The 72,089-nt window shown below is 33.4% G+C and overlaps 4 protein-coding genes across 4 annotated transcripts; 2 read left to right on the forward strand and 2 right to left on the reverse strand.

Moving 5' to 3' along the window:
• Window positions 1-3,947: 3,947 nt before the first annotated feature.
• On the reverse strand, window positions 3,948-5,120 carry LOC145805511 (uncharacterized). The gene has a single exon (XM_082900664.1). It carries the CDS (start codon window positions 5,118-5,120, stop codon window positions 3,948-3,950), a length of 1,173 nt encoding a protein of 390 aa, XP_082756790.1.
• Window positions 5,121-31,109: 25,989 nt separating this feature from the next.
• LOC114296304 (protein REDUCED CHLOROPLAST COVERAGE 3) lies at window positions 31,110-35,992 on the reverse strand. Its single transcript, XM_082901070.1, has 7 exons — window positions 35,907-35,992; window positions 33,665-33,766; window positions 33,056-33,373; window positions 32,842-32,934; window positions 32,600-32,701; window positions 32,400-32,504; window positions 31,110-31,416 (listed from the first exon to the last, which is right to left on the reverse strand). The coding sequence occupies exons 2-6, from the start codon at window positions 33,704-33,706 to the stop codon at window positions 32,400-32,402; spliced, it is 660 nt and encodes a 219-aa protein (XP_082757196.1). The 5' UTR covers window positions 33,707-33,766; window positions 35,907-35,992; the 3' UTR covers window positions 31,110-31,416.
• Window positions 35,993-47,157: 11,165 nt separating this feature from the next.
• LOC114296301 (uncharacterized) lies at window positions 47,158-47,478 on the forward strand. The gene has a single exon (XM_028240595.2). It carries the CDS (start codon window positions 47,158-47,160, stop codon window positions 47,476-47,478), a length of 321 nt encoding a protein of 106 aa, XP_028096396.2.
• Window positions 47,479-65,878: 18,400 nt separating this feature from the next.
• LOC145805512 (uncharacterized) lies at window positions 65,879-66,988 on the forward strand. The gene has a single exon (XM_082900665.1). The coding sequence runs from the start codon at window positions 65,879-65,881 to the stop codon at window positions 66,986-66,988; it is 1,110 nt and encodes a 369-aa protein (XP_082756791.1).
• Window positions 66,989-72,089: the final 5,101 nt, after the last annotated feature.

Raw genomic sequence — 72,089 nt, forward strand, 5'->3', positions numbered from 1 at the left:
ACTAGGTTTTCCTACAGCCCACACTTCTCACTTGGCCCAAAAAGATTAAGATAGTTGGGTAGGTAGGCCAAGCCCAAGCCCAAGCCCAAGATCCACGGACCTCGGACCCGGCCCAGTTCGAGCGGCGTGCGTGGCAATTTTTGTATAACCAACTTAGACTATAGTCTTAGCTCAAGTCCATCCTTGAAACATTCATAATTCATTTCCTTCGAAAAATTTGAATGCTCCAAAAGGCTTACACCCTTATGCAAAAAATGAGTTTTAAATATCCATCAATGTTGTCCTCTACAATCAATGTGGGGTACAAGGTTTTACACGTTTCTCAGCACCTTTTTCATAAGGCTAACTTAATGAGTCAATTTCTCATTCAAACCTTAATGGTTTTTCATCATTCTTTTTGTGATGTAAATATTACATTACAAATAATCTAAACTCACTTTAATCCACCTCAATTGAGGTTTGACACCCACTTTAATATTACATTAAAGACACCAAAAAATCATTATTTTTCTAACACTTCTGCCACCCATTGCTACCACCTCACCATCAGCTCAATCGCCTCAAACAACCACAATTCCAACTAGGGCATTACCAACGTTAAAAATAAAAATAAAAATAAAAATAAAAAACTAGACATTACTATGCCCCTACCAAAGATCACTAAGTTAGAGACTGCACATATTTGCAAAAAGAAAAACGAGTAAAACTTAGCACCTCCCACCATAACACCACCATGCGCACAACTTTAGTACCTTGTCTCACCATGGCTACTTGTGAAATTCACTCCATCATCTCAAAATTGACTTTTGGTTGGACAATCAAACACTAAAAACCCAAATAAAAAAAATTATAAAAAAAATCCAAAATCAATAGACAAAAAATCTAAATTAAAAAAAAAACGCAAATCAACATTGAAAAATCCCAAATCAAATCTCATCTCCAAATTGCTGTGCTATCAAACTTGAATCAAAATATCACAAAATCAAATGTCAAATCCAAATTAAATCTCAAATTAAAATCCGCAAATAAGAGTGAGAAAGAAGAAAGAGAGGGTGACTGATGGTGTCATCGTAATCAGTCAGTTGATCTAACAAAGGGTTAATAAATGTGGGAAATCATAAGGTAATTTGAAAGCTTAGGGAGGGCAGAGTAATTTCTCAAATATTGAGAGAAATATATCATTTAAGTAAACTTTAAAGAGTGTCAATATAATTTATTCGAAATTCAACTGCTTAGTGGAATAAACTGAATTATTACTAACTGATGCCAACTTCGACCAAATAAGCAGTCAAGCACAATGAAGATGTCACTTTTTAAGATTTTATTTTGAGAATAAAATCATTGGGGATTAACTCATTGCTTAAAACTTGTATTTCTCGTTTCCCGTTAGAGGTCATATAACTATATTCTGTTTGCGATTATAAATAACAATATGAAAAGGATCCGAATTTTCTTCAGTTTAAATCTATTGTTCATAATTGCTTTTGACACAAAAAAATTAAATCTATTTAATAATCGATTTAATTTATCACATTTGTCTAAAAATAAATAAATAAACAAACGACAAGTGTATTTTAAAAATAATCTATTTATTTTTTCGGTAACAAGCAATTATGAATATTAGATCGACCTAATTTTTTTTTTTTTTTGGTTAGATGAAATACACGAAGGGTTTTATAAAAATGAATAGTTCGAGTTATCAAAAACTCATGGTAGACCCTATGGTTCGAACATCACCCTCAAATACGGCTACAAATGAGCAGAGCCGAGTTTTAGTATGTTTGGACTTGTTTATTAAGATTTTAACGAGTTCAAACTCAATAAAAATTTAACGAATTGAGCTCGAGTCCAAGTTGGCTTAGGCTTAACTTGAGCTTGAGCCTTAACAAAGTCGAAAAATTATAAATTCATATTTGCATATAAGACGAAAGTTATAATTAAAGCTTTGATACAGTTATATATACAATATATATAAACATATTAAAAGAAAAGGCAATATTTCACTAAAATATTAATATCTACTACCACTATTATATAAATGTATTATTTAAAATTAGCTATTATTTACATTTACATTTTTTAACTATATAAATAACATATTTATCTTATTTTTATACATATTTTTATATTATTTAATATATAAATAATAATTGTTAAACAAGCCAGCTAACGAGCCGAGTTTTAATATATTTAGACTTATTTATTAAAACTTTATCAAGCTCGAGCTTGCACTACAACAAAAAACACATTTGGCGACCCAAAAATTGGTCGCCAAAAGTACAAATTTCGTCGCCAAAAGAATCGATGACAAATATACAATTTGTCGCCAAAGGCCTGTCACTAAAAGTATTGGCAACGAAATCAGAAATTGTCACCGTATGTAGACATTTAGCGACAAGCAAAATTGGTCGTCAAAAATCATATATTTTGTCGCTATAAAATTACAATTTGTTGCTAAAAGGTTAAAATTTGGATAGGCTATGTAACTTTAGCGACAAATATATGCGTCGCCAAAAGTACTATTTAACGACAAAATTAATTTGTTCGCTAAAAATCACATTTTTAGCGACGAGTAAGTTTTTGTTGCTAAAAGTTCTTGGAATAACCACTGACTTTTAGCGACAAAAACAATATGTTGTCACCAAATATATTAACAGTGACCAAAATATCACCTGTCACTAAAAATTCAGTACACAAATTTTGATTTTAATAATTTTCCTGTTCAAAATAATCCAAAACACCTATTTTTCTGTGCACAATATATACACAAATGTAATGTAAATAATAATACACATGTGCAAAACATTCATACTAATTCAAAATTAATAGCTATGAAAAATCCCAATAAACATAATTACAATTCTCTGACAATCTAAAACATGCATACCAAAGTACTTACAAACTACTAACATCAAACCCATAAATACATTACCAAATCCTATGTTAGAATATTTTCAAAATCACAACCAAATATTTTGATGTTAAATATCTAACCAACAAGTTATTTACTAAAATCCTATGTCAAAATATTTACAAAAGCACAACATCAAATATTTTGATGCTAAACATTTAGTCCATAAATCATTTACCAAAATCCTATGTCAAAATATTTCCAAAAACACAAAATCAAATCTTTTGATGCAGCCCAAACTATTTTCCACCATTGCCAATCTGTCACATGAAAAAGGAAAAAACAATATTAGATTGACAAAAAAAAAAAAAAAATCTCGATATGAACTTCACAATTTTGATTTTAATTTTGTAACAGGAAGTCCAATCGGGTGCTGTTTGCTTATACAAGTTTGCTCATACAAGTCTATTTAGACTTGAACAAGCTACCCATGCCAAGTTTCGGTGATTTCAGTGGTCATTTTACAATTTCAGCCCCGAACGGGCCTTTTAAGTTTTGTGTTTTACATTTTTTCTTGTAATTTTCTAATCGAAAATCCAATCGAGGTCCCGTTTCTTCTTACAAGTCTATTTAGGTTTGAACAAGCTGTCCGTGCCAAGTTTTGGTGGTTTCGGTTGTCATTTCGCAATTTCGGCTCCTGAACAAACCTTTTAAGTCTTGTGTATTACAATTTTCCTTCTAATTTTCTAACCGGAGATCTAATAGAGGTCCCGTTTGTTCCTACAAGTCTACTTAGGCTTGAAAAGGCTGTCCGTGCCAAGTTTTGGTGGTTTTGGTGGTCATTTTGAAATTTCGGCCCCCGAACGGGCCTTTTAAGTCTTGTGTTTTACATTTTTCCTCGTAATTTTTTAACTGAAAATCCAATCGAGGTCCCGTTTGTTCCTACAAGTTTATTTAGGCTTGAACAAGCTGTCCGTGCCAAGTTTCGGTGGTTTCGGTGGTCATTTTGCAATTTCAGCCCCCAAACGGGCCTTTTAAGTCTTGTGTTTTACAATTTTCCTTCTAATTTTCTAACCGGAGATCCAATGACAGCATACTAAATGATAAGCAATGACAGCATACTAAATGATTGTTTCATACATTTCCAAGGAGACAAGTTGTAAGGCATAACAATCATAGGCCACATACTGTACAAGTTGCTCATATTTCCAAAAGGATTGAAACCATCAGTGGCCAACCCTAACCTCACATTTCGACTTTCTTGGGAAAACAAAGGATGTTGCCTATCAAAATTCTTCCATGCCTCACCATCAGCCGGGTGTCTCAATATCCCATCATCTACTCGTTTCTCTTTATGCCATCTCATATCTATTGCTATTTTTCTCAACATATATAATCTCTGCAACCTTGATGTCAACAGGAAGTATCTTAAGGTCTTGTGAGGAATTTTTTTACCTTTTTCATAATTCGACTTGTATCTAGACTCTTGACAATTCGGACAATTCTCTAAATTTGCATTCTCTTTCCAGAAAAGTGCACAATCATACATGTATGCATGAATTGACACATATCCTAAGCCTAAGGCACGCAAGAATTTTTTGGCTTCATAAAGGGTCCATGGAATCACTTGATCACTTACCGGTAGAAGGTCCTTTAATATCCCCAACAACATGTTGAAAGACTTATTGCTCCACTTGTTCAACACCATCACATGAAGCATTTTAACAACAAATGATAAAAGAGAAAACTTACGAATCCCAGGGTACAACTCTCTTTGAGCATCATTCAACAATTTATTAAAGTTGGGCACGCCCTCTTTTTCAACATTGTTAGCCACATCATCGTCATTGTCATTGTCACCGTCCTCCTCATCCTCTTCATTTTCATCATCATTTATGGTAGTCCCCATGTAAACATCTTCTAACAAATTTAGGATTTCATCTTGATCTTCGCCTGTCTCTGCTTCCATTCTATCCTCAACACTTCCAAAGTCATTGTGGTTGTCATCATTCAATGCATGAGATTGATTCATGGGAACAGATTCCCCGTGATGCACCCAAGTCTTATAAGAAGGGGACATCCCTTTCACAACTAAATGATACTCCACAATTTTATAAGTATGTCGTTCACAATTCAAACAGTCCATACAAGGGCAACGAATCTTATTATTTGGCCCTACATTCATCATTGCAAATTGAACAAAAGCCTTCACCTCATCTCGATACTGGGAATCCATCCTATTCTTAAGTAACATCCAACTCTTGTCCATATTTGGTCACCTACAAAGCCATGGTTATGTGAAATTCCTTTGAATTAGAGATTTTACAAGATTATGGTTCCATATCTTTTGGTGACCCACAAGATTATGGTTTCACATCCCTTTCATGACCAAATGATGCATCACAATAGTAAGTGATAAACAAGAATTACTATTCAAGTAAAATATGCAATTTAGAGTAAAGGGTGAAAAAAAAATCATCTAGTGAGTGATGAAATTGATATATAGATTACAATTGCTATATAAATTGTGGTCTTGAAATTGTTACATATTAGTTTACTTATTCTTGGAAAAGCATATTCATTTATTTTAGCTATTTGACGTATTTCTTTGTTGAGTTAGACATAAAATTGAGATTTTGAAACCAAATATAGCAGTCATCCCTAATCATCGCATTTGGTCTTCTAGTGTTTACATGTCAAATAGTTCCTTGAGTTATCTAAGTGTTTGTCATATCATGAATGCTCAAAACATTAGGTAAACATTGAGAAATAATAATAATATATATATATATATATATTTTTTTCTCTCAGAAAAGCCAAACCTTGAACCAATATGGTGAAATTAAAGAACAAAACAGCTCACAAATAGGGCTTACAAGGGTAGAATCATGAAATTCAGATTATGTTCCTGTGTGTACTTCTCTATGATGAGTATGTATATGTATTTTAATTATTTGTTTAATTAAAGGTTGAAGTTTTTATAATTATTGTAATACATTTTTTTAATTTAACATTTAATTTAAAGATGCTGCATGTACACATGATCACATTGTATAGTATAAGAAACTATAAGTCAAACAAGTAAGGCTGACCAAGCTACTAAGCTCATTAAAGCAGCAAGCTTTCTTGCTAACAGGCCAAAATTTGGTATTAACACAATTGAAGTAGCGTAATTTACCCAAGATAGAGAAATAATATTTAAATAGTATAGAGAAATTATAAAAAATTTGTTGGAGAATGTATTTAAAAAGATGTAAAACCAAAATAGACAAAAGTAATTTTTAAGTTCAAATGGTAATAAAATTTTAACTAGTTTCATATTGATGCTCTTAGGCCTGTTTGGGACTTATATTTTGGCTAAATAGTCAATAGAAAAAAATAGTTAATAAAACAAAATGTCATGTCCTATATATTAATCAACAACTTTTTCTTTTACAATTATCTATTCACCTACAAATAAATAAATAAAAATAAATAAATAAATCCACAAATTATCCAAAACATAATTCTTTTTCATTTCATAAAAAAATTAAAAAATCAACTAAAATAGTCAAGTTGCTGAATGACGTATCTAGTCCCATTTTTTTGACAACTAGACTTATTAAATTTAATAAGGTTATATAGTTTCAAGATCATAGGTGAAGAAACTAAAATGACTAACTTGATAAATAAATTAAAAATGCCCTAAAATATAGTCAAAGCTTACTTGATGTAGTAATTGCCCCCAACGAATGATTGCAACTTTTTTATCTCTTTGCATTAGCCAATAACCTATAACATTTGATTTGTAAATCAAAGTTTAAATTAAAATCGCACTATACATGAAATCAATGGAGAGTGGACATGAAATGAATGTTATATGATGAAATTATTAAAAGGGTCACCGATACACAAAATATCTATAATTTTATTAGGAGCTTTAGAATAAGAGGGTTGGTCGGATTAATTTGTCCAATTCGTATCAAATTTAACCCCAAAGACTAAAACTTGCACATTTGAGTTATTTTAAATGCCCAACTCATTTTAACCCATCATAACTCATACATTAGCACCTCTAATCTGTCAAACTTGCTAATTTCAAATTACACACTTCATCTTACCAATGCCTTTACACAGAAAATGAACTGATAAACTAATAATGAGGAATGAGCTTGACGTGACTGGCTTCTCGCGCCCCGGTAAGATATTGTCCGCTCTGGTGAGGTGGCGAAATGACGCTCGTCGGCCTCACGGCTTTAAAAGGCCTCTTACAAGGTGGAGGGGGCCAATACGCTTATAAGTTGGTTGCAAGTGTCCCTCCCAGGCGATGTGGGATTGCCCCAACATAACCCCCCAGCGGACTGGGCCGCGAACAGCGGGAGAGTTTGCCGGACGACCTCATGGACCACCAAACTGACGTGACTGGCTTCTCGCGCCCCGGTAAGATATTGTCCGCTCTGGTGAGGTGGCAAAACGACGCCCGTCGGCCTCACGGCTTTAAAAGGCCTCTTACAAGGTTAAGGGGGCCAGTACGCTTAAAAGTTGATTGTAAGTGTCCCTCCCAGGTGATGTGGGATTGCCCCAACAGAGCTGATAAAAAAAGGCATGCCCCTGACTACCAAGTTAATTCCTTCATCATAAAAGATAAAACAATGAAAAAACACATGGAACAAGAGCAAATCATGTCCATCAATCACACAATAATCATAGAAAATAGAAATTTCTACAAAGTTTTAACAGACTTTGGCATTAAAAAATCCTTCAGAAACTAAAAATTATGGAAAGTTTTAAATCAAGATGTACACAGTTTTTTTTTTTTTTTTTTTTTTTAACAAAGATGCACACAGTTTGACTATCAAGATTTTGCCACATAATATGCAGGACGTTTTCTTTTGCTTCCCCTCCAAGAAGAGGCTTAAATACAAATGGAAAGTCTTTTTCAATTCTTTTGTTTTCTATGTCATACTACTTTTTTTATTCCAACAGATATATCCATGAAGATTGCAAGCAGTCAAGGTCAAACTTTGAATAGACTCACAAGGCGTATCACATAGTATGCAAATCCTACAATGAGCTTGGGAGAGGCCTTGATGCTATCACCATATCAGGAAGTCCAAAGGCAACTCTTCCCCAGCTTGGGCTCGAATGAGGATTGGATCCACTATGCCCAGTCAGCTATGGAGCCCAAGCCGATACTCTTTCCACTAACAAATTTTTGGCTGTCAATGCAAAACAGAAAACTGGGTAGCTGATAAAAATGTCAATTGTAGTCTAATGAAACAACAACTAAAGGCACCAAATATATATTCAGTTCAAAAAAATAAAAACAGACTAGAATACAATACAATACAACAAAGGAAACTCATTCTAAGCTTTTACACAGACTACAAAAAAATAACAGCAATTTCAGATTCAGACTACGCTCATTCTAACAGAAAAAAATAACAACAATTTCAGATTCAGACTACACAGCAAAAAAATAAGCTTTTACATAGACTACACTCATTCTAACAACAATTTCAGGTTAAATGGTGGGAAAAGGAAACTCAACTCTGACTAGAATAGAATAGAATACATAACTTATCTCTCAATTTTATCCTCCTACGCATTCAGATTCAGAGCCTGAAACTATTATACCCTCCTAAACCAGATGATCCATACCCAAAATTATAATATCAGTTCCAAAATCAGTCCGAAATTCAGAATATACCAGTCCCAAAAATCAGTTCCAAAATCAGTCCAAAAATTAGAATATATTAGTCCCGAAAATCACAATATTAGTCCGAAAATCACAATATCAGTTCGAAAAATCAGAATATCAGTCCGAAAAATTAGATTGATGGCAAAGAAGAAAAAGAGGAAGATGAGAGAGTGTGAGAGAGTGTGAGAGAGTGAGGAAAAAATCAGTCCCAATATCAATGTTATGTTGTGTTCTGCAATGCCGAACAAGAGAATGAAATTGATGATAAAGAAGAAAGAGAGAAAGATGAGACAGTGTGAGAGAGTGAGAGTGAGAGTGAGAGTGAGAAGGAGAGGGAGAGACAGAGGGAAAGAGAGACGAAGAAGAGGGAGAGAAGACATACCTCTTTGTCTTCTATTGTGCCGCTTCAGGTTGTGGAATGAGAAGACGAAGAAGACTCATTTTAGGTCAATCTTGTTTATTCACCTAAAGGTCATTAAAAAAAAAAAAGACAGATTCAAAACAACGTCGTTTTGACAAGATATTTATTGGCGACGAAAATCATTATGTTGCCATAAATATCATTCATCTTTCAGCGACTATTTTAATTCTGCCGCCAAAAAGTCTCGATTGGCGACAAACAGTTTCGTCGCCATATATTAATTTCGTCGCCAAAACTTTTTTAGCGCTCCCGCACAAAAAATTAAATTGGCTCCAACCATTTTTGGTGACCAATTGAGATATTTGTTGCTAATAGTGTATTTTTTGGCGACCAACACATATATTGTTGCCAAAAACATACAATTGGCAACTAAATTCAATTTGGTTGCTAAAAAAGGTCGCCAAAAATGCTTTTTGTTGTAGTGTTGAGCTCAAAAGCAAAAAACAAATAAATAAATAAATAATCGAATTCAAACAAGTCCTTACCGAGTCGAGTTTGAATTTATTCACGAATGACTATATTCATTTGCAATTCTACTCTCAGAAAAACCGAGTCCATATGAAAATATTATTAATATTGATGATATATTGGCCTATTAAACAAAGAAAACGAAATAAAACCACAAAGAATGAAAAAAAAACACACACACACAATTTGGTCAATTACTCTGCAGTTTTTTCCTTTGAACAAATTGCGACACATACAGAAAACAAATGGACAATTAAACCTTAAAATATTAGTAGACGCACTAAGTTAAAAAGCATAAGGCCAAAACTATTTGGAGCTTAGTAGAGAAATAAAAGAAATGATCATATAAGTGATTGAGTAAAAAAAAAAAATCTTTTCGTTTGGCGAAATAAAAGTGATTTTTTTTTTCTTATATCTTATTTGGCTAAACAATATAAATAAATAAAAAAGAAAAAAGAAATTATGTCATGTTATATTACTAAAATAACTTTTTATAGGTGTTAGCTTCTATATTTGTAGGAACTGTTTTGATATTATAAAAAATAGTGATTAGTTGGTCACTATTCTTTCCCAATCTCTCCACTTTTAGAAAAAATCAAAATGAGATCTTTATAGTGACTTTAATGTAAAATTAAAGTGGGTTTCAATCACCGATTAAAGTGAGATCAAGTGGGTTTAGATTCTTTGTAATAAGATTTTTACATCACAAAAAGAATAACAAAAAAATAATTAAGAATTAAATGAGAAATTGTCTCATAAAGTTAGCCTAATGAATAAGGTATTGAGAATAGTGTGTTACCACCTATCCCACATTGATTGTAAAGGAAAACATTGATGAATATTTAAATTCCAAGTTTTTCATAAAGGAATAAGCCCTTTAGGGCATCCAAATTTTTAGAGAGAATGGAGTTATGGATGTTTCAATGATGAGCTTGGGCCAAGACCATTGGTGGTTGCAGATATATACACATATATGTATATTGTGTGTAACCTCTACACTTAAGATGGTGATTTATACCATCATTTTTGCATAAATGAATTTTGCGTTCGCGGCCCGTTCTAACTTTCAAATACTAATTAAAACCATTAGCGGTATGGCCAAGTGTGTATTGGCGTAATATTTCGGCTAGCCCTAAGTTTAAGCCAAGCTGGTCGTTTAGCTCAGTAACTCCATTTATGATGCGGAAGGTGTTGGTGGAGACTTGAGTTAGACACAGCCCGGTGCATCTTAAACATTCGCACATCAACAGTTGTACCGAGAAGCGAAGCCCCCTTTCGATGATAGACAACACGATGAAGGGGCAAGAGTCCAATCTGTCCCAAGGAGTTTACCCCTCCTTGCCAAGCGCTAAGTGCATGTCCGTTGGAACGCCGTACTCTTCTCGAAACTCGACTAGGGCACTTGGCGTGTTTACCAAGAAGCGGTACCGCCCCATGTAGGTCGTTCGAGTCTACTCGGCAGAGCGTGTTTGTCAAAATTATGCAGCTACTGCTCAATCTTTGAGAGTTCTTGTGTTGGTGTGCCTGGTCTCCTAAGATTCTGCATGGTTGAAAATCAAAATCGAAAGTAAACTTTGATGAGCTGGATCGCAGTTTGGTTGCGCATATGAAGCGAATCTTTGCTCGGTCTCATGAGCAAAGCCAATCTTAGCTCGGTCGCGCGAGTGAGCTAGAAGTTAGCTCAGTCACGTGATTTTTTTTATGCAATTTGATAGCTCCGTCCTCTACGCTAATTCCAAAAATAAGATTTTTGCCCAGTAGAGCTATGAATTTGGATCGAATGATGAATTTTTGCCTGGTTGGTCCCAGAACCATCCATGTTCTACCGAGAGGATGAACAACACGACGAATAACAAGGAACTTGGGACCATTCAATACAGAGGGCAGTCCAAACCCTAGCCTAATCAAGTCTTTGATGATGTTTAGATACTATTATTATGCTCTAAGTTTGTGTGTATGAAGAATTGGGACGCAAGAACATGAAGAACGCCATGAATAACAAAAGTAAATACACTAATGGATGTGAGGATTTACGGGGATAGAGCTCTGATCAACACTCCAATCGATAGGCAATGCTCCGACAACGATGATGGAGCACAGTCCAAAATGAAAACACTTTTATTTGAGCAAGAAACGAGAGAAACCAATGGAGAAAGTTCTAGTTCTCTAGATCGCCATCACATGAGGTGATGAAAAGTGTAAATGAAATGTTAGATAGGATGGCTATATGTATAGAATAAGAAATGGCACTAAGATTTGAATTTGGAGGGGCTATGCACGACAGCTCGGTCACCCGTACGAGCCCAACAAAAAAATGCCACGTGTCTTCGACAAGATGGAGTGTCAGACATTGGGAAGGGAATTGACGCAGACGAAAGGTTCATGGACCACGCAAGGTATATGACCGAGCATGGAGTTTAGCTTGGCTACGAGATGTAACTCCAATCATGCTAGCGTAGATGGAATTAAGGGGCAATTAAGAGGGGGATTTACGCCAAGTGAATGGGCCAAGCAAGTTTGTGATTGAACCGAGCTCAGGCTACTTCCTATTGCGGCCTAGAATCATAGGGCCCAATTTGGATGTTCTAATGCGGTTCCAACCGAGCGCCCAACTAGGCCAAACTAGGGCCATGCCTTCAATCGAGCTCGTGGATTAGACATGATCCGTCCAGAGTAAGACATGGTCGACCGAGCTAGAGAACGGTTGATGGCGTTGGTCGCGCCAAATTGTTCACCAAGGTCGAACAAGGCCAGCAGGGACGAATGGATACGGCTAAATTAGGTTGAAGGTAATCGGCTACATGCATCAAATCTTGGCCGGTCAAGAGCAATGCGATCCCAAAAGGTAGTCTATAGCACCGTGCTAAGAGTAGCTCAGTAGGAATTGCTACGTGGCCTAATCGAGGTGTGAAACGGAGATTCTACCATCCATACGTGTCAATATCGTTAGGTTGTTTTACCAATGTTGTTTGGCAGTATTGTCGCAGACACACGTGTAAGACTAAGAGAGTATAGTACATCCACATGTTTAGGAAGGGACGAGCAGAGTGGTGTGAGCAGAGTGGTGCACGCAAAACCTATATAGACTATGCGGCGCCTCCATACAACAGGTCTAGAATTCTTGCTATCAGAGCTACCTATCTTTTTCTCCTTTCTCTCTTTCTTCTTCTCCTAGTATGCTAATTTGATCGTCGGAAGGGTTTTCCGATTACATGTTATTCAAAGCAACGCAGAGCTTGGACCCAAGGAGTACGGAGAGCGACGAATATTTCCTCCTCGTACAGATGGGCTTGGGGCAAGACTATTGGTGGTTGTAGATATATACACATATGTATATTGTGTGTAACCTCTATACTTAAGATGGTGATTTACACCATCTGTTTTGCATAAATGAATTCTGCATTTATTACTACAAGGCTTCTCATCTCTCTCATTTTTTGTATAAAAAGAGACCATCTTTTTAGTTAGGGTATATAATTTTTTGCTCTCAAGTTATAGTTAGTTTGCTCATATTGGAGGTGTTTGTTTCAACTTTTCAGAGCCAACTTATGGCTTTTAGCTTTGAAAAAGTTATTTTAGACTGTTTGGTTAAACTTATTTCAAACAGTTTCTGATTCTAACAGCTTATTTTAACTTAAAAAAGCTGATTCTGAGAAGCTGCTCACCCCTTGCTTCTGATTATCAGCTTCTGCGGTGGACATATTAATTTATAATTATACTCTTAAGTTTTTTTATTTTTTATTTTTTTAAAAATAGAAAAAGACTCAAATGGACTATAGATTATTATTATTATTTTTTATGAGAAATGTAGACAAACAAAAATAAAAATTAATTGAAAAAGTTATTTCACAGCTTATTTAACAAACACTACTCAGCAACTTAAATCTATAATCCAACAGTTACACCAAACAGATTAACAACTTCTGATTAAAGTCATAATCTATAATCTGTTAAGCTATAATCTATAAGCTGTTTTAACAGCTACCCCAAACGGGGCCATTATATTCTTACTGTGTGAGAGAGTGTTGCCATTATCAATTCGTCGAAATTATACAAAAGGTGCTTCTGACTTAGCTGGTTCTAATCGTCATATCTTACGAGACAGATGTCGACATACCTCTAGCACCCATGGTGAGGTAGTGAATTTGTTTTAAAGAAATTGTGATATTACACAAGTTTCGGTTTGCTTCATATTACTTTTTATTTTAGTATAGATCTATTATATATTTCTGTTCATCAAATTGTAATCTTCAATATAAGTAGTTCTATCATTTTTTATTCTATAATCTGAATTTATCATATATGAATCTGTTTATTATTTTAATTGGATTATATGGTTGTAGATTCAAAATTGTTGTGATGTGAGCTATACCCAAAATAAATATGAACAATAAAGTTCTTTTTTCTAATTTTCTGTGTATGTTATATGATTTTTTTTTGGGGGGGAGGGGGGGGTGCAATCTAAAATTATAATATCAAATAAAAATTAAACTAACTACAACAAAATATTAATTAAATATTGTGAAATTGCTAATTAAACTTACATATAATTTAACTAGGGCCTTAGGCCTGGTGGTTGTGTAGTACCAATTTGGTACATTTGGGATTGTATGTGGCAATTAGTGGTTGTTAGGGTTGGATTTGAGTTTGGTGATTGACTGTTAATCTTTGTGATGATGTTTATTTCTTTCCCATTAGGGGGTGTATGTACTAATTAGTGGTTGCTAGGCTTAGGCTTAGACTTGGTGATTGATTGTTAGGTTTGGTGATTATTGACTTTCTAACTATTGTTGATTAGTAATCTATTTAATCTAATATTTTTTATATTTATAATTTTTTTTATCGATTAAAAAAAAAAAAAAAAAACGTACCTATAATTTGTAAGGACTTTAGTTTGAACTTTGAAGGATGAACTTAGATTAATTGGATTAGACCTTTATTTGTAGGTCTATTAATAACTGCTGGATGCGAATATATTATCAAGGCCCATAGAGCCAAAGAATCAATTTGATGGGTTTATGTCATAATCCATTAGAGTAAGGTTTTTTATCCATGTTCAGAATCCACCCCCGCCATTAGATCCATGTTTCCCGGTAAGAAATGTTCTTTTCCAAATTATAATTGCTGGAACAACAACAATAATAATAGAAAGCTCTAATTTTAGAACTGTAAAAACAGTTTTAATGATGTGATAAGAGAGAAGAAAAAAAAAAAAAAAATGAGTGAGAGTACTAATTAGTACTACCACTAATGATGTGGCAGTAGGCCCCACCATGAATGATTTGATATTTTGACCTTGGTGTTGTATTTTTTTTTCTTTTTTTATTAAGTGTCATGTCATTAGTAGTCTTTTTAGAGCTTCAAAATTAGTGGTCTCTATTATTGTTGAAAAAAAAAACATAGGCACACACATCGCATCACATGTAGGCCCTACCCTTTGTCACATCATTAGAGCTCTCTTTAGAGCTTCAAAATTAGAGCTCTCAATCTTTATTATGCTGGACAATGCTTGGGCCCAATTTCCATGATGTGGAATTGGTTTTGAGTAAATTACGAATCAATAATAGATTTAAATACCTATAAATCTTATACTCTTTTTTAATTTATTAATAAATTATAAAATACTTATCTCGTTCCATAATTTTTGAGAATATTGCTAGATAAAAATATATATATATGATAAATAAATCTGTTTGGTAAGACTAGTCCATAAATTTCCATTGATTTTTCCCTGAACTTTACTTTATTGATCATATTCAATATCCTGTATGTAGTTCCCCATTATTGGTGCAGACTTTGGTAGATTCATATGGGCTTGTTTCTCTAAGCTTTCGATTTTATTGGAATGAAATAGAGTAGAAATAATATTTATTCTTTCATTTAGTATATTAAATATATAATGAAAATATATTATAATTAGAATTATCATTTTTCATTATTAAAAAAAGGATTAAGTAACTTGAGTGAATTTAAAGAGCACATGGAATTTACCACGAATCCCGTTTACCTGAGAGAATTTCAGGAGCACGTGAGATTCACCATGAGTCTCATTTTTAAAATTCAAACTGTTTATTTTATAAAGCCCTCAATGTATATCATCTATGAAAAAAATTAAGTCGATTCAATAATTATAATTTTTTTATTTTATTACGTTTGTCTCAAAAAAAAAATAGACAACAAGTACGTTTTAAAATAGGCCATTCATTTTTTAGAAACAAACATAATAAAATGAAAACACTATGATTAATGGATTGACTTAATTTTTTTCATGGTGATATATACAGAAAGTCATACAAAATGAACTATACAAATAATCGAAATAAGATCTATGATGGGTCTTATAAACTCCTTAAATTCTTTCAAATTTAAATTTAAATTTAAAAAAAGCATAATTCATAAAGAAATACAGAGATTAAGAAACGACGATTTCATTTTTTTTTTATAGTACAACAAAATTTTCAATACTTAATTAATACGTGGAGATGAGGTTAGGGTGATGACAGGAAATAAACATTGGATGTAGTGGTCTATGTGGTGGAGCGATTTCATTATGCAGTAGGGACTACAATAACATTATATTAATTGAACACAATATTTTATCTAATCCATTTGTAACTTTTTATTAATATATATTTTTTTTTGGGAACTTTTTACTAATTGATAACACTAAAATGATAATATTATGTACGATGGTGTTACTGTTGTTTTTTTTTTTCTAAAAAAAATTTTATAATACGTACATTATTTTTGGTGTGTGTACCATAAGTTTCAGTCATGTCAATTGTAATATTTAATTATGACTTATTATAGTGTTAGTTATAATTTTTTTTATAATTTATTGTAATATTAATTATAATTTATTATAATTATTATTTTAATTATGATTAATTTTTTTAATTATACTTTATATAGTATTTGATTATGATTTTTTTTAATTATAATTAAAAATAATTTAATTATAACATTTGTTACATATGTGTGCGCTCTTCCCAACGGTGAAGAGTCTTCCAGATATTTTTAATCATGTGAAAGCAAAGTAGTCCTCATTTTCTGATTTTATATTATTTCTTTCCTGTTGAAGCCAACACAAGGCAAGATGAATGTATACATATGAACAATAATACATACAAGATTTTATTATGGAAAATGTTATATGCATCTTGTTATGTATTTTTTTAATAAAATTATGATTATTTGTGATTTAAAAGTAATGTTATGTATTTTTGTAATAATGTTACGTATTTTTTTATCTAAATATTTTTTAACCAAAAAATATATAACATTTCACAAAACGTGTTACTCCATTTCTGGAATATAAATTATTGTAACTCTATCAAAAAAAAACATGTAACATTTATCACAAAATACGTAACAAATATGTATATGATCTTCATCCTACTGTCACCACCATCAAACATTAAAAAAATATTTTCTTCCTAAAATATTTTCTATTTTTTTTTTTTCATAAAAAAACATTTCAATCACGAGCGTTAGTTTACTATTAGGAACTCCATTCTAAATCATGTATATCAACATGATCTACAAAAGACAATTAAACTCAAACCCAGATTAAATTCATTACAAACGGCTTGGAAAACCTATTGAATTTTCTTGCAATCTTTCATAAATATGATTAAAATCACCTGATGTTATCCAGCACCAAACATACCTTTAAAACTTTTGTTAACATGTGCTCTAGGGGTTTATGTTAAGAAAGCATTAAATGAGTATATTTACTCCTATTTATATAGAAAATAACACAACATTAAAAGCTATCTTAATTTAAGATTTTTTTATATTTATAATGAGATCAAAATACCTTTTTTGCTTTGCACCATTTTCTTTCTTAATTTTTGATTGAATTTTTTTTAATATGTTTCTTCTAAAAAAAATAAAATTTAGTTTGGTGAAAAATAAAATTTTTAAAAATCAAACACTTATTTTCATATGATTTTTTTTGGAACATAAAACAATATTTAAAAATTCAAATATATATTTATATTTAGTTTTGTCAAAAAAATTATAACTTTTTAAAAATAAATTTTAAATACAAATTCTTAAAATTCAATCAAATAAAAATATTTTGCAACTAAAGTTTTTTCAACAGTACATTCATAAATATTGGTCGGGTTCTCACCATATTAGAACCATTTAAAATATATATATAGAATTTTTTTTTTTTTTTAATTACACATGCATAATAGTTAAAGAATTTTTGTCTTACAAAACCAAAGGGTAGTTATGCCCATATAAATAAAAAATTAACTCTTAAAAAACATCATAATTATTTTTTACTGTACCCTTACATTCCCCGAGCAAGTGTAAGAAGTTGAAATTTATTTATTACTTTCTTAGCATGTCCATTTGAGGCACATGTTAACAAAACCCTACATTTAATTCTTTGGTGTTATGTTAAGCAAATGTCAGTGGCACAACAAGATTTTAGTTAAGGGGGAACATTGAATTGAAACCTTAGCAATAATTACAATTTAATAAAACTCAATTTTCATTTAGTGATTTTGGTTTAAGGGGTAACATTGAATCGAAACTTTAGCAACAATTACAATTTAATAGAAGGAAAATTTACCTAGTTTCTGAAAAGTTGAACCATTTAGTCCTAAAAGTTTTCTTATGTTCCATTTAGTCCCATTTGCACATCAATCTAATGTTTAAAACATTAATCTGATGTTCAAAATCTAATGTTCGAAACATTAATCTGATGTTCGAAATCTAATGTTCGAAACATTAATCTGATGTTTGAAACATTGTAATGGGACCTTTCAGTCTATAAGAAAACTTTTAAGACTAAACAGTGTATAAGTTATTAATTTGGGATTTATTGGTGCATCCCCCAAACTCAATTTTCATTTAGTGGTAGCACTAAAAATTAATGTGACATCAAATTTATATTTAGAGATAAGCCTGTGTACACATGTATGGCCTTCTTCGTCCATAGGCCAATGGTCCTGTAGTTTAAATAAATTGATTATAACTTATTTTAATTTAGGAGTTTATGTCAAATTGTTTGATGCGACTTCTACTTTTAGTTTATTAAATAGAATTAACTGAAAAAATTAATTATCTAAAAATTAAAGAATAAGTACTTTTAACTTATACTTCATGATTATTAACTTTTAACTTATAACAAGTTCCACCAACCAGCGTGTGTGAGGCTTGAAATGGTTTTGCCCCTTGCGGCAAAGAGAAGTGATGAATCAACTTGAATTTTATTGATAAAAATAATATTAAATTTAGAAATTCAGATTTATATTTAAAAAAAAATCAAGAATTGAAGTATGTGGTTTAAAACAAAAAAATGTGCATTATAAGATTCAAGTAGAGAATGAATTTGAATCACATATTAATAATTTTATATAATTTTCTAAATAAAATTTATAAATTTTTAGTATCAACGTAAATTCACCATTTATAATTTTCTAAATAAAATTCACCATTTTGTTTCTTATTATGGGATACAATAATAGATAGCATTGCCATTGCCATTGCCATTGCCATTGCCATTGATTTTTGTCAAAAGAGAAACCCTACTAATCGGGAAAAATAATCCAAAAAAAAACCAAAAAATAAATGTATCGTTTAAATGGAATTATTATATAGTAAAACTCATATATAAAATAGGAACAATTAATAAAATATTTCTCTAATTTTTGGTAGTAGGAGAAGTCAAATATGTTTTCTTATTAGTTAAGATCTCTCAATAATATTATTACAAATATTTCAACTCGTTATAGAAAAATTTCATAGCTAAAATTTCTTTGTGAAGACAAATTTCTGTATACTGAAATTTTTCTATGTCGAAATTTCTCTGTGAAAGTTTTGAGAGATCCCAACCACTATGAAAACGTTGTATGAATATAACACTGCTAATAAAATAAATCTCAACAATTCATTATTTATTGTAAGTATGTTTTAAAATAAATTTTCTAAGTCCATAGATAACGTCACAAACACATAAGTCTCACATAAGCAACAAAGAAAGCGCGTCTTCGTCACCCAATAACTGTATGGTCATAAGAAGCTACCTTGCGTTAAATTACACAGGATGAGTGTCAGCCTGAGTGTCAGCCTCTATTTTAAAATGTTTGAATATGCACCAAAAGATGATTAATTAACAAAATATAAAAAGAGAAGCATCATTAAGTGAGAAGCGAGATAATATTATTAAAGGATGAGAATCTTGCTAGGGTGTATTTTTTTTTTTATTGGGCTTTTATACACACCAAAATAATTTGGTTTTCGTTTAGTTTAGTTTTTGAAATGAAATTTGAGTTTTGAGTTGTGTTTTAAAAGATAAATTTTTGAAATAAGATTTGAAAAGAAAAAACTTGTTTGCTTATAAATTTTGAAATGAGTTTTGAGTTTTTGAATTGTATTTTGAAATTGTTTTGGATTTATTTTTGTAAATATTTAAAAAATTTCTTTTTTTTTTAGAGTAACTATTTTTTATTGTAAATATTTATTTATTTTTTTAATGTGCGCTATATTTACTACATTTGTGCACAGTATTTTTTCCTAAATATTTTAAAATTTTATTTTTATTTTTATTTTATTTTTAAATATTTTTAATTTTTATTTTAAATATTTGATTTTTTTTACATTTTTTTTAAAATTTAAAAAAATTTTGAATCGCCCATATATATCTAAATCATTACAAATTATTTGGCCAATACTTTGAAAAAAACAAAATATTTTTTTCAAAAAAAAAATATATATATATATATATATATTTTTCTTTAAAAATAAAAATAAAATATTTTTTGAAAAAAATAAAAAAAAAAAAATTAAAGAACGAAATAAAAAAATTCTTTAAACAAAATTTTGAAAAGAATTTAGTTATGAGTTTTGAAAAAACATTTAAATTTTTTTAATCTAAATCACGATTTAAAAATTAAACCAAACACCACCATATCTTCATATATTTGTACTTATTTTTTATTGGGCACTGATTTATAATTTTCTTAATATGTAAAAATAAAAAAAAATAAAAACCAACCGTATTAGCCTTAGCCAATGATACCCGTTTCGTCATTAAAGGATTCTTTAATTTTTTTAAATGATATTTTAACTTTAGAATATATATTAACTCATAGACTCAATGCGTGTTTAATATAAAATGATATTTTAACTTTAAAATATATCTTCGTAGACTCATGGTTTGAGGGTAGTTAAATGAATCATGTTACGTAGACTCAATGTGTGTTTAATTTAACTTGTTAAAAATTTGTTTAAAATTAACTCGTCATAAAAATGAGCTAACCTTAAATATATTTTAAAATTTATTAATTTTCTGAGTTTTACTAAATAAATTTATATAAAACCAAATTACTTGAGTTCGATTTGATTAAAAGTTGTTTGAAAATGACTCTAAAAATGAATAAACTTAGTTTGACACTATTTTTTATGCTGATTAAGTTTTCAAACTAAACTTAAATAATTTATTACTCGGCACAACGCAATTGGTTTACAATCATATTTAAGTGTGCGCATTTCCCCCTTGTAATTTTTTTTTAAGTTTTGTCTTAGATTTGTGTTTTTGTGTGGTTTTGTGGTGTTCTTAACAAGATTAACCAAAACAGACATATCCAACATGAATTACATTGCATAAAACATTTGTGGAATAGGACCTGTTGCTGATATGGGAATAGTCACAAGTCACTGTTTCTGTTTTTTTTCATAATATTCCTTTTTCTCTTGTTTCATTGTTTACCAAAGAAAATCAAGAAACAAAAAACAAAAACTGTTGCTTTCACAAATAGAAGTTTCAGTGCACAATAACAGTCCTCTGCAGCTATTATTATATTATATAATAAGACCTTAGACTTCAAAGATCAAACTAGGCTTTTCTACCCCCTGACAGTTCACACTAATGACAAAGGTTTTAATGTCCACACATTGGAAGAAAAAATTACCTTGAATTGTTCAAACTTGGAGAGACACAACAAAAGTCCACATTGCAGAATCATTTTGTTCTATGACCAAGGATCTTATATAACTTATTTTCTCTGTCTCCTTGATTTAATTTATTTCTAAGCATTTGATTATGGGAAGACTTAGAGACAAGGAAATTTTGAAATGTAATATTATAATTGAGACAGAGAACAAAATGATTTGAGATAGAGAATCCCATATCTTATACTATGCATCATGCGTTATAATTATATTAAGCAGTGAAAATAGGGAAAAATGAATCACATAAATCTGCATAATAGTTGGCCTTAGATTTAGATTTTCCTATTAATTTGTAGGAAAATATAATACTAATAATATATATATATATATATATATATTTTTTTTATAAATATGTGGTGTGAAATAGTAAAACCTCAAAACTAAAGGATTAACTTGGTGAATAAAGCGTTTCCTTATGCGGCATGATATCTAAGCAATTTTTCTTCTCTTCCTCGCCTCTCATCAATTGTAATAAATAAAAAATAATAAAACTTTTGTATTTAAAATGAGTCCACTAGAATTAAATAATAAGTACAACTGATTACCACATCAATTTGTAATAATTATTATTATCTTAATTTAGCATTACTTTAATTTGTATAATCTTATTCATTGGTTGATGGGCAAGTATCCCATCGGCTACCCAATAGAGCTGCCACCCTGCATTTACGGTCACAACCATGCACTAATATTATATTTCAATGGTAAATTTAGATAGAATTTTTTATATTAAAAAAATTGAAAAAAAAAAAATCAACTTATATTTCATTCATAACTCTCACCATTTTATTTTTAAATTCCTATTCAAATCTAGGATTCTCTTATGGTGCATATGCACCCTTATCACAAAATATATAATTTTACTATAAAATTTTGTAACATTAATTACAAAATACGTAATTTCGTAATAAATTGGCATAATAAAAAAATCATAATTAATTCACAAATTTTTATATTATCAACTACAAAATTGAGAATATTTTATTATGCCAATTTATAACAAGATTACGTATTTTATAATTAATATTATAAAATTTTATAATAAAATTATATATTTTATGATAAGGTGCATATATGCACCCTAAAAAGATGTACACCATAACATTTTCCTCAAATGTAAAATCCAAAATACATCTAAAAGCAGATGTTATGACTAATACGATAGTTTTGACAATTTCAAGGATTTGAATGAAGTGTGTTAAATTGAACTTATTGCTTGTGGCAATTTGTCAAACTTTAATTTCAAAAGGGTGAATTACTATGAAAATCAGTCTACGTAGTCAAAACTTGCGAGGCAAGGTTAAAAGAAAGTGTGCCACACATTTCATTTAAGAAAGACCTCAAAGGAAAGAAAGAGTAAGCAAATGCCACACAGATAGTCCACCTCGTGCCTTGCACTTTCATAGTCCACCTCGTGTCTTGCATTTTTATGGATGCAAACAAAGGACATTAAAACTAACATCAACAAAGTGAAAATCAGTGCCATGCGGGATGTAAAAAAATAATATAAATAATTAATTTTTTTTTATGTAAATTATGAAAATAAAAAAATATTAAAACTTATAATTTAATTATTATAATTTTATCGTGATTTATGTAACAATTTTTAATTTGTCACAGTTTCAATAATGTAACTTTTAACCCCTTGCTAAAGTTGTAAATTTAAGCGAGTCGAATCCAAGCAACTCAAGTCAAGCTTGTCAATTTTTAAAGATTGTGCAATAATTTTTAATTCGGTAAGAACCTATGTAAAATTCAAAAATTCGAAGACACCAAATAACTTGAGCAATCAAAACAAAATTATATATATAAATATATAAAATTATTTGCTAATTTATTTTTAATAGTAAATAAGATTAATTAAAAATTTAATATTAATGAACAAAAGCAAATACACCTTTTAGAAAGGGATCATCGAATAAGTTGATATTAAAAAAATTATATTTTATAATGGCATAAAATAATTTAAATATGATATTTCAAAAAATATTTTTAATTTAAAGTTTACAATAAAATGTTTAAATATAATAAAATTAAATTTTTACAAAATAAAAATATCTGTATAAAAATAAAAATAAAAAAGGATAAAAAGAAAATTTTGAATGGTATTCTCATTTGATCTAAAAATAATTATAAATGACCAATAAATTATCACCTATAACCCTCATTTCTTTTTAAATAAAAAAAGATATTTCACAAACCATCACTTTTATTACAAAATAACATTTATTTCTATTTATTTTAGCAAAACTCAATGTTTAGCAATTTGAGCGAAAATATTTTCATTTTTTATTTTAGTTTGTTTAATTGACAACTGAAATTAAAAAAAAAAATAACAGGATCCACCATGTTTTGCAAGTGCTAAAAAAATCTAGATGAGCAATAAAAAAAATGTTTGAGACCCACAAAAAAATAAAAAATAAAAAATAAAATAAATTCACAATTGTATCCACAATGATATGGTATGTGTCAACTCTTGATTTGCTAGACATTCAATGACATGGAACCCAACTCCCTTGTCACATCATTGTAGGTGAAAGTGTGGGTCTGTACCATTGCTGGAACAATAAATTATCATATGTAACTCTCATTTTCTTTATTTTTTTATTATATATATAAAAAAATAAATTTTACCAACTATCACTTTTAAATTTTTTTTTTTTAAATGTTTATTTCTATTTGCTAAAACATCCACAATGATGTGGTATCATATTTGTCAAATCTTGATTTGCTAAATATTCAATGACATAGGGCCAAACTCCCTTGTCACATTGTAGGTGAAAGTGTGGGTCTGTACCATTACTGGAATAATAAATTATCACATGTAACTCTCATTTTTTTATTATATATAAAAAAATAAGTTTCACCAACTATCACTTTTAATTAAAAAAACATGTTTATTTCTATTTGATTTTAACAAAAATCACTTCTTAACTATTTAAACAAAATTATCTTTTATTTTAATTTGTTTAATTGACAATTGAGATAAATAAATAAAAAAAATTCATACAATCCATTATGTTTGGCAATTGTTAAAAAAGTCATTTATTTTTTTAATGTTTTTATATTTTGTTAAAAAGAATATTTGTATTAAAAAAAATTATTGTTTAAATCCTTATAGTTTAGAAGGGCATAAATTTTTTTTATAAAATTTAAAATAAAAAATGACAAAAAATAAAAATATAAACTTTTAATAGTGATTAATCATTTGAATGCATGTATTTAACAACATATTAAGTTTAGACCAAAAATATTATGACACATGTGAATATTGATCTCATTATAATTGTAATAACATAATTTTAAAAAAGAATTTAAATTTAAAATTTATTTTTTAATTTACTAAAAGATGCATAAATTAAGGAATGAATATTGATCTTATTATGGTAACATAATTGAAGGAAGAATCTAAATTTAAAATTTTATTTTAAGAACATAAAATTAATTTATAAACCAATTATATTGTGACACATATTAACAAAAATTAAACCCAAATTTTTTTTTATAAAAAAAATACAACTTTAAACTTTAATAGGATGACAACGTTTTTCAATTATAATAGTATATAGATTTTGCATGAGATTTTGAAAATTAAAAGCATTTTCAACGCCATTCTTATTGCTCCTAAATTCAAAAATTGTGAGCTAATTTTGATAATTTTAAATTTGTATTCAAAACTTATAAATCATGAGATAGATCATTATAATTTTAAATTTATATTGTGCCAATTTTAATTTGAATTAATAGATTGCTTTTCATATTTAATGACCCTCAAATTTGAATTTTGAAACGGATTAGTATACTTTTCATTTTTTTAGATTTGATTTACTTTCTATTTGAAAGTCATAAGTCATAGGATATTAATTTTTATTTATTTATTTTTCTTGAATAAGAGTTAGTCAATAGAAGATTTTAAAAAAAATTTGAAAATCAAAAAATTATAAATTTTAGATTGAAAATTTGGAGCTCCCACAAGGCTTGGGGGTTAAAAACGAAATTTTTTCCTTATATAATATATAAATAAGTTTTTTTTTTATCAGCCAAAAAAGAGAATTTTGGCCTATTTTGGTAATTAGGTTAAAAGTTAAAAAGTTAATTTTTTGACTTTTTTTTAATCACATCAATTTTCTACTTTTTTACACATTTTTTCAAAAAATTAAAAAATCAAAAATTTAACTTTTAACCTACTTCCCAAAATAGGCCTTTATTAATAAAAAAAAATTATACATCACATATGTTAATATATCAATAAAGATATTTTCAATAAGTTGTAAAATAAATTAATGGATTTTTCAATAAATTTATGGAAATCCCTGCGCTACTACCATATACATTTTTTTAGTATATGTTATTATAATAATGTTATATATCTTTTTATCAAAATATTTTTCACCACAAAGTACGTAACATTACAATAATAATACGTAACTTTATTTCTGAATAACAAATTATTATAACTCCACTAAAAACTTATGTGATATTTGCTACAAAACTATGTAACATGTACCAAGAAATACATAACAGGTTACTGATGATAAACACCCCAATAATAATGGTAGGGCAAATCATACCCGTAATCTTTATAATTTGACTTTTGTGTCAATTTGATTATTGTAGTTCTAATTGTATCAATTTTACTCTTTAATTTTCACATTCTAATAATTTATAATGCCCTTTTATAAATTAGAATGAAATCAAGTCGTAAAATAATTTATTTACTCTTTTCAAAGTGGTTGAGGGTTGGTTTCAAATTCAGAATGGTCAATTCCCTTCTAATAAATTATTTTATCCTTAATTTCTATCTAATTTTTTAATAAATTTTATCAATTAAACTAAATTAATACTACATAAAAAACTTAAAAATCATGATTGATAAAATTGGAACTACTGGAAATAAATTCATACAAGAGACATGTCAAGGAGACAACAGACATGATTTATACATATATAATTTCTTGTCAATTTCCCCAATATTATTTATTATTTAGACTGCAATATTTATATTTCATGCAACTTGTCTTTGGGAAATTTTATGATACACACATATGCACCATCTTTGTCGCTTTTGGCTATGATCTATTGTGATATTAGTTATGATTTATTGCGATATTAATTATGACATTATTTTAATTATAATTCAAAAATTCTTTCTCAATTTTTTTAATTAAAACTCCTATAAGATTAAATTATTATATTTATGATAATTAAATTTATAAATATCATAACTTATATACGATATACAAAAGAAATGTACCATATCATTATCCCTCCTTTAACATAACTTTTCTTCATAAAAGTAGGTGATAAGTAAATACATTAATCTATTTATTATATCTTAGGGGCAGTTGGGATGGTGAGAGCTAGGTGCCTCTTTAATAATTTCCCGTGACGGACACTGTGCCAGGAATGATTAAAGTTTATTTGCTTTAAGACCCTTCACATTCCATGAAATTTCAATATGATTAACTAAAAAAATTAACAAAATGTGATGATAATAACAATAATGATTAAAAGCTCTAATAGTGGAGTTCTAATCAAAACTCTGGAGATGGGACATCCTCCAAAAAAAAAATATATATATATATATATCAAAATATCAAATCACATAGTAAAATTCACACTCCCAATTTGGGCGTCTGAAATATTTTTCATGATGATAATACATTGTTTAATGTTGTTGCTTTTACAATAAAAAATAACAATATGTGATGATGATAATTCATTGTTTACTGTACTTTTCGCAGACTTTTCTTGGCAAGAATAGTGCTTTTTCTTGTCGTGATTAGCTGATAGTGATAAGGTGGTGTTTGTCCTCTACAATATGTTGGAACATGGCTAGTTGATTTCGAATGCTTTTTGTATGATAATCTTTGTAAACATGACTTACCTGCTTTGATTAGAAGTCAAGCATGATTAACTAAACGAGAAACGCTAAGGATTCATCTGTTAACATCGTCATTTTTTTTTTTTTCGGTATGATGTTAAAACATGTTTTTGTTTGATATATAAAACTATTTTAAAAATAAATATAAAAAAAATTATTTGATGAGTTATTGAAAATGGTGAACCAAGATGAAAGATGAACAGATGTGGTGACTAACGGTGAGATGTGACTAGATATCACTTAGGGTGTGTTTGATTGGAGGGATTAGGGAGAGACTATTCACTATTCGGGTTGTTTATCCGAAAGAGTGAGTAGTCCATCGTTTGTGTTTTTTTTTTAGTCTGCCGGATATGGAGTTCGGCCGGACTCCTTATCCCCCATATGAGGGATAATACTATCCTGGGGGAGTGTGGGACAGTTTTGAGAGGATTATTTATTGTTGGGATTAGGTGATAACCATTTTGACCCTCCACTGTTTAATTATGAATTATATTTAGTAAAATTCAATAAAATTTAAATGTCTCAATTTTAAAATAAAATAATTTTATTTAATTTTTTATTGATGTTTTATTTATTTAATTTTTTAAAATAATTTTTTATAGATATTTTATTGATGTTTTATTTTAAAATTTTGTTTATAATTTATTTAATTTCATTATTTAAATTTTAATAAATTTTTTATTTAATTTCATTATTTAATTATTATTGTTTTTAAAAATAAATTTATTTAAAATTTTAATTAAAAAAACAACATATATTTTTATTGATATTTTATTTATTTTATTTAAAAAAATAAATTTATTTAATTGTGTAAAAAATAAAATAAAATAAAATAAAATAAAATTTATTTAATCTAGTTAAAAAATTAAAATATTAAAGATATGTTTAATATTGCTATTACTTAGTAAACAATTAAAAAATGATAAAATAGTCATTTGTTCATTTATCTTATCCAGTCCGTCCAACCAAATGTTGGATTCATTAAAAATAGTCTTTTCGAGACATCTAATTCCATAAAAAAGAAGCACAGGATACATATCCAATCTAATCAAATAGTCCGAGGAATTTACAGTCTCAAAACTTAAGTCCGATAAATTTTAATCTCTCTTATCTAGTCCGTCCAATCAAACATATTCCTACTGTCATAATAAGATTAGAGGAACACCAGAAGGTCACGACGTGATTGGCTGGCCGCTAGATAGCTGTTTAAAGTTGGTAGGAGCTCACTGGCGACCAACACTCACCCTACAATTCCGATTCTACTAATTTTTCTTCTTCTTACTATTTAATTCTTATACATGTGTACATTTATATTTAAAAACTTTCCTCTAATCTATGTTACCATAAAATATGTATTATATTAAATTTATTTTTTTCTATAATTATTTTAAAATTATTTAATATATGTTATTATCGATAGATATTTTTTTTTTAATTTTACATTAAAAATACAATCTTAAAATTTGATTCACGAATCCCTCTTAACAATTTAATCTAAAATCCTGATTTAAACAACCTTCATTTTTAGCGGATTTAGGTTGTGTCTTATGATATAGCACGTGTGTTGGGAGGCCTTTCGGAGCGTGTCTTGAGTCTATTTTTATAATTCAAATCGTTCATATTATAACGTTCGTCGAATAGATTATACATAAAAAAATCGAATCAATCGGACATTTGTAATCCCATAAAAAGACCATATTTGTTTTAAATAAAAATAAATAGTTTGTATAATTTTAATATTTTTTTTAAAAATAATTACGACTGATCACGAGGTTACGTATATCTGAGTAACCTGAATTCTCTTATGAATAATATATATACTCAATAAATTCTACAATATAAACAAGTAGGAGAAGAGAAAAAAAAATTACAAACACATAATGATACAAATGTATTTGTAATGGAATATAAATAAAGCAATATAAGAATACAAGTGTGACTTTAACACACTCACCCCTCCCTATATTGATAATTTTTTTTTTTCTTCTACCTCCGTATAGTGTCCCTTCCATTTTTAGCACATCATGCATAAAAGAAGATGTTAGGACAAGTAATAAATAACACATGTGATGTGTTGAAAATCAGGTTGAGTGCAATGAATCTCCCGGGCCGGCTCAGGCAACTTTCAGCCCTGAAACCATAATTTCAAGGTTTTTTTTTTATTGATAAATTTTATTTGGAGGTATTTTAACCTAACAAGTGTATTAAAAAAAATTATAATCTAATTAGTCTAATGTATTTATACTTTTGTTTCATGAGATTCTTTTTTCTTGATTTATGTTGTTTGTTAGACTATTATACATTTATGTCTATTGTTGATATACTAACGTATGCCCGTGCCTAAAGGCACGTTGTAAATAATATTAAAATTAAAATGCAGTTATAAAATATATTTAACAAACTGTACTCTACAATTTCAAACAAATCAAATATAAAAAAAAATTAAATATCAAATAATGCATACCAGCCAGTGCTCTGCAATTTAAAAGAAATTAAAATTAAAATGCACACCAGTTACTGTACTCTATAATTCCAAACAAATCAAATATAAAAATAAAATTAAATATCAAATAATGCACATCAGCCAATGCTCTACAATTTAAAAGAAATTAAAATTAAAATGCGAACCAGTTAGTGCTACTGCTGCCAATCAAATCTCGAAGAGAAATAAGAACTGGTGAATCAAATCTATAGATGGTATGTAGCTTCACAACAAAATTCATTCTATGACATCTGGTAACCACGCAATTTAGAAAATATAACGCACACACATCTATTCTATCATTGAGCAAAATTGTTTTCATCTCCAAATGCAAGATGCCTACTTTTTGTATAGTATTGTTGTGTGATTACCAATTTTTACACCAAATTTATATATCATTTTGACATGTAATCACAAAATTAGTGCATCAGTAGACACCTTTCATGCATTAAAATACACATATGCATGACATATAAAATGCCTCCTCAGATGATGGAACCTAACTGTATAGAGATAACTTGAATATGGAGCCTAGTAGCAAGAGGAACAATACATTATTTAACTTATAGTATAGAGAAAAATTGACATTTTTTTCACTATCATATTCCATATCAGTTTAGGTGTTTTCTTTTGTCTAACATTAATAATACATTATTTAAAAGAAATACAAATAAAACAAAAATGATTGCCTACAGAAAATATAAGGCACAATAAATATGGTAAATGGACCATCCCAAAACAACTGAGATTAATGAGTGATCAAAAATATCCTAAATGTAGAACTGTTTCTAGAATTGGGTAATCATAATGTTCAAGATAATATTGTGCAACTGATTTAGCTACTTCTATTCAAATCAATCACAGGGACAATGGGTTACGTTTGTCAGTCCCACATTTGAATCCCTGATATAGAATATATATGGTTATAGAGAAATTTTCAAGTGTTAATCCAACTAAGATCTATCAAAAGCAGTAGTTGCAACAGCTGATCATTACATAGCCACACTATACACCACAAAAGAAATTCAACACTAAAAAGAGTTAGAAAAAAGTATAGACCCTACCTTAGGCTGAAGATTGGTTATTGTGGACCTCAGCACAGTGATCTTCATCGGGCAAATACCAGTGGGGGAATTGAACAAAAAGAGCGAAAAAACATAAGGAACATCCAATCTAAAGATGAAATACTTACCAAAAAAAATCTAAAGATGAAACAGAAGTTAACAGGTAACTTTCACTGGACATACCCTGAACAAAAGTAAGGGTATATAATATTTATTTACCAAATGTTGGTCAGCAAATTTCTACTATATAGCACAAAGAATCCCAAAGATGTCAAATTTTTATCGAAGGAAAATAAATTACATACATAGTCAATAAAAAACTGAAACAAAGAATAGTACGGGATGTTGGTTGAAGAACAACTATAGGAGGCATTGCAGTTGCTTTGATAGGCTGCATACTCCTAGCAATACATTTTCTGTATGGTTTGGACCAAATCATTCTGTGTTCAACACAATATAAGCAAACACTACTCAACTGCACAAAGAGGAAACAGTGGATTACTCAACTGTAAGGAAGATGGCTTGCCAGGAACAACAGTACCAAAAATGCTTGATTGAAACTTTGCAGAATTCAGATTGCGATTGAAAGACGACACCTGAAACGAAATAAAACAATAATAATAACAACAATGAGAGCAATTTCCATGTCGCACATTGCAATCCATGAGTAGTGAAAACTAAATGACATAATGTGGAAACAACATTGGAACAAAAATAAATAAATAAATAAATAAAAATAAAAATAAAAATAAAAATAAAAAATACACATACAACAGAATTAAAAAAACAAAGAAAGTTCAAAGGTTGAGAATTTAACTGGAAAAAAAAAAAACATTACCAACATCTCAATAAATAAACATTACCAAAAAGGGATATGTTAGAATCAAGTCACGGTATTTGACAATAAATAAATAAATAAATTTAAAAAATAAAAAATAAAGTGAGAAGTTAAGTTTTCAATAACCTAATTGATGTTTTCATGATTTTCAAAATAGGAAAAATCAGCTCATGAAATAAAATTAATTCTAACATATTTTAATTGAGGCAATATAAATGAAAAACAAATTGTATTGAAATCTACAGGCATAAGAAACGTAAGTATTGAAAATTTTAAAATGAAAATAACAAATTGTAATTGAGAGAGACAGTTGAGATGAGATGAAATGAACATAGAGATGAGACTCAAACAGATGCTGTAGTTTCAAATTGTGAAACTGAAATCAAAATATATAAGGAAAAAAATGATGAGGTATGGACAGAAACAATATATTTTGTCCACAAAATCACATATTTTTTCACTCCACAAAATCTACAGGCATAAGAAACATAAGTATTGAAAATTTTAAAATCAAAATAACAAATTGTAATTGAGAGAGATAGTTAAGATGAGACGAAATGAACATAGAGATGAGACTCAAACAGATGCTGTAGTTTCAAATTATGAAACTGAAATCAAAATACAGAAGGAAAAAAATGATGAGGTATGGACAGAAACAATATATTATGTCCACAAAATCACAGTTACAAATCAGTTAACAGACTACCTGATTATTAACAAAAGAATATTATATATATCTACCTAATTAAAGTCTCCAGTGTGGTAAAGCACAACAGCTAACAGACTGTACGCACTCGCAGTCGTACGATGATAGGGACCACAGACAGCTATCATCTTTGCCAATGCCTTCAGAATCAAGTAATACAAAAAATTGTGATTGATTTTTGTACCCATTAAGAATAGAATTAAACAGCTTACTATAGACAGGATGGCTTTGGTACCTTCGTTCCATAGTTGACAGCATCTTCTAGCTTTCCTTTATCAAGTGCCATCTTTGATGACTCCAATAGGGTCCGCCCATCTGCAGAAGAGCATCCTACATGCTGTGTAGCATATGGTTCAAACATCTTGGTTATTGCAAAACATGTCACACTAAATTTAGATTGTAAGACTTTCAAATCAAATGCAATTTGTGTGAATGTGTGCAAGTGAGAGGGAGAGAGAAAGAGAGAGAAACCCTTACTTTACACACAGGAACAATGCCGATAATATCAGATTTCTTGAAAGGGCTTGGGCTTTCTATATCATAGTCTTTCGGAAGCAACTCCAATCTAACCTGGATATTTATAAAAAAAAAAAAAAAAAAAAAAAAAAAAAAAAAAAAACAAACGAAAAAAGAAACATTAGAATCTCATTCTAATGAAACCATGACTGAAGGCAATAAAAGGAGATGGTACCTTGTGGCAAAGTCCTCGGAGAATTGTTAATTTCCTCAATTGTTGAAACTCATCTTTTAGAGTCCAGCCATATCTTTTAGCTAGAAAAGTTTGTAACCACTGCAATTTGAGCATGTGATCACCACTCAAGTTATGTTCACTATCTTCTATTGTGTAGCCCCCAAGCAAGAAATTCAAGCATGAAGCTACTGATGTGGATAAGTCTGCCACATTATTAATAAAAGCAATAACGGCTTTAAGGACATGCTTGAAAGCTCGAGTGACCATCTCGTGAATACAAAGTGACTGTATATGAGGAAGCTTCTCTGCAAGTTCAACCTGGTTTTCATAATGGGATCAGGGCCAACAATAGTTAATGTCGTATTTTATTTAGATCAAATTTAAGCACTCCGCTGAAATTATGCTTCGTACAATCAAGTTACATAGATATTTAAGCACTCTAGCTTACATAGATATTTAACAATATTGATCAAGTTAGCAAGCATAATAATTTCCCTAAGAAATAAAATTTTCAGAAGCAACATTCCAGTCTCATATCATTTTGAGCTTTGTGGAACGCTTGTGTATATGAGAGAGAGAGAGAGAGAGAGAGAGAGATTATCTTCTTACCACACAACCCAAAGAGCGCATTTGTAATCCTCTTAGATGCATGAAGTCAGTTAAAGTCCGTCCATCAACTGGGGAAAGTTCAAGCGATCCAAAGTCTGTTACCTAAAATCACATATTTTTCACTCCACAAAATCACATATTTTTTCAATATACCTTCTTTAATTTACTTGGGATTCTGAACCCATTTGGTATCATTTTCCATGTTTATTAATTAATTGGTTCACAAAAAAAGCAAAGCCCAGTTGATTTCTAAAAAGCAAAGCAAAGCCCATTGCTTCCACCCAGTTTGGATTTGGACTCCCATAAATGCTACCATGTACAAAAAGAAATTCCAAAACATTTTTGTAGACCTATACTTTGTTCACTTAATAGGGATGCAATTTCTAGGGATGCAATTTCTAAAATTTGAATTGATACACTTAATAGCCATCATCCCACAATTTCCCAGGATGAAAACAAATTAAGCATAAAAAAGAATCAAGGCCAAGCCCACTTTTAATCTGCAAAATTGCAAATTATTGGATTTAATTCTCAACTTGACCAAGCCCCCAAGAAAATAAAAAGAAGAAATAAATGTTTGCAACCAACTAATGAGCAGTTCTCTGGGGGGGCTTGGCCAAGTTGAGATTTATTTTGGGGGCTTGGCCAAGTTGCAGCTATGGAGCAGCTCTATGTGAAGAAATAAATGTTTGTAGCTCTATGTGAAGAAATAAATGTTTGCAACCAACTAATGAAAGCATATGTGAGGTACAGAGAGGTGCAATTTTGCAGATTCTTGGGGGCTTGGCCAAGTTGAGATTCATTTTGAGGATCTATAAAAAAAAATAAAAAGAAGTCAGCGAACTCTAGATTCCAACTCTGTTGTAATCTCTAAAACCGAAATCGAAACCTAAAACCGAAGCCTCAACTCTGATTGATACAGAAATTAGCCCTAAAACTGAAGCCATCAACTCTGATTGATACAAAAATTAGCCCTAAAACCGAAGCCTCAAAGAACTGAATAAATGTAAAATACCTCTGATGTTGGAAGGGTGGGAGCCGAGAGAGAGTGGGTGTCAATCAATGGCGACGGTGATGATGAGCAGCGGTGGTGGTGGTGAGCCTTGTTGAGACCACCGTCTCTGTTTGAATCAAATTGTTGGAAGATGTTTCTCTGATCTGCTACCTCTATTAGCCAGTTTCAAAAAAGAAAGAATTTCGAACATGAGAGAGAGATCATAGAGGGAGTTGAAGAGAGAATGTGAGAGATAACGTGTAGAGAGGGAGTTGAAGAGGTGTTTGGGCAGACGTGGGAGAGAGAAAGAGAGCAGAGAGTCTTTGGGCAGGAATAAAAGTGATCTCAACCGTTGGATAGTATATAGGAATCATCTCAACCATTAAATCAAAATGTATAGATAATATAATTATATAGATAATATAATCTTCAAAAATAGTTTTGTTTTATTATATAGATAATATAATCTTATATAAGTGTCAGATGCTTATTTCTTCTATATCTAAATCTGAATCGATAATTTTATTATTATAAAAAATAATAATTAAATTTTTTTCTCTCCCAATTTATACATTTCTTAGAAAGATTCAAAATGAGAATTATATCTCCATATTCTCATTTCACCACTGCTATAATATGACTAAAAAAATGCAATTTTTTGTCTCCAAAATCACCCGATTTAAATGGCTGTAAAGTAATTTGGCTTTTAAACCAAAAAACAAATTAAAAATCTCAATTTAAGAGTGAAAAAGAACTTGTATAAATAAATAAAAAAACAAAACAACCACCAAACTTTCTCCCAATTTATATATTTTTTCAAAAATTCAACATGAGAATTGCATCTCCATTTCTGGTCATTTCACCGCTGTCATAAACTAAAAAAGATGCAATTTATTTTTTTTAATTTTTTTTCCAAAATCAACCGATCTAAATGGGCTATAAAGTAATTTGGCTTTCAAACCACAAAATAATAATAATAATAATAATAATAATAATAATAATAATTAAATAAAATTTAAAGGCCTTGTATAAAAAACAACCACTAAACTCCCTCAATTTATATAATTTTTGAAAAGATTCAACATGAGAATTACATATCCATGGCTTCTCATTTCACCACTGTTACAAACTAAAAAAAAAATGCAAATTTTTGTTTTCTAAAATCAACCGATCTAAATGGTCTGTAAACACATTCTTTGAAAGCTCTAAAATTCACCACAAAGACACAGAGAGAGCACAAAACCGTACCGAAGATCGTGGAAATGACTCAGTCGGAGTCAAAAACCGCCATTTCGATGTTGATCGGGCTTCGCTGGTCCTGCAGCAACGAATCTCCTACTTTGGTACCTGCAAAGAGACTTGATATCAACACAAAAAAATGGTGATGTAGAAAAGAAAGCTCTACTGAAATTTGTAAACACGTTTGATATGATATCAAAACAACACAGAGAAGAAAGAGAACGATCAAACCTAGATGAAGCCGGCGTCGTAAGAAGCACGGGTGATGAAGGATTGGACGAAACCAATGCCGAAAAAACCGAGGATGTAGATGAAGGAAGCGATGAGGGAGGCGATGGCAGCGAGTTCGGAGAGAGTGACGACATAGAGAGGGGTGGAGGATCGGATCTGATCGCGCTAACGATGGAGGAGGTAGTAAGCCATAGAGAAGAAAATGTCATTGGTGAGGGAGAGGTAAGGCATTAGAGGCTTTTGGGAGGAGGAGGATGAGAGAGAATGTGTAGAGCAGATGTGTTTAGACAGACGTAGGAAATAGAGCAAGGAGTTGTTTGGGCGGGAGATCCATTGATCTGAACCATTGATATAAACTTGGGATTAATCTCAGCCATTGGATCAAAATGTATCTCACACACATTTTATACATTTTCAAAACGCCTCTTGTCTTATTATATAGATATTATATAGAAAAATGATATACATATTTCCTATTTGTTACTACCTCTATTTGGTAGTTACCATTACATGTTTTTTTTTTTTTTTTAATCAGTTTCATTCACACTTGTAATATTATTTCATTGTACTAGGATCTTGAAACTCTATATTTGATAGGGTTTAGAAACTCTAATTTACACATGGTAATGAAATAATATTTTGTTCCTCCATTGTTGCAGTGAAACTTTGTATTCCTTTATTGTCACTTTGTGTTTGAAATTCTGTATTTGTCCATTATTGCTTTGAGTTCAAAACTCTTTGTTTCTCCATTGTTGTAAGTCAAAGCTCTATTTATATCCAGTCAATTTTGTTACAAACATATTATTTAAAGGTGGGTTTGGTTTGATTTAGATTGATAGAATGGTGAAATTGCATAGATTGTTAATGATAGTGATAATGATAAAGATGAGGATGTGAGATATATATATATATATATATATATTGGTTTTAGAGTGATTGAGGTTTTTTTTTTTTGGATTTTTAATTCTATTGTTGTCATTGTTTTTATTTTTTTGTCAATCAGTGCAAATGTTCACATTTCACATTATTTGAAAGTCTGAGAAATAAGTGTTGGAATATAGATATGGACATAATTATATATTTTGCAAGATGTAAATGTTTACATATCATTAGTTATTTGTTACTATACTTGTTATTTAAACAATCATTTTTATTATCATTAAACAATTGGATTAGTCTCTCTTTTTTTTCTTTCAATTTTGTTTCATGTTACAGTGTGAATGTTTACGTTGGTATAAATTTAGTTTTTCTAAGGTTAGTTGTATGTTAATTTTAAATTGTGAACATTTAGATTGCATTTTGGTATGAGTTTTTTTTGAAATTTTTTCGAAAGTTAGTTGTATTTTGTTATTTTTTTCTTACTATGTTTATTGGTTGAATAATCATTTTTGTTACTATTGAACAATCGAAATAATCGATTTCACTTTTTTTTAATTTTATTTTACATTTTCATGTTACAGTGTGAACGTTTACATTTGTATGAGTTTCTTTTTTTTTTAAAAAAACTAGTTATATATTAATTGTAAATTGTGAATATTTGCATTGTATTTTGGTATAAATTTTATTTTTTTGAAAGTTAATTGTATGTTTGTTGTTTTTGTTACTACTTATTAGTTGAACAATCAATTTTATTACCGTTGAACAATTAAAATAGTCAATTTTTACATTTTTTAATTTTGTTTTATGTTTTTACATTGCAGTATAAATGTTTACATTGGCATGAGTTATTTTTTTAAGGCTAGTTGTATGTTAATTATAATTATAAACATTCACATTGTATTTTGGTATGCATTTTATTTTTCGAAGGTTAATTGTATGTTTGTTGTTTATTGTGAACATTCACATTATATTTTGGTATAAATATTATTTTTTCAAAAGTTAGTTGTATGTTTATTGTTTACTGTAAACATTCACATTGTATTTTGATTTTCATTCAGATTTTTTATTGCGTTATTTTTAGAATTTTCAAATTATAAAAAAGTTCAAAATTCATAATTTAATATTTTCTCCATAGAATGCATGAGAGATTTTATCCTTAGAATAAATGAGATATTTTATCCATAGAATAAGGGAAATATTTTCTCTTCAGAATGAGGGAAATATTTTATCCATAAAATGAGGGGCTATTATTATGTATTAATTTCAAAATAGAAACATGTGCAAAAAATTAGAAATGATGATTTGGTCATATTATATTAAATTGGACTTAATGAAATACTAAAAAAGAATATGGGTTAAATGGAATAAAACACTTAGAAAGAGAATTTATCAACAAAAAAAAAAAAAAATTATTGATAAATCTCATTTGGAGGTGTTCTAACCCAACAAGTCCGCCAAGGAAAATTATAACCTAATTAGTTGCATGTATTTATACTTTTATTCCATGAAATCCTTTTTTTCCTAATTTATATTGTTTGTTAGACTATTATACCCTTATGTCTATTGTTGATATATATTATATAAAAAAATTATATACACATTTCTTTTTTGTTGCTACCTCTATTTTGGTAGTTACCACTATTCACGTTTTTCTTTTTAATCAATTTCATTCACATTTGTAGTATTATTTTATTGTGCTAAGGTCTCGAAACTCTATATTTGGTAGGACTTAGAAACTCTAATTTACATATTGTAGTGAAATAATATTATGTGCAAAAAATTAGAAAGGATGATTTGGTTATATTACATTAAATAGAATACTCAAAAAGAATATGAGTTAGATAGAATAAAACACTTAGAAAGAAAATTTATCAAAAAAGATCCTAATTTCAAACTAGGCTTTTATATTTAGTTTTATAAATAAATAATTAAAATTTTTGTGAATAAATTATGCCAAAATTTCTGGATTTATTTATTTTTTATTTTTTATTTTTTATTTTTTATTTTTCTCTACACTAAAATTTTTACTTTTAACTTTCCAAATTAATTCTAAACAGCCTTTTGTTATCTTCTGTTTACTTTTTGATCATTAAGTATATTATATGAAATCTAACTAAAAAATAAAATTGTAAAATTAGTCATAATTTTTTTAAAAAAAATTAAAACTAGAAAAAAAAAATTGGTACTACCATTGTTTTCTAGGTCATGATTATATTTTTGAGGTTGTTAATGAATTTTTAGATTGTGGTTTGTAGATTAAAACGCAACTTCTATACCATTTATGGCTCAAGCGAAAAAATTAAGGTTGTGTTTTCTAAATATAATTTGAGAATAGAGTTATATTTTGAGTTTTGAAATTATAATTTGAGTGTGGAAATTTTGTTTGGTTCTGAGTTTTGAAATGAGTTTTGGAGGGAGTTTTGTTTTTGAAATTAGAAAAGTTATTTGATTCAAAAATTCACAACTCATAACTAAATAAACAATCCAAAATTCTATTCAAAACCCATATAAAAATTTAAAAAATGAAACTTTTTTGATAAACCCACTTTCTAAGAGCTTTATTCCTTCCAATCCATATTCTTTTTGACTATTTCATTAGGTCCTATTTGAGATAAGAAGACCAAAATACCCTTTTCATCTACTTATGTTCCATTTAGTTCACATTATTTTCTTATGTTTCAATAAGTCCCGTGGGTGACATAATTACCAAAATACCCTTAATGTGAATGTTCACACCGTCAATGTGAATGTTCATATCGTCAATGTGTAGGGGCTTGGCCCATGTCGATCCTCGTGGGTGCCCGAAAAAATTCGAGTCGGGCCGGAGCAGGCCCGACCCATTGACAATGTGAATATTCACATTGACATGTTAACATTCATATTAATAGGAGTGTAAAATTGGCCCGTGTCCCGTGGCGGCGCCAAACCCGCCCGCGGTCCATGGGCGGCCCGGGGCGGGCTCGGTCCGGCCCGATGACAATGTGAATATTCACATTGACATGTTAACATTCACATTGATAAGAGTATAAAATTGGCCCGCAGCCGCCCACGGCCCGTTGACAATGTGAATATTCACATTGACATGTTAACATTCACATTGATAGGAGTGTAAAATTAGCTCGCGCCTCGTGGCTGCCCGAAACCCGCCCACAGCCCGTGGGTGGCCCGGGCGCGGGCCCGGCCCCGCCTGTTGACAATGTGAATATTCACATTGACATGTTAACATTCACATTGATAAGAGTATAAAATTAGCCAGCGGCCTAGGGCGGGCCCGGCCCGGCCCGTTGACAATGTGAATATTCACATTGACATGTTAATATTCACATTGATAGGAGTGTAAAATTAGCTCGTGCCTCGTGGCTGCCCGAAACCTTCCCGCAGCCCGGGGCGGGCCTGGCCATTTTTTTTAATTCTTTTTAATTTTTTCTACCAAAATTTTATTATTTTCCACAAAAAAAGACACTAGGCCTCGGCGCGGGCCGGGCCTCGGATCGAGCCTTGAATGGGCCTTAACGGGGCCGATGGGCAGGGCCAGGCTTCAAAGTGATGGCCCAGGCCCTAGCCTAGGGTCTCGGACTAGGCTCGAGCCTAGGCCCAAATGAGCCTTTCCCGGGCCGAGTCAAGCCGGCCCGCGGGCCAAAAAATTAGGCCTAGGCCCTAGTCCTGGCACAAGGGTATTCGGGCTTTGAATGGGCCGATGGATCGAGCCTCAGGTTGGGCCGGTGCGCCTAGGCCTAGCCTCGAGCTTAGGTCGGGCTTGGGCGGGCCTGGCCATTTTTTTTAATTCTTTTTAATTTTTTCTATCAAAATTTTATTATTTTCCACAAAAAAATACATTGCGCCTCGGCGCGGGCTGGGCCTCGGACCGAGCCTTGAATGGGCCTTAAGCGGGCCGATGGGCCGGGCCGGGCTTCAAAGTGATGACCTAGGCCCTAACCTAGGGCCTCGGATATGCTCGGAACCGAACCAAAACGAGCTTGCCCCGGGCCGTGGGCGGGTTTCGGGCAGCCCACGGGCCGTGGGCCAATTCTACATTCCTACCAATGTGCATTTAACATGTCAATGTAAATATTCACATTGTCAACGGGCCGGACCGGGCCTACCCTGGGCCGCGGGCAAGCTTTGGGCAACCGGCAAATTTTACACTCCTATCAATGTTACTGTTAACATGTCAATGTGAATATTCACATTGTCACAGGTCGGGCCAAGCCCGCCTCGGGCTGCGGGCCAATTTTACACTCTTATCAATGTGAATATTAACATGTCAATGTGAATATTCACATTGTCAATGGGCTGGGTCGGACCCGCCCTGGGCCGCTGGCCAATTTTATACTCTTATCAATGTGAATGTTAACATGTCAATGTGAATATTCACATTGTCAATAGGTCAGGCCGGGCCCGCCCCGGGCTGTCCACGGGTTTTGGGCAGCCACGAGACGCAGGCTAATTTTACACTCCTATCAATGTGAATGTTAACATGTCATTGTGAATATTTACATTGTCAACGGGCCGGGCCGGGCCCGTCCTAGGCGACGAGTGGGCTTTTGGCCGTCCATGGGCCGCGGGCCAATTTTATATTCTTATCAATGTGAATGTTAACATGTTAATGTGAATATTCACATTGTCAACAGGCCGGACCGGGCCCGCCTGGGGCCGCCCATGGGCCGCGGGCAGGTTTCGTGGCACCACGGGACGCGGGCCAATTTTATACTCCTATTAATGTGAATGTTAACATATCAATGTGAATATTCACATTGTCAACGGGTCGGGCCCGCCCCGGCTCGCGGGCGGGTTTAGGGTAGCCCACGAGTCAATTTTACATTCCTACCAATGTGAATTTTAAAATATGAATGTTCACATCATAAAATTGCTAACCGTTAAAAAATATTTATAAGGGTATTAAAATTAAATATAAGGGCATAAGTGTCCTAGAAAATAGTGTAAATCAAGAAAAATGACTTTATGGAATAAAACTATACATACATGGGACTAAATGGGTTAAAAAATTCCTTCATGTACTTCTTGGGTTAAAACACTTATAAAGGAGATTTATCAATAAAAATTCCTTTAAAAAATTTTGAAAATATTTTTTATTTACAATATAAAAATAACAAGTGTCCAAGAAAAAAAAAAAAGGGAACACTGTTTCAGTCAACTGGCCGGACGTCCGGGGGGACGTCCGAGAAGATGACCGGATTAGCCAAATTTCTCTTGCTTGGAAAAGAGTTTTCAAAAGTATGTGTAAAATTATAATTTGAAAACTCAAAACAAACATCACACACTCAAATGAATGGGTCGAAATGTGTTTGGAACACATAACCATACATAGAAGTGGATTGGCTTTTTAGTTTTTTTTGACTATTTTAGCCTGGGCTAAAAAGCTTGGTTTAGAAAGGGTTTTTTGGCTTTTTGACTTTTTTGACTTTTTTGACTTTTTTTGTGAGAGAAAAGTGTAATGATTATGAGTTGGATGTGATGTTTTGTTTGTTGTGGCTAAAATAGCCTATTTTGTCTTTTGTGACTAAAATAACTAAAAAAACCCACAAAATCTCTTCCCAAACGGTGCCATAAAATACTCTTGTAAGTAACCTCATTATAAACTACACCCATTTTCAACAGTTTTTTGGAACTTAAAGACATTACCTCTTGTGTTTTACTCAACGTATAATTTATTTTTTACATTTAGAAATGAGCACATCTGAAATACTAGTCATAATTTTAATTTTTAGAATCATAATTTAAAAAAATTCATAACTAAATATGATATGAGATATAATTAAAAAAAAAATTAAAACAAAATCTATAACTCGAGCTTGAGGGCATATAATTGATTTTTCTATGTACGTGGTGACAAAATCAACCACCAAGGACAGACGTGCCTATTGATGTCATGGTTTAGGCCATGCTATACTTGTCTTGATTGAACTAGAAAACAAATTGCGCTGTCCCCACATAGTTTTCATCCGCTATTTTAAGTAAAACTTTTGTTTTCTAATACGCTTGCGATCTTTAAACAATCTTAGTAGTTAGATGTTGGACTGTTTGCAGATCTGAAATAGTGTTTTTTTTTTTTTTTTTTTTAATTTTTAACTTTAATTTTTATTTTATTTTAATAACTGAGGTGTTTGCGCCAACTGATGGAGTTTAAAGGCAATCAAAAAAGATTTTGTTAAGTTTTTTGAATTAAGTTTTTAAAAATTTAGGGTGTGTTTGGTAACGTTTACGTTTTCAGTTTATATTTACAAAAATTTTATAAACTGGTTTTTTTTTATTTTTTGTTTATTTTTAGAAAAACATAAACTACAAACGCGTTTGGTAATTGACAAAATGTTTAAAAAAAATTTAAAATATAAAAAAGAGTTAGAAATGACAAGTGGTGGCAAGTGGCGACGGAAGACGGTGGTGGAAAATGGTGACGGTGGGTGGTAAGTAGGTGGTGGGTAGCTGGTGGTTGTGGATGGTGGCGGGCGGGTGGTGGTGGTGGTGGGTGGGTGGGTGACGGTGGCGGGTGGTGGGTGGTAGCGAGTGGGTGGTGGCAGGTGGGTGGCGGATGGCGGGTGGTGGTAGTGGGTGGGTGGTGGGTGGTAGCGAATGGGTGGTGGTGGCGGCGGGTGGTAGGTGGTGGTGATAGGTTGATGGCGGATGGCGGGTGGTGATGGGTGGTGGCGGGTGGGTGATGGGTGGTAAGGGTGGGCGGGTGGGTGACGGTGGTGGGTGGTAGCGAGTGGGTGGTAGTGGTAGTGGTGGTGGTGGTGGGTGGTGAGTGGTGAGTGGTGGTGGCAAGTGGGTGGCGGTGGCGGGTGGTAGGTGGTAGCGAGTGGGTGGTGGTGGTGGTGGGTGGTGGTGGCAGGTGGGTGGCGGGTGAGCGGTGGGTGATGATGGTGGTTGTGGCAGGTGGGTGGTGGTGGTGGGTGGCTGGTGGTGACAGGTGGGCAGTGAGTGGTGGTGGCAAGTAGGTGGCGGGCGGTGGATGGTAGTGGCGGGTGAATGACAGGTGGGTGGTGGTGGCGAGGGCTGGGTGGTGGTGGCGAGTGGGTGGGTGGTAGGAGGTGGTGGCGGGTGGTGAGTGGTGTCGGCAAGTGGGTGGTGAGTGGTGGTGGTGGTGGGTGGTGGTGGCGAAAGACGGTGGTGAAAAATGGTGGCGGGTGGTGGCTAGGGTTGGGTGGTAAAAAAAAAAAAAAAACTTAAACTCAAAATGAAAACACATTTTTTGTGTTTTCATTTTTTGGCCAAATTTATAAACTGACACCACTGATTTATAAATCAAAAATTTTACCAAGCATGTTTTTACTTGAGTTTTTTAAATTTTTGTAAATATAAACAAAAAACTGAAAACGTAAGTGTTACCAAACGGCACCTTAATTTTTTGATTTTCGTTTTTTTTTTGTTTTTAGTGAATATTTTTAAAATTTTAAACATTTTTTTTACTTTTTAGATGCACCTTACTTAGATGTATCTAAAAAGTAAAAAATTTGTGAAAAAATATTTTAAAAATTTAATAAATACATAAAAATACAAAAAATATACTGAATTCTCATATTTTTTTTTTATATTTTTGGTATTTAGTGAATTTTTAAAATGTTTTTTTCATAATTTTTTTACTTTTTAGGTATATTTATTTTAGGTATGTCTAAAAAGTAAAAAAAAAATTGCTTAAAATATTAAAAAAATTTAGTAAAAATAAAAAAATACGAAAAATAAAAAAGTAGAATTTTTTGAAAAGTATTTTTGAAAAAACACTACCAAGCAAGCTAATTATGTTTCATGTTTGAAGAAAAAGATAATGTTGGGCTTTGTGGACTCGGTAAGTATGATTTACTGAGCTTGGATACAACGGGGGTTCTCTCCCGAATTTTGAATATTTTAGTAATTTTTTGTTATTTTTGTATTGTCTTAATTATATGTTTATAAAACGATGAAAGGGGTGTCTTTTGTATTGTTGAGATTTGTATTGTTTTTTAATCACAGTGAAGATTACGACAATGGTAAATTTAATCATATTTTAAAATGAGCTATATAAATTATTATGTTTTTGTGACTATGTGATTTCTTCAATTCGTTTTATCTTTCTTATTTGTTATTTCATATCTCATCGATCCTTATTAGAAAGAGTTAATTCATAATAGATAATTACTATAAACTATATTGCAAATTTTGAAACAAATTTTAGTAGCACCGCTATGCACACATAAATGAGATAAAGAATCGGCGACGAAAGACTGTTAAGTTTTGTGTTCCGTTTATGTGTGTCTAGCATCTTCTACTTAGGAGGGTGTAAATTTGGCCAGGCCCATTCGAGTCCAGGCCGGGTCGGCCAACGGGCCAAAAAATTAGGCCCAGACCCAGGTGCATGGGGTATTTAGGCCTTCGGCATCCTGGTTGGCAGGCCTGGGCTTAGACGTGGGCCGAGCCTGGGCTGGCCTAAACATTTTTTTATATTTTTTTCACTAAAAATGGCATTGGGTCTTAGGCGGGCCGGGTTTTGAGTAGGCCTTGAGAGGGCCGATGGGTCGAGCCAGACGGGTTGAGCTCATGGGCTGGGCTGGATTTCAAAATGATAGCTCAGGCCCAAGCCTAGGATTCCAAACTGGGCTTGGGCCCGGCCCACCATGGGTTGTGAGTGGATTTCGGGCTTTTCACATGCTGCGGATCATTTTTACACCTCTACTTCTACCCCACGATGAGAATAAATAATTTATTTTTATTTTTGACAATGATTGACACTATTATCTCTCAATTAAAACCGTATAGAAATGACCAACTGAGTTAATTGGTTGAAAAACTCTTTGACATTGGGCCACTATAAATAATTATATCAATTGTGATAGAGACCCCACACATATATAACCCCCACAACCCTCACTCTCATCCTAACCACTCATAATGTAAGACCCATACATACAGAGTAGATCCCACACAAACATCAAGGGCCAAGATCAAATTGGGAGTCATGAAACCCTCCAAAAAAAAGGTCCCAAACATTTCTCTAATTATATATATATATATATATATATGGGTAGGATGATAAGTATTTATATATATATATATAATAGTAATATCCACATTAATTATGCTTATATATAGTCACTAAATTATATATTGAATTTACTTGCATAAATCAAGATATGAAAAATTATTACAAATTTTTTAAAAATATTGTCTTGTTGCTTTATAATTCAACAAAAATCAATATACAACAACAAAAAATACCCAATCTAAAAAAAAATTAAATAAAATTTATAATTATAATACCAAATAAAAACTAAACTAATTATAGTAGAATATCATTTAAATATTACTCTTTTTATATTTTTACATTAAAATTACTAATTGAACTTACATAATTTATAAGTACTCATTAATTTAGATTGTAAGTTTATATTAATTTAAGTGTATCTTTATTTTTTTAACTTACAAATATTATGAGAATTAAAATTAATTAATAGTGCTTAAATTTTGTTAAAGTCTCAGGGCCAGCCTGGTACAAATTAATCAATAGAATTTAACATTGTCCTTCTTCAAAGTGTGCCCAAAAAAGTGAAGGAGAGTGCCGGCCCAAGCATGAAGCAGCTAAAGCAAGTGCTTTAGGTTTCAAAATTTTGGAAAGCCTCAAATTTTTTAAAACTTTCAATTTTATACTATAGTTATATCTAACCGGCATCAAATAAAAAAAAATTAAAAAAAAAAGACTATCCAGCAAATCAAATATAAATATATTTTATATTAATAACACTAAAATTTTTATTTTTTTGATGTATAAAAATGGGTTAAGTTTAGAAATAATTATAAAATTTGTTATGATTTGTAAACAAAAGTGTATTGCTAGACGTTCCGTCTAGTAACAAATATGAAACACGTGTATAAAAATAAGTAGGGTTATGTATTTATAGGAAATTCTATTATACACTTCTTTGAAAAGGATGTGCCATCATGAAACCCTAACAAAAAAAAATTCACAAAAAACACACACAAAATTTCAACACTTACAAATACCCTTGAGAGCATTTAACACCTATAAATACCCTTACACCCACCCTCACATGCACTAGTTGATAAATATCTCTATCCAACAACTAGTAAATTATTAACTTGATCTCTGGATCCAACAAGTAGTTCAAAGGAGCACCAAATCACAAGGTGATCATACATCATGGGAAATTTCATGGAAACATGCAGAGATAGCCAAGAAGTGGAGATGAGAGAGCATGAGAAGCAAGAAAATGAAGAAAATGGAGGTGGGTTTGTCAAGGATGATGGTGGTCTTGAGACAAGTGGTGTGAGGATTAAGATAGTGTTGACAAAGGAGGAGTTGGAGTGGCTGGTGTTTCAGCTCAAGGATGAGAGAAGAGGGAATAAGAGGCTAGAAGATGTGTTGGAAGAGATAGAGAGAGGGAGAGGGAAAGTTGAAGGGTGGAAACCTTCCCTAGAGAGTATCATGGAGAGCCCTGAAGTTCCTGAAATGGACAAATAATCCATTTCAATCAGTTCTTCTATGTGCACAAAATCCGATCACACAACTGCACATAACTTTCTCGTTGTTATGGTTGTGTCTGGTTCTGCGATCGGATTGTGTGCACGTAGAATTTTTCTACTTCAATTGCCATCCAATTTTTCTAGTGTAGGAGGGGCTTTTTTGTGTTTGGTGATGACCCAACATTGTAATTATGTTTTACTTTTAGGGCACCCGCTCACGGGATGTTCTGTCTCTAAATTTCTCCGTCCCAATATGAAATCTCACTCACAGGATTATGTACTGAGATTTTCACATAATCTTGTAGTTGACACTTTATTGGAACAAATGGACAGGTGATTTGGAGACAAAGGATCTCTGGCCAATCTTAAACTACCTGTGATTAAACGACACAGTTCTTCAACTGCAACCTTCCCTCTGCTTTTCGGGTTTTTGATGTGGTTGATGACTGAAATTTGTGGTGGAGTTCCTAGTTATTCTTCATCTCATTCTTGTTTTTCAAATATATATATATATGTATTTTGCTGTTATTGCTATCTTTATTTTATTGTTATGTCCATGGGTATGAGTGTATGACTGCAATTTAAAACATATGCACTGATATGGTGGATAAGAAGCAATTAGAGTCTCATTATGAAGAAACAAGAGTGTGTAAGTATGGTTTTAAAATCTCTTTCTACTGCTACTACATAAGTGGGAAGATCAGATCAACCATATGTTTCCTCTCCCAAAACTAGGCTAATAATTTTTGGCCGATCATATTAAGAAAATACTCATTAAAAGTTTGTGGTTGCCCTGAAAATAGTAGGATTTTAATTAAGACCAATTTTGTGGTTCATTCATATCTGGAAACACTAATAATGCTTCTAAATCTAGTGCACGTCTTATTGTAATTGCCATCAGTGTTGATATCCTCTCCTTTGACTGACTAGTTGATGAAATTCTCATCAGTTTGTTTGTGAGATCTACTTCTGCATACCAATTGTTCAGTCATAACAAAAATTCCTCCAACAAAACAGCATTATTAGCTTTGCATCAAACTAAGGCCCTGTTTGGCACACAAAAAAATTTAGGCAATTTTTCATTTTTTTAAAATTTTTATTTTTTATTTTACTGCAGCTTTTAAACATTTGCCAGACCTAGCTTAAATGTGTGCACAATTTCAAACGCCTTCAAAATAAAGAATACAATGAGACATGGACAAATAACAAAACTTCATATGAATTTGGAAAACAGTAATGGTAGGTATTATGAAAAACTTTTCATGAAAATAATCATGAAAGCTTTGTCACCTTTGGATTATACTTAGAATAATGCATCACACACTAATCAATGTAATCTAAAGATCATACATCTTTCATGATCATTTTTATGAAAAAAATTTCATGATCCCTAACTTTTCTCTTTGAAAACTGCTATTCTTCACACCCTTAGATAAGCAAGTTATAATATTTGTGTGTTTTATTACCATAAATATCATAACTTAATTTTATGAGAGTCGCGATCAAACACCAAATAAAAGATAACTAAAATGTTATTGAGTTATAATTAAAATAACATCATAACTAATATCACAATCAATTATAAATAACATAATAATAACTAATAACTACAAAAGTCGTAATTAAAAATTCATGCGATACACATCCAAAATAGAGTGCATAATTTTTTTTTTCCCCCCTAGTCACTGGAAGGCCATTTTATTTAATGCTTCCCACCTTTCGTTGGCATGACCGATTAATTACTCTCTCAGATAGTCAATGTCACACCAACAGGGCAAATAGATGTTACATTTAATAATTGGGTTTAACTACCCAGCAGAGGAGCGGGTGGTTGGAAAACCTCTCTTTTTTAGGTTTTTTTTAAGTAATTTTTTAGCATATTTCTAGTGAGTTTTAAAAATATTTTTATGTAGATTAGATTTTTTATGTCTAAGAAGAAGAGTGTGAGTGTTTCTCCTCTAATTTTTTATATAAATTTTTAAATTTTCAATACTTACAATTCTCTATTCTTTTAATCCTCATCATTTATTGTTGTGAGTACTCTTCTTCTTCAATTTTGACTTTCAACGATGATCGAAGTTTAGCGCGCGGCAGCAGTAGCAGAGTTGGGTAGCAGCGGCACGAATGACAACGACAGCAGGATTAAACTTTATATAGGAGATCTTATTTTTTTAAATCATATCAATGCAAAGATGGGTGATTTTTTCATAATCGTAACTATTTTTTTGATGGCTTTGCAGGTGATTATTTGTAGTTGTTGTTAAGTTTTTATGTTTTGGCTCTTTTTGAATTTGTTGTTGTTATTGTTGTTGCTGCTGCTATTGTTTTTTATTTTATTTTTTTCTCCATATGTTGTTTACTTTTATTTTAATATAATTGCATTATAACTTTTCTATAAAAAAAGATGGGTTAATTATACTCAAACCCCTTCAATTATTAATGAATATTACTTTATCCCTCATCTAATAATCTATTCACGGAGACCCCCTCAATTAGGGGTGAGCAGCGGATATACCGATCCGTCAAAACCGACCGAACCGAACTGATCCGCCGCATTTTGGACGGATGGGTGATGATGAGCGGACGGTTGCGGATTGATTTTCTCCAATCCTTCAATTTGGCGGACGGATGGCGGATTTGAGATTCCTTTGGCCGCAACCGAACCGCCAAACCGCGAGCACCCCTAATAATTTATAAAATTTTATGTTTTCAATTTGTTTAAATATTTTGTTTGTATTTTCAATTGAAAAAAAGTTTAAATATTCTGTTGAAAAAAAGTTTTCAACTTGAATATATTTTTTGAATTGAAAAAAATAAACGTATTATTTATCTATATTTTTTGGTTCTAAATTTAACTCTAAAAATAATAAATAGAAAATATGATATATGCTGGTTGGCTTTTGTTTTCAAAAACATATATAGATGTAACAATATAGAGATATACAATCTCAACTACTACTTTGTTCATGGTTTGAATTGTTATTATATTTTAAAAATCACAGATTGTAATACTTTATGTGGATGAATCATGCTGTGATTGTAATATGTGGATGAGGCATGCAGTGATTGTGATATTCTAAAGTTTCAAACTTTCTTTTTTTGGATGAGACATACAGTGATTGTAATACTTTTTTGGGAAATTTAGTTATAAACCCCTTTTACCTTCCTTTCATTGTTAAAAGGATTAAGAAAAACATTATACTTTCTAAACTCCCTCATAATTATAAAGTCTTGCATAAAGGACAAAATTTAGTATTTAAATATTTGATAGGACTATTATACCCTCAACTTCTGCATATATAATCAGCTTCGTCATCAACTGTATCATAATCACCATAGTTGCATCTTCCAAGCTTCAGCAGAAGGTCGTCGACAAGCCGCCGCCATAGTCGCATCTTCCAAGCTTCAGCAGAAGGTCCTCTCTTTATCTTCATAATCAACAACGATGTGGCTTTGAGTATGTTGAAATTGAATGAGGATGTCGTTGGAGATTCGAAAGCTAGGGTTTCGGAGCAAATGGAGATTCGGAGTGCGGTGGAGATGACTCAATTGGAAGCGGAGAAGAAACATGATGAGGTTGTTGATGAGATGCTAGCGATGTTGAATGCGAAGGCTGAAGCTTCGAGATTGAAAGAAGTTGAACAGGAGGTTGGGAAGGATGTGGATGAGGAACAGTAGAATATGTATATATATATATATATATTTGTGTGCATGAGTGTTGTTGAACACAAGTATTCTTTTTCATTGAGATGTGTAATTGTTGATCGAGTTTTAGAAGTTTTTCGTTTCAATTAGATATGTGGATTTGTTGATTAATTTGTTTTGTTTTTGTTTGTTTGTTTGTTTTTGATTTACTTTTGTTGTTTTTTATCTAATTTCAAGACGTTGAAAACGTATTAGATTATATATATATATATATATATAAGAGACAATTTGAAACCTAAAACAAATCTAATTAGGCTTATTCCCACTTCGGCAATCGATCCTTAAGTAATCCTTACACTTTGGAACCGCAACATTTGATCACCTCGCAATTTATTAGTACTCGCTACTTTTTGAAATAAAAAATTGGTGTTTTAATGCACCCTAAAGATCAATCCCTTACCGCGATGTTTGATCTCCTAGCAATTTCTTATTAGGGATCGATCAGTTAGTAGATCCCTTATCAATTCTTGACTATAGATATGTGCAAACTCACCCAATTTCACTAGAAAAACATCCTATGACCAATGTAAAACTCCTTTAATGTTATAAAAAAATTTAAAATTAATGCACTTTGAAATCACAAGTGTCCTAAGAAAATATTTTACATGACTGGAAATAGACCCCGTGAAGGTAACATAGCGTAGCGACATCTATGTAGTGTATAAAATCCCATTACAACTCATACCCAAATTGTCATATGAAAATTTCCAATACTATATCTATCTTAGATTTTGTATTAACTGGCCTTTTTTGCACGGCATATCTTCAGATGGACTTAACCCATTTACGATGAAGACAAACTGCTAGCTTCACCAAGCATTGAGAAAAATAAGATCAGGCAAAAATTCATTTGGGATCTTTACTGCAAGTTGTTCTGTTGTCAAATGCATCTAATTAAATTTTGAGCATTGCTATTGGAAATAAAAAAAAAAAAAAAAAAAATTAGACCTAATTTTCAAGCCTGGTGATGTGGCAATCAATCAAAATATTAAAGACAACACTCCTTTTCATGTCTTTTCTATCATCAACAAATTATAACACTTACACATCATTAGATTTTAGAAATGGTTCTAAAATGTTGGCCTGTATATCAATTTTTTTTTAAAATTTTTGATTGATGAAGATATATATAGGGCTATCAAAATTGACTTTTTATACAGCTTTTGATGAAATGGTGGGCCTTTGTGCATGGGCCATGGTTGTGGTCAATGACATCCACATTGAGTTTTTAAAATAGCCCAAAAGGAGGTATAATGGGCCATCCTTGAAATTTTACAACTAGGTTCGACATACCACGTATTACTTACTAATAGAGCGATACATGATTATTTTATTGTGGCTACGAAATTTTTTTTCTTGAAAATATTTTTAGCGATAATATTTTTTTATGTTCGGTGGTGGTGAAATGAAGATGGAGATAGAGGTGGTGGCAGGGTGGTGGGGCAGCAGTGGAGGCGATAGCGATGGTGATCAGTGGCGTTGTCAGGAATTCAGTGAAGAGGGGCACAAATTAATGACAATATTAAATTTTTTTTTTCATACTAAACAATAATGAAATATTACTAAACTTAAATATTAAGTTTTCATTTGGATAAATGTGAATTTTAAATTAAAGGATTTGAGATTAAATTTTATACAAATATTGGGGAGTAACTATTTTATAGGTGGATTGAAAAATTAAAAAAGAAGATAAGTTGAGATAGAAATGATATATTTTAGTAGAGAAATTCTATAAAAACATACCACAAAAAAAAGTGTCTGCCATATGACTCAATTATGATCTTTGTGGTCTTTAATTATAACACATTATAGTGTTAGATATAATTTAGTTATAACTTCGTATGGTTGTTATTTTGGTTATGACTATATATCAAGTAATAATTAGTTATAACTCATTCTGATATTAGTTATGACCTATTGTAATTTTTTTTTATTTTTTATAATTGAAGATGTATTGCTTGATTATAATTTATATAGTGGTTATTTTAATTATGAATGGAAAGAAACACATGGAGGATGAACTCCACATAGAAGATAAACTCCACAGGTCAAATATAACTAATAATCCAATAAATTTCATATCTTCATTAAAATCAATTATGTTTACATGTTAATAATGATAGACATCACCATTATATTTTCATAGATAATAATATGACTTATTATAGTCTCTTTATTTTCAATCAAAATAACCATTATTGTTTGTTGAAACAATCTTCTGTGTAAATAAATAGATTGAAACTAAATCAAACAAAATAAAATAAATAACTTACAGAATCTATTTTATCAAACAGAATGAAAAATAAAAGACCAAGTCGAGTGTGTGACACTATGTCCTTAAGACAGATTCGCCCCGCTTCGGTGCTTACAGACTAATGGCGTCTATCTCCTAAGATACAATGATCTTCACAAATTTGCAGTAGCACTCCAAACAAATTTGTCCAGCGAACTAGAACCTTGTGTTCTATTACTCTCTGAATTTTTCTCTAAATAACTAATATGAAGAATAATGCAAACAAAGCAAGAAATGGACTGCAAAAGATGATATTCTGGATGTTTTCTAGATCCACAAAACTGTTGGAACATGGCTGTATTTATAGGCAAAAAATCTGACCCGAATAGGTGCTAATTTGAAGTGAACAGGTGCACATATAAATTGAACAGGTACAAGCACTATTCAAACAGATAATTGCTGGAATAGTTGATCTGTCCGAACTGTATCAACCTGTTTGAACTGGTAAAGAATCTGTCCGATTCAACTGGGCAGTTTCTGACAGTTAAATAACTGTAAAACCAGTTTGAAACTGTGTGGAATTTAGACTGGAAATGGACAGAAAATAAATTCAATTTTTGGCACAAAATTTGAATTTTATTTTACAAAAAATTCAAATAAATTTTGTTCAAAAAATTAATATAAGAACTGATTCACACCCGCGCCCGGTCGGTCGGATGAACGGCGGCGGCGGCACGCGTGTGTGTTGTGGTGGTTTGGGTTAAAGTTCACTTTGTCCATAACTCCTCCCTTCTACAAACTTGGGGTGCCCCTTGGGGCTCAACCCAAGTGTTGTAGTCTAGAACTTATATACATACACAAACTCTCTCAAAGTTTCAATGTGGGACAATCCATTTCAAAGAAACTCACATTTACTTCTTTAAATTGTCCATTCCACGAACCCGAAAATGACGTCAACTTCCCATTCACTTAAAAATGGTTTTGATAAACCGTCTTCACCATATGACTTACCACGCGGCAAGGAACACGTCATCTCTTCGAACCCGTCCCAAAAGACATTTGGGGCCCACTCAATTTTGGGCTCAAAGTTGACCCAAAATAAGCCTTTATAAAACTAATTTTCCAACAATCCCCCACATGAATGGAATTTGATGGAGAGAAAATGCAACAACATGATCTAATTACAGAGAGTACATAAATTGGAAATATTCTGCAAAGGATAGGTAGCTTTTGGCTTTGAACCTTCCCTTGTGAGACACTATCGGATTTACTAGCTAACTAGTGAACATGATGTCTTGAACTATTCAGTCGTTTGTGTAAACCAAGACAATAGAACTCATACAGTATATCCCCAGACACAGTTTAGTTCTCATTATTGTGTTCATTTTGGCCCTGAACAACCTAGTCTTTCATGAGTGCTCTAGAGAATTGTAGCCCTTCACAAATCTCATAGAACCAACCCAGTTCACATTCACATAGGTGATTCTTATGAAGAGTATCCTGCCATACTCCACTAGGTTTACCTAGATATAAGAATCATTAAAAGTATTACTTAACCTAAACCGCTGCAGTCATCACTATTTCATCCTAGAAATAGGTAGGAGTTGGACTCCCTAGTGATCCTTCTGAGTCATTCACAACTCGGATGTCCTTTTAAACCTAGATCTTGGGATCTCCAGTTAACTAGTTTGGGTTGCCGTTGTGGTAACTCTTATTTAATAGGCTTAAGTCCCATTCCCCTCGATGAATTTTCAACTACCCCTCTTACTAACCCTTTGGTTAGTGGATCTGCTATGTTGTCTTTAGACTTCACATATTCAATGGAAATAATTCCATTAGAGAGCAGTTGTCTCACGGTGTTATGTCGACGACGAATGTGTCGTGACTTACTGTTATACATATAACTCTGTGCTCTACCAATTGCTAATTGATTATCACAATGTATGCAAATAGCAGCATCGGTTTTGGCCACATTGGAATATCTTCAAGGAAGTGGCGAAGCCATTCTTCTTTTTCCCCAACTTTATCTAAAGCTATAAATTCTGATTCCATTGTAGACCTAGCAATGCAAGTCTGTTTGGAAGATTTCCAAGATACAGCCGCCCCACCAAGAGTAAAGACATACTCACTGGTGGACTTTGAGTCTCTAGTATTCGATATCCAATTTACATCACAGCATCCTTCAAGTACTGCTGGATATCTAGTATAATTATGCCCAATGTCACGAGTAAATCAGAGATATCTAAGAACCCTTGTAATTGCTTTCCAGTGTTCTACTCTTGGGTTACTCGTATATCTACTTAATTTACTTACTGGATAAGCTATATCCGGGCGAGTGCAGTTCATCAAGTACATTAAGTTTCCAATAATTTGGGCATACTCTAATTGAGAAATACTTTCCTGTACATTCTTAAAAATAAAAAGAAACAAATTAACATCTACAGGTGTTCTAGCAAGATGGTCATTATCTTTGCTAAATTTGTAAAGTATTTTCTCAATATAATGAGATTGTGACAAAGCATATCCTTCTGATGTTTTGGTAATTTTCATACCAAGAATTACATCAGCAATGCCCATGTCTTTCATGTCAAAATGTTTATTCAATATTTTCTTAGTAGTTTTAATCATATCATTATTACTACCTATGATGAGCATATCATCCACATAAAGACAAACAATAACATAACCTTTTTCTATGTTTTTAATATAAACAAATTTGTCACACTCATTAATTTTAAATCCATTTGACATAATTGCTTTGTCAAATTTTTCATGCCATTGTTTTGGCGCTTGTTTTAAACCATATAATGATTTAACCAATTTACACACTTTTTTTTCTTTTCCTGGAACAGAAAAATCTTCTAGTTGTTCCATGTAATTTTTTTCATCTAACTCACCATTTAAGAAAGCGATTTTCATATCCATTTGATGAATTTCGAGATTATACAAAGACGCAATAGCAATTAGCATTCTAATGGATGCTATTCTCATAACCGGTGAGTATGTATCAAAGTAATCTAGACCTTCTTTTTGTCTATACCCTTTGACCACAAGTCTTGTCTTGTATTTGTCAATTGATCCATCTGCTTTCATTTTCCTTTTGAAAATCCACTTGTACCCAAGAGCTTTATAACTTGGTGGCAAATCCACTAATTCCCAAGTGTGATTTTGCAAGATGGATTCAACTTCACTATTGACAGCTTCTTTCCATAAAGGAGCCTCAAGACTGGACATAGCTTTTTTAAAAGTTAAAGGCTCATTTTCTAACAAAAATGTTAAAAATCCGGGCCAAAAGATTTTGAGGTTCTAGTATGTTTACTACGCCTAAGTTTCTCTTCCTCATCTTGATTTATCTCTTGCTCTTGATCTTGTTCTTGATCATTACTACTGATAGCATCAAAAGATCTTTTGTTAGTACTAGTCTCTTGTCCAGTCTTATTTGGAAATACATGTTCAAAGAATGATGCATTTCGAGACTCAATAATAGTATTTACATGTATTTCGGTATGTTCTGATTTATAAATAAAAAACCGGTATGCACTACTATTCTTGGCATAACCAATGAAAATGCAATCAACTGTTTTAGGACATATCTTAGTCTTTTTAGGACTAGGAGTAGCCATTTTAGCCAAACACCCCCACACTTTTAAGTATTTGTAGGATGATACTCTTCCATTCCATAATTCATAAGGTGTTTGAATCATTTTCTTTCGGAGTACTTTATTTAAAATATAATTAGCAGAAAATATTGCTTCCCCCCACAAGTTCTAAGGTAATCCAGAACTTATTAACATGGCATTCATCATTTCTTTTAAAGTCCTATTTTTCCTTTCAACAACTCCATTTTGCTGAGGTGAGTAAGGAGCGATGATTTGATGAATTATTCCATGTTCTTTACAAAATTCACCAAAAGGTGATTCATTTTCACCACCTCTATCACTTCTAAGTTTCTTGATTTTTTTACCAAGTTGATTTTCAACTTCATTCTTATATTGAATGAAAGTTTCCAAAGCTTCATCCTTGGTTCAAATTAAATAAACATAACTATATCTAGTATAGTCATCTATAAAAGTGATAAAAATACTTTTTCCCACCTCTATTTTGAATTGATTTAAAATCACAAATGTCACTATGAATTAATTCAAGTGGTTCCGAACTTCTTTCAATTGAATGAAAAGGAGTTTTGGATAATTTTGCCTCAACGCAAATTTCATATTTATGATTTGAATCAATGTCAAATTTAAGTAAACATTCCATATTAATTAATCTACGCAAAGATCCATAATTAACATGTCCTAATCTACCATGCCATAAATTTGAAGACTCAAGCAAGTAAGAAGAAGATGTATTTTTATTAATAACTGAGGGTACAACGGTCATTACATTCATCTTGAAAAGGCCATCAGACATGTAACCTTTTCCTACATTATCTCATTCTTAGTAAGTACAAATTTATCACTCTCAAACACTAGCCTAAACCCATTCTTACTCAACAAAGATCCGGAAACAAGATTCTTGCGAATGTCCGGTACATGCAGCACATTATTGAGAGTGAGTTCCTTTCCAGATGTCATCTTAAGTACAATCTTTCCTTGTCCTTCAACTTTGGAAGTTGAGGAGTTGTCCATGAAAAGTTGTTCACCATTGTCCACTGTGGAATAAGATGTGAACATCTTTTTGTCGGCACAGATATGGCGAGTAGCACCAATGTCCACACACCATTCTTTAGGATTTCCGACAAGATTTGCCTCGGAAACAACTGCAGAAAGATTGGTGTCATCTACACCATTGAAAATATTGTCCATTTCGGTCATATGGGCTTGAGCAGACTTCTTGCTTGTTCTTTTTTTGCTTTTGCCTTTGCTACGACAATTTTTCTCCCCAATGTCCCTCTTTGTCACAGATGTAACACTTGTCATTAAACTTGTACTTTTTAATTTCTCCTTTTTTAGAGCCTTGTGATGAACTTTCTCCAGAAAACTTTCGTTTCTTTACTTTTGGAGCATGTTCCACCACATTTGCCTTAGACTCCATAGGATGCTTACCAGCCCACTTCTTTGAATTGCGGTTGTCCTCTTCAATCCTCAAGCGCATAATTAATTCTTCTAAAGACATTTCTTTGCGCCTGTGTTTGAGGTAGTTTTTGAAATCCTTCCAGCCTTGTGGTAATTTCTCAATTAAGGCTGCAACTTGGAAGGATTCACTGAGAAACATGCCTTCTGGGTGAATGTCATGCAGAATGAGTTGAAAATCTTAAACTTGGCTGATCACAGTCTTAGAATCAACCATCACAAAGTCCAGGAATTTGCCAACCACAAATTTTTTTGAACTGACATCTTCCGTTTTGTACTTTTTCTCCAAAGACTTCCAAAGTTCCTTTGCTATCTTGATAGGACTGTAGACGTTGTATAATGTATTATCAAGTCCGTTCAAGATGTAGTTTCGGCAAAGGAAATCCACATGTTTTCAGGTATCGACCGCAGCAACCACATGCCAGTCGGTTTCATCCTCTTTCAAAATAAGAGCATCCTTACGAAGAAAATGAGCCAGGTTCAGAGTTGTAAAATAGAACAACATTTTCTGTTGCTATCTTTTAAAATCAGTTCCAAAGAATTTCTCTGGCTTCTTACCGCGATTTACCGGTACTGTCACAGCAGGAGAGGGGGTTGGCGCAATTGCAGCCACCATACTAGTACTTGTTTGGGCATTAGTTTCAGTAGCCATGAATTCTAAATTATTAAAAAAAATTATAATTAGAATTTATACTACACAGAAAATTAAACCAAATTCACAGAATTAAATTCTGTAAAAATAAAAGAAACAAGAAATGTAATTTTTATTTTTCAATTAATTTGGAAATAAAATAAAATTTTATTTAACCAAATTAATTCCACACAGAAAATTAAATTTCTGTAATACTTCAATAATTAAAACACTAAAAAAAAATTTTAATTAATGACCATCAGAAATAATTTCTGAAAACCAAAATTAATTTCTGAAAAAATTTCACAAATAAATATTCTGAATTGTTAATGACACCAGTATATTTCTACTAGCTGTCAAAGAAAATAGACAGTATATTACTACTATCTATCAAATAGTATATAATCACTATTTATTTTTTCAACCAAAATATTATTTTGTAAATCCATAGAAAATAATTTTTGTAAAGAAGAAAGAGAAAGGAAAACAAACGAAAAATTGTGTAAACAGAATAATTCGATTTTGTCTTAAGATTGTTGGAACAATCTTCTGTGTAAATAAATAAATTGAAACTAAATCAAACAAAATAAGATAAATAACTTATAGAATTTATTTTATCGAACCGAATGAAAAATAAAAGACTAAGTCGAGTATGTGACACTCAGTCCTTCAGATAGATTCGTCCCACTTCGGTGCTTACGGACTAATGACGTCTATCTCTCAGAATACAATGATCTTCACAAATTTGCAGTAGCACTCCAAAAAAATTTGTTCGGCGAACTAAAACTTTGTGTTCTATTACTCTCTGAATTTTTCTCGAAATAACTAATATGAAGAATAATGCAAACAAAGCAAGAAATGGACTGCAAAAGATGATATTCTAGATGTTTTCTAGATCCACAAAACTATTGGAACATGGCTGTATTTATAGGCAAAAAATCTAACCCGAATAGGTGCTAATTTGAAGTGAACAGGTGCACATTTAAATTGAACAGGTACAAGCACTATTCAAACAGATAATTGCTAGAATAGTTGATCTGTATGAACTGTATGAACCTGTTTGAACTGGTAAAAAATCTGTCCGGTTCAGCTGGGCAGTTTCTGGCTGTTAAATAACTGTAAAACCAGTTTGAAATTGTGTGGAATTTGGACTGGAAATTGACAGAAAATAAATTCAATTTTTGGCATAAAATTTTTATTTTATAAAAAATTCAAATTTTGTTCAAAAAAATAATATAAGAACCGACCCGACCCACACCCGAACTCGGTCGAACGGCGACGGTGGTGCGCGCGTGTGGTGGTTTGGGTTAAGGTTCACTTTGTCCATAACTCCTCCCTTCTACAAACTTGGGGTGCCCCTTGGGGCCCAACCCAAGTGTTGTAGTCTAGAGCTTATATACATACACAAGCTCTCTTAAAGTTTCAATGTGGGACAATCCGTTTCAAAGAAACCCATATTTACTTCTTTAAATTGTCCATTTCACGAACCCGAAAACGACGTTAACTTCCCATCCGCTCAAAAATGGTTTTGACGAACCGTCTTCACCGTGTGACTTACCACGCGGCAAGGAACACGTCACCTCTTTGGACCCGCCCCAAAAGACGTTTGGGGCCTACTCAATTTTGGGCTCAAAGTTAGCCCAAAATAAGCCTTTATAAAACTAATTTTCCAACATTGTTGTCATAATTTTAAAAATGTCATTGACATTTCACTTTAAATAATATTTTTATAAACTTTTTTATTTAAAATATTTTCTTTATGTTTAAAAAAAATAAAAAATCCCAAAATCTAGGAGGGGCACATGACCCCCCTAGCCCTATGTGCCTCCGCCACTAATGGTGATAGTGTGCCGGCGGTCATGGGGATGATGGCGGAGGTGAGAGTGACAGTGGTAGTATGGTTATATTGATAAAATTTTAGTTCAGAAAATGTTTTCTACCTTTTAAAAGTGAACATTTTCTATTGATTATAAAAAATATTTTCTGTTGATTTTCATTTTCTATTATATCAAATATCAAAAAATATTTAAAAAATATTTTCCACTCAAACAAACAGATAAAATGTATAAGGAAATTAAAAGAATGTGGTTACATATGGCTCTACCATTGTGGGGCCCGATCTATGGCTACATCGACTGTAGTGACATTTTTCATAAGTTCTGTTCGGAGTTGCTGCGAGAGCTCAAACACTGGATCCACAAACACTATCTAATTCTCAACTCTGAGTCAGCCAACAACTCGAGTAATTTCAAAACCTGTTATGAAAGCTAATGTGACAACTATGACCTCGATTGGGATTAGGGATGGCAATTTGAACTCGGCCTGATGGGGACCCGATCCCCCGACCCTGATTAAAATGGGGTTTCCCAAAAAATTACTCCCCATAAGGCCGGGGATGGTATTAAAAATCAATTCCTCGACAGCTTTCGGGCCAATGACGAGGATAGGTTCCTGAGACCCAGCCCCGGCCCCACTTCGCCCCATTAATCCCCAAATTCTCCATATATATATATATAGAGGGTTATTAGTCTCACTTTTTTTTTTCTTCTCTCACAAACTGAAGTTGATCTCTCTCTCTCTCTCTCTCTGTGGTTCTATCGAGACTAATCTCTCTCTCTCTCACTCTCTGCTGGTGGCACTTTCATCTCAAACCCTCCCTTCTCGAATCCACTGATCTCAGTGACTCCAACGACCTACTTGCCGTCGCCGACGACACAGAACAAGAAGCGACCTCTTATTTTCAACGACGTCAATTGGGTTCACTCTGGTGCCAAGATCCGACCTACTCGCCGTCGCCGACGACACAGAATAAGAAGAGACCTCTCTCTTTCTCTCTTTCTCTCTCTTTGGTTTTCGATTTTGTTCTTCAAATCTGGAAGTTTTCGCCACCACTGGTGCCAAGAGCCCAGTTGAGCTCAGATTTGTTGTTGATAAAGATAAAGAAAATGATGATCTGTTGAGGTCAGATCTGTTTTTGATTTTTTTATCTTTTATGTTTTACATTTGAGCTCAGATATTTTACATCAGTTGAATGTATATGTTAAATTTGGTGTATGGTTGTGTTGTTGATGATGATGAATTGATATGATTTGGTGATTGTTGATGAATTCTTGTAGATCTGGAGCTCAGATTTGATTTTTCTTTATTTTTTGGCCGGGGAATTTTCGGGGTCGAGAAAACCCGATCCCCGTTAAGGGACAGGAGTGGGGGCGGCGATAGGTTCCCCATCGGGGATGGGGGCCAGGACGGGGGAATTTCCACCATCGGAGATCGGGGACGGGAGTGTGATCCCTGGCCTCGCCCCGCCCCGTTGCCATTCCTAATTGGGATGGTGCCACAGCGTGCAGAGGTCTTCCAAAGACCACACTGGCTTTAATTATTGAGTGACTAACGTGTAGATTTTAATAGGTAAACTTATTTTTTAATAGATCTTATGATAATTAATGACGTTTTTCATCCAACACTATTAAATAATGTCACTAATTGTTAATTTTCAGACACAGTTTAAAAATTATCACTAAAAATATCACTAATTATAAGTTTTAACCACAGTTTAAAAAATTCATCACAAAAAAAGTCATTAATTTTAAACTTTCAGCGACAACTTGAAAAATTCATCACAAAAAAAGTCAATAATTGTAAGCTTTAGTGACAATTTATAAAAATTATGACAAAAAAAGTTACTAATTGTCAATTTTTAGCGACATGCAAAAAATCGTCACAAAAAATTATTTTTAGCAACGATTTTAATAAGACTTATTTTCAATAAGAATTTATTAAACTATTAAGACATATTGGTATACCTTAACTACCACTGGCACAGTGGTGGGTAGTGCCTAGGTCAGTTGAATGTTTGTTGCAATGGTGGGCTGGTAGTTGCTTTAACAAAGCAGAGAGGAGAATTTTGAAAGCCATCCCTCTTGTTGCTCTTTGGTCTATTTGGAAGTATAGAAATGACTGCTATTTCAAAGGGGTCCAAGCAAAGTTGGGAGAGCTACAGGAATCAATCATCATCGGATTAGCTATTTGGTTGAAAGCCTCATCTAGTGATTTTCATTATTCTATTGATGATTTCCTGTTCAATCTTTATCAGATTAGAAAGTGTATAGGTGGTCGGGTGTGATGTTCTCTTGTAGTGTTTGTTCTGTTTTGCTGGAGTATTTGTTCAGTGTGAGTTGGTTTCTCACTAACTCTTTTTGGGGTTTCATCTTTTTTTTCTTATCAATAAAATTTCTCTTTTTTGCTTGCTGCTCAAAAAAAAAAAAAAAAAAGAACTGTCACAAGCGTGACTTCTCTTTGAGCATTGTCTGCATCTTTTTCAAGAATCATAAGATCTGGTTAACAAATGGGACACATTCTCAGTATCGCCAAAGAGTCAGATGATGGGAAGACAAGAGATAAAGATTGCCTTGCTTGCCATCAAGAAATCAGTGATTGAACCTGCTTTGATTGCTTCAAGTTCACATTCTATTTCCATGTTCATTATGTGTTGCAGCCTAGTTTTAAAAGTTTAACCATAGGCATCTTCTCCAACTTAGCTATTCTCATGCCAAAGAAGAAAATAATGATGAGTTTATCTGTAACCATTGCCATAAAGAAAGACATCCCCATTTTCCTGGTGACCACTGTTTGGAAAGAGATTGCACATTTGTGGCTCACTGCTATTGTATGTTCCTCGAGGTATGTATGTCGTTGACTAACACTGTTTTCGTGTTCTTGGTTTTATTTCATGATAAAAAATAATTATAACTACAAAGAAATCATGGCAAAAGTTGCACCCTCACCTTTTGATTAATAATTTTTGATCTTCCCACTCTTTTAATTTCCCCTCAAGAAAATGCTTCCTACTGAACTGAAGGGGCAGAATATAAAATGGGTCGGATCCAAGTCTTGGGTCAGATCCAAGCCTTAGGTCGGCCCGATCCACTAAAGCTCAAATCCAAGTGGGTTAGATGAATATATGGGCAAGCCAATTGAGTCCAACTCCATGATCAACAGTCTACCCAAGTCCTCAAGCACTTGGGCCCAACCCGCAGTGGAAAGGCTAGCCGAGCCGCGATGCTGGGTTGGGCCGAGCTGAAGGACTTATACTAAAGGCCGAACTAAAGTGGGTCGAGCCCACATCGAGATGTACGAATGGACCAGCCCATCCCAAACAGAAGCCTCGTCTAGGGCCGAACTGGGGTACTAAGGTACCGAGCCGATGGAGCCTCACAGAGAAACGTGGAAGCTGTGAGTATGAGCATGTGCAAGCTGCTACCTCAGCTGGTCCCCTACACCTAGAATCAGGGAAGTTGTTGAACCAAAGGAGTGTGGTTTGTTATCAACATGACTACAATGAGTATATGCATTCAATGACAACTACCAAGTGGCCCCCCACCTTGAGCAATGCTAAAAGGACACTTGGCAGCACCCAAGCTCCATGAAACCATCTTGAGAAGCAAGAAAGGAACCCTATATATACTACATGAACATCACATTGAAGGCAACTGAACTATTCCAAGCTGAACCACACTTACATACAAACTCAACTCTCTATACATTTCTTCTCCGATCATTGATTCCCACATCGGAGGGGTTATCTGGCTAACCCTGGCTGGGCAACTCTAACGGTGCTTTTTGTGGCAGGAACCACAGTCCCTGGATAGTCCAATCGAGTGCGGAGCCCCGATTTACTTTCATCTAGTGTGGAATCAGGTACGCACAATTGGTACGGTGAGCGTGGATCACTTCATCTTTAAGCTTTGCACTCAGTTCCGGCGATGGAGATTGAGGACATCCCACCTTCGACACATACTCCACAGACGGAGAAGACAAATGACAAAGACTTGGCACTCTCAACAGTCCTAGAATAACAAGTTGGAAACAATAATCGGACCCCTGAATCTATCAAGCATCGATTGCCCTTCGCTAGAGGTTCTTCTCATCATTTTCTTCTCGAAAAGGATTATAGAGATCGAATCATAGACTCCATGGGAATGGAGATACAAGAGCTTAAAGCGCAACTTAAAGGGTGCTGGGTGATCCAACGGAAAAGAAGACTAAAGCAGAGCCCTCTCGCTTGTGACGGAGGAGCTCATCCAGAGAACCACCAGTGAAAAAGTTCTCCAGAAATGAGTCTGGGCAACAAAGCCAGCCCATCTCGGTACAGAGTGAGGCGGCGAGCAGCCACACCCGTGGGTCCCGCCGGAGAAGGGCTAAGAGGCAGAAGATGGTTAGCCAACAAACTGAATACCCTCCTCAAGACCTTCGTACTTGGTTGATCGGCAACAAGCAGAACGAGCAACATCGGGATCATCTGGACCACACTGTTCACCAGAGAGAACACCGAGCGCTGGATAGGCTCGTCTCCTTGCCATTCTCCCTGGAGATTGAGGCCATGAGACCTCCAAAGAAATTCACCCCGCCAAAGTTTACTTCGTACGATGGGAAGTCCAACCCGCTGACACATATTAGCCATTACAGACAGATGATGTCTCTATAGAGCCAAGATGAGGCACTAATGTGCAAAGTCTTCCCATTCAGCTTGGGAGAAACCGGACTTCGATGGTTCGATCGACTCCCTGCTGGATCAATTCATGGCTTGAAGCAGCTTTCTGAAGAGTTCCTAGATAGGTTCGTCTCCAACACTAAGATCCCGAAAGAGCCGGACACACTGTTCGGTCTCTGAAAGGAGCAGGAAGAAACGCTACGCAGTTATGCTAGGAGGTACTGGGAAGAGTACAATGACCTAGAGGAAAATGTGTGCAGTGAGCAGATGGCCGTTATGTCTTTCAAACATGGTCTATGCCCGGAAAGTAAGTTGAGACAATCACTTACCAAGCGCCCGGCCACAACACTGAAAGATTTACGTGCCAGGATCAAGCAGTACGCTTACCTCGAAGATAATCAGATCCCCATCGAGGTAACGTCAGCAAAACAAACAGCTCGGCACAAGAAGAGAACAAATCGAGGAAAACACAAAAGGATCGCAGTGAATGAAATGGATAAGTTCAAATCCCACGAAGCCGTCGTGACTGTATTCAAAGAGCCGATCTATCGAATCCTGGAAAAGATCAAGAGAGAGCCTTTCTTTGTTTGGCCGCCGAAAATGTTGGGAGATCCGGCTCGGCGCAATCAGAAGCTCAGATGCACCTACCATCAAGACAGGGGGAACATGACTCAGAATTGCAGGGCACTGAAGCAACACTTGGAGGACCTAGTAGCAGTTGGACACCTCCGGGATTACGTTGATCAGGATAAGGAAGTGACCAAATCGAGGAATCCACCACCAGAACCAAATATTGAGCACCCACCTCGGTTGATAATAAATGTGATCCATGGGACAGCGACTCAAGAACCTGAGGAGACACTGAGAGAAGAGATTGCTAAGGCTGTGCAAATCCAACAGGTCATGTCAGTAGAACCTGCGTCGAAAAAGGTACGCTCGGCACCCAAATCCCCCTTGTGCACTGTTTCATTTACTAGAAAAGATTTAGAAGGCATACAGAACCCGCATACTGATGCATTGATTATAACTGTGGGAATTGGGAAACTGTTTGATGTAAAACGAGTCCTGGTAGATCAAGGCAGTGCAACAGACATATTGTATTATGACTTGTTCAGAAAGCTTGGTCTCTCCGAGCAGCATCTCACCCCAGCGGCAACCCTCTTAGTTGGCTTCAATTCACAGCCAGAATGGCCGCTTGGCAGAATAGTGTTGCCAGTTGTGGAAGGAACAAAAACCCTCCAAATAGAGTTTCTAGTTATTAATACACCATCCCTTTACAACGCCATACATGGTCGCTCGTGGATTCATCAAATGGAGGCGGTCCCTTCGACCTACCACCAGCTCATTTGTTTCCTAACGGAACACGGAGTAGAGTAGATCTCAGGGGATCAAGTTGCATCCAAACATTGCTTCATGGCGACACTAAAGGCGAAGCAACTCTGCAACCGGGTACAGATAGTGAAAGTGGCCGAACAGCCAGTCTTAGAAGATGTAAAAAGAGCCCCAAAGGAAAAGATGGTAGAGGATTTGGAGAAAGTCCTGGTAAAAGAGGATGATTCAGAAAAGTATTTCCTTATCGGTACCTCGCTAGGCGCTGATGAGAAACTTCAGCTGCTGGAACTGCTGAGGGAAAACATGGAAGTCTTCGCATGGTCAACATCTGATACACCCGGGTTGGACCCAGAATTTGCTTGCCACAAGCTCAACATCAACCCTTCCACTCGGCCCGTTGTACAGAAAAGTTAGAGATCCTCAGTTGAGCACACTGAAGCAGTAATTGCCGATGTCGAAAAACTCCTGGCATCGGGAGCGATCAGAGAAGTTCAGTAACCGCAATGGCTGTCCAACACAGTTGTAGTAAAAAAGAAGAACGGAAAATGGAGAGTTTGAGTTGACTTCACTCGCTTAAACAAAGCCTGTCCTAAAGATAGCTTTCCGCTGTCTCGTATCGATCAACTAGTAGACTCAACAGCAGGGCATGAGTGCACGAGCTTTCTGGACGCTTATAGCGGCTATCACCAGATACCACTGTTCGGTCCGGATCAAGAAAAGACAACATTTATTACTCCGAAAGGAACTTACTGCTACAAAGTAATGCCGTTTGGCCTCAAGAACGCGAGGGCAACCTACCAGCGAATGATCACTCGGATGTTCAATGACCAACTTGGGAAAATCGTGGAAGCTTATATAGATGATATGGTAGTAAAAAGCAAGCTCGCTACAAACCACGTTGCAGACTTGAGGGAAGTTTTTGGTATCCTGAAAAACCATCAGTTTCGCCTTAATGCCTTGAAATGCGCTTTCGGGGTAGGAACAGGGAAGTTCTTGGGATTCATGGTCACTCACAGAGGAATTGAAGCGAATCCAGATCAAATCAAAGCAATACAGGATCTTGAAGTACCAACAAAAGCTAAAGAGCTGCAGAAACTGGCCGGAATGGCGGCCGCATTGAATCGGTTCATCAACAAATCTTCAGATCGGATGAAGCCCTTCTTCCAGCTATTGAGGAAAATAGCAGCGTTTGAATGGAGGTGCGAGTGTACCGAAGCACTGCAAAGTCTCAAAAGATACCTCAGCACACCACATCTTCTGTCGAGTCCAGAACCATGAGAGGAGCTGTACCTATATCTAGCAATCTCAGATCATGCCGTAAGTGCAGCATTAATTCGGGAAGTGAACAAGGAACAGAGGCCAGTATACTATGTTAGCAAGACTTTACTAGATGCCGAGACACGGTATCTACTGTTGGAAAAGTTAGCTTACGCCCTACTTATCGCCTCGAGAAAGTTACAACACTACTTCCAGGGGCATACCATCAATGTCCTCATTGAATTCCCCCTCAGATCTGTATTCAGCCGAGCCAATTTCTCTGGCCGAACAGTAAAATGGGCGGTAGCACTTGGTGAGTTTGACATCCGGTATCAACCCAGGACGGCGATTAAGGCCCAAGTCTTAGCAGATTTCGTCGCAGAATTTGCTCCCACCCAGAGTTTCGAGCCGGGGAATCCGAGTTCGGCATAGGTGCCACACACCACCGAACATGGAAAGCCCTGCGCTTCGGAAGCATGAAAACTCTTTATTGGAAACATCTGGCAACTTTATGTCGACGGGTCGTCCAACAACCGAGGTTCGGGGGCAGGAGTAGTGCTTATCTCCCCAGAAGGATTTATCTGGGAACAGACTCTCAGGCTTGGTTGGAAGGTTTCAAACAATGAGGTAGAGTACGAAGCGTTATTGGCTGGCTTACGTAGCACCGAACACTTCAGTGCAGAACAGCTTCTTGTTTTCAGCGATTCACAACTAGTAGTAAACCAGCTTTCTGGGGTCTATGAAACACGAGACGAAAGAATGGCTATGTACGCAGGCAAGGCCAAAGACCTACTCAAAAAGTTTCAATCCATACGAGTAGAACGAATTAGTCGGGACAAAAACAGCCACGCTGATGCTTTGGCTTCCCTCGGCTCATTAGTGGATACAAAAGATGCTAGAAAAGTTTGGGTTGATTTCATGCCAGAACCAAGCATCGCATCTCCAGTCCTCTGCAGCAACCTAGAGCCGAGCTAGATGGATCCGATACTTGTTTTTCTGAAATCTGGTACTCTCTCCGAAGATAAAAAGGAAGCCAACAAGATCAGACATAAGTCAGCTCAGTTTTGGATCTCACCGTATGGGAAGCTGTACAGATGCTCCTATCTTGGCCCTTATCTTCTATGTGTGCATCCAAATCTGGTCGAAAATGTTCTCTACGAAATTCACGATGGGATTTGTGGATGCCACATTAGTGGAAGGTCACTGGCGCACCGAGCCCTCACTCATGGGTATTAGTGGCCACGGATGCAACAAGATGCGCAGCAGTATGTACAGAAGTGTGATAAATGTCAGAGGTTTACTCCACTAATTCATCAGCCAACCAAAACTCTCACTCCACTCACCAGCCCATGGCCTTTTGCCCAATAGGGTCTGGATATTGTCTGACCGTTGGCACGAGGCACTGGGAACAGGTGGTTCTTCATTGTTACAATTGACTATTTCACTAAGTGGGTTGAAGTCGAGGCGCTGGCAAGTATCAAAGAAGCAGATACAAAGCGGTTTGTCATGAGCAACGTGGTGGTGCATCTCGGCATCCCGCGGATACTGATTGTGGATAACGGAACACAGTTCGATGGTAAGATCTTCAGAAAGTTTTGTGTCGACCTCGGCATCGAGTATAAGAACTCTTCTCCAGGGTACCCACAAAGTAATGGATAGGCAAAAGCGTCAAACAAAACCATCATCAACGGAGTAAAGAAACGGCTTGAACATGCAAAAGGAAAATGGGTTGAAGAGTTACCAAACGTATTATGGGCCTACCGAACCACAGCATGGCGTTCAACGGGGGAAACACCTTACTCCCTAACTTATGGAATGGAGGCCATCATCCCACTCGAAGTAGGTCTCCCAACCCTTCGGTCTGAATTTGAAAGCACCAGTAATGAGGAAGCTATTGCCCAAGCACTGGATATGGCAGAGGGCCGAAGAGAAGCGGCATTGACCAGACTTATAGTGTATCAGCAGCAGCTCATCAAGAGTTTCAACCAAAAAGTTTTCCCAAGGCAATTTACACCTGGAGAACTGGTTTTGAGGAAAGTTATGGATCACAAAAGGGTACCAGGCGAGGGCAAACTTGGGCCTAACTAGGAGGGTCCGTACAAAGTCATAGTTGTTGTTGGGAATGAAGCTTACTACCTAGAGGATCTGAAAGGCAGAGCTATGCCTCGGCCCTGGAATGTAGCAAATCTCAAAAAATACTATCAATAGAATTATCCCCCAACTTCTCTATCAGAATGTAAAGGCATTTATCTGTTGACCAATGCAAATGCTTTCCCACTTCTCTCAAATTTATCAAACTCTTGTAATTAGCTTTGATGTTTATCAAACAGAATTAGCTTTGGTACTTACCAAATGGAAACAACTTTGATGTTTATCAAACAGAATTAGCTTTGGTTCTCACCAAACGGAATTAGTTTTGATGTTTATCAAACGGAATTAGCTTTGGTTCTCACCAAACGGAATTAGCTTTGATGTTTATCAAACGGAATTAGCTTTGGTCTTTACCAAACGGAATTAGCTTTGATGTTTATCAAACGGAATTAGCTTTGGTCTTTACCAAACGGAATTAGCTTTGATGTTTATCAAACAGAGTTAACTTTGGTCTAAACCCAAATGAATTTAGTTTCAAAATGACTGGACGAAATTTAAATTTGGTTAGCACTCAAATATGCCAAGTGGTATTGCTTGGTGGAATTATGTTTGGCAACTAAATTGAACTTTAGCCAAGTGGAATTGCTTGGTGGAAACCACACTAACATATCTTAAGTAAACATCTTTGAATCCATAGAATTCCTTAAGTATCAACACGTCAACACTTCAGTGCTGATGCGAACAACCAGAGTTGGAACAAACTTGGCTAAGCTCTGTCAGGAGCGAACTTCCAGCATTAGTCTTACTCAACTTCAGCTGGGGGCAAACAATTGTTTTTTTTTTTTTCAAACCAAGCTGAACCTGAGTAAGACACCTCTTCATGCCTTTATTCCATCCTAATGCACCCGTGCTATCAAGTTGCAACAGACTTAAGCAGTTCTACCTAAGGGCACAATCTTCAGTACCAATCTTACTTAGCTCCAGGTGGAGGCAAACAATTGTTTTTTCAAACCAGCCTGGACCTAAGTAAGACCCTCTTCCTTTCATTACGAAGTCAAGCACAACCATGTAATATATTCGTTAGCCAAACCGAGCATCTATTCGGTCCCGAGGTCCCAATAGTGCTCGGCCGGGGGCAAATAATACAGAACCAGACCAAGCACCCATTCGGCCCCGAGGTCCCAACAGCGCTCGGCCAAGGGCAAGCAGTACAGAATTAGACAGACTATCTATTTCAAGCAGTATAGAACCAGACCGAGCATCTATTCGGCCCCGAGGTCCCAACAGTGCTTTGCCGGGGGCAAGTAGTATAGAAAACATTCAGACATAGAAGCCAAACAGCATCAGATTGCAAATTCAAAGAGAAAATCCTATCATTCAACAAAAGGCACAGATGGCCTCATAACCAGCAACAAAGAAAAAAGAAAAATTGTCTAGGCGAGCATAGAAAGAAAACTCGTCAAGGGGACCGAGCCACAGTACATCAAAACAAACAAAAAAGCAAAAAACTTCAATTCCTTTCAGAGAAAACGTCAACTTTCACTAACAGAGAAAACCTCAGGAGCAACGTCCACGATCTTGTCCAGGCCGTCTTGGGGAGGAAAAGTAGAGGCAACTCCAACCTCCTGAGAAGTAGAAGCCTCCTTAACCACATCTCCCGCGGCTTCAATCTCTAGGGTTTCACCCCCTTCAACATTCACCGTTTCAGCGGTAACATCAATGTCCTGAGTCTTGTTTATAGAATCAATTTTTGGGGAAACTTCAGTCGGAAGAACAACAGGGGTGGAGACAGTCTTTG

Source organism: Camellia sinensis, chromosome 13 (genome assembly GCF_055761805.1).
Source record: "Camellia sinensis isolate YWXY chromosome 13, ASM5576180v1, whole genome shotgun sequence".
Lineage (NCBI taxonomy): Eukaryota > Viridiplantae > Streptophyta > Magnoliopsida > Ericales > Theaceae > Camellia > Camellia sinensis.

What these genes read in the sequence shown, in the direction of transcription:
- LOC145805511 (XM_082900664.1), bottom strand. Translation starts at nt 5,120, where the DNA reads ATGGACAAGAGTTGGATGTTACTTAAGAATAGGATGGATTCCCAGTAT.
- LOC114296304 (XM_082901070.1), bottom strand. Translation starts at nt 33,706, where the DNA reads ATGCATCTAAGAGGATTACAAATGCGCTCTTTGGGTTGTGTG. An exon ending in TCCGAGGACTTTGCCACAAG is followed by an intron (nt 32,935 to 33,055) that starts GTACCATCTCCT and finishes ATAAATATCCAG; the next exon opens with GTTAGATTGGAGTTGCTTCC. An exon ending in GCATTGTTCCTGTGTGTAAA is followed by an intron (nt 32,702 to 32,841) that starts GTAAGGGTTTCT and finishes TATGCTACACAG; the next exon opens with CATGTAGGATGCTCTTCTGC.
- LOC114296301 (XM_028240595.2), top strand. Translation starts at nt 47,158, where the DNA reads ATGGGAAATTTCATGGAAACATGCAGAGATAGCCAAGAAGTGGAGATG.
- LOC145805512 (XM_082900665.1), top strand. Translation starts at nt 65,879, where the DNA reads ATGGCCGTTATGTCTTTCAAACATGGTCTATGCCCGGAAAGTAAGTTG.